Source organism: Erythranthe guttata, chromosome 4 (assembly GCF_056151865.1).
Source record: "Erythranthe guttata isolate IM_541 chromosome 4, IM_541, whole genome shotgun sequence".
Lineage (NCBI taxonomy): Eukaryota > Viridiplantae > Streptophyta > Magnoliopsida > Lamiales > Phrymaceae > Erythranthe > Erythranthe guttata.
Genome location: NC_142536.1, coordinates 15,914,842 through 15,973,137, shown reverse-complemented (window position 1 = coordinate 15,973,137; position 58,296 = coordinate 15,914,842). Strand labels below are relative to the sequence as shown.

Here is a 58,296-nt window from a genome sequence, read left to right as displayed (position 1 = left end):
GAATCACCAAAAAGGATCTTGAACTGGCAAAGGTGAAAGATGAACTAAAAAAGGCAACTCTAGCAATCAAGAGGATGAATACTGGCACAACTAAACTCGAAGAGATTGTGTCAATGGAAAAGCACTACAAACATGAAGGGCTAGGGTTCAAAAAACAAATGAAGCCAGTAAAGAAGAAAGAAATTGTCTTTGTAAAAGAAAAGGGTGCAAACAGAAAGAAATGCAGAAAGTCCACAGTCATCACTCCAGATTCCAGAATAAGAGGTTATGTTTGTCATTACTGTTTCTCACCAGGACACATTCGTCCATTTTGTGAAAAACTCAGTAGTGACAAAATGTTGTATAAAATAAGCCACATCATTCCAAGGAACACCTCAAAGAAAAAGGTAGAATCTATCATAAAGGAGTGTAAAGTATGGACTCCCAAAGACAAACTCTTGTGCAAGGCAGTATACACCTCTTTAAATGCTAACATTTCAGGTTCATGGTACTTTGATAGTGGATGCTCTAGGCACATGACTGGAACAAAGGAATTTCTATCAAACTACCACACACTTAATGGAGGACGTGTAACCTATGGAGGAGGAGCTAAAGGCAAAGTGGTTGGACGTGGAACACTCAGTATTGAGGGACTTCCAAAACTTTCAAATGTTCTACATGTTGAAGGACTGGGGTCAAACCTCATCAGTATCAGTCAATTGTGTGATGATGATCTACGTGTAGAATTTGATAAATACTGCTGTTCTGTGTTTGATAAACAAAATCATTGTGTACTTACAGGTTCCAGATCAATGGATAATTGCTATCAAACAGGTGACACCATCTCATGCAAGAGCTCAAGAGTAAGTGAAGTAGAGCTGTGGCACCAAAAACTAGGACACACAAACTTCAAAAATCTGAAGCTGCTCAACAAGTACAATGCCATAAGAGGAGTACCAGATCTCAAGATCAAGGATATTCCTATATGTGGAATGTGCCAGAAGGGAAAGCAAACCAGAGTACCACACAAAGTGTTGCAACACGTTGGTACCACTATTTGTTTTGAACTTGTACATATGGATCTTATGGGTCCTATAGAGGTAGAAAGTCTAGGTGGTAAAAAATATGTCTTTGTATGTGTTGATGATTTTTCAAGATATACTTGGGTATATTTTTTAAGAGAAAAATCAGACACTTTTGAAGTTTTCAAAAATTTGTACAGGTTTGTTAGAACTCAATTTCAAGTGTCAGTTCGTAGAATAAGATCTGATCATGGAAAAGAATTTGAGAATGCTTTATTTTTTGCTTTTTGTAATAAAAAGGGTATAAAACATGAATTTTCTGCTCCAAAAACTCCTCAGCAAAATGGCATTGCTGAAAGAAAAAACAGAACCATCCAAGAAATGGCTAGGGTAATGATGAGTGCAAAAAATCTGTCTAAAAGGTTTTGGGCTGAGGCTGTCAACACAGCCTGTCACATCTCAAATGATAGAGATCATCTAGCTAAATTTGTTCATATGAAATTCTTTATGGTAAGAAACCTAATCTAGAATACGTGCATGTGTTTGGATGTGTCTGCTATGTTCTAAATGATAGAGATCATCTAGCTAAATTTGATTCAAAAAGTGATTTGAGTTTGTTTATGGGATACTGTAATAACAGTCATGCTTATAGAGTATATAATCTAAGAACTCGAACCATTATTGAATCTGTAAATGTAGTATTTGATGACTTTGCTGATCTCCGCAGTAAAACAGCTGAAGATGAAGTTGATGACTTAATTTCTGAAAGAGAATCAACCGAAGAAGACATTTCTGCCACAGAGGGCCTAGATACAAACAATCCAGTTTCAAGAGAAGAAGGTGTTGAGCCAAGTGTTACCACATCTGACTCAGTACATCCTACAGAGAATTCAGAGACTGAATTGCAGCCAACCTTTGATGTCTGCAGAAAGGAACCATCAAGTAGAATCCAGAAAAATCACCCATCTACTCAAGTAGTGGGAGATATTTTTGATGGAATAAGAACCAGAAGAAAAGAGAGAGTGAATTACAGAGACATGGTAAGATTTGCAAATTTATCTTTTGAATGTGCACTAACTGGAACCACCTGTTTTGTGTCTTCAGTGGAACCAATGAATATTGCAGAAGCTCTGAAGGATGAATTATGGGTCAATGCAATGCATGAAGAGTTGAATCAGTTCATCAGAAATGATGTTTGGTACTTAGTTCCCAGACCAAGCCATGTAAATGTGATAGGAACTAAGTGGATCTTCAAAAACAAAACTGATGAAAAAGGTACAGTTGTTAGAAATAAGGCTAGGTTAGTAGCACAAGGATATACTCAAATTGAGGGTATAGACTTTGATGAGACTTTTGCTCCAGTAGCTAGAATTGAATCTATTAGGTTACTTCTTGCTATAGCCTTCTTTCTTAAAATCAAGCTGTATCAGATGGATATCAAAAGTGCATTTCTGAATGGGGTCTTAAATGAGGAAGCATATGTAGAACAACCCAAGGGTTTTGAAGATTCTGCCAAGCCTAATCATGTTTTCAAGCTTAAGAAAGCACTGTATGGTCTTAAACAAGCTCCTAGAGCTTGGTATCAAAGACTCACTAACTTCTTACTTGAAATACAGTTCAATAGAGGAGAGGCAGACATAACCCTATTTGTTAGAAGAACTAATAATCACATCATTATTGTTTAGATATATGTTGATGACATTGTTTTTGGCTCTACTTGTGCTAACCTTTTGCAGTCTTTTGTAGATTCTATGTCTCACACTTTTGAAATGAGCATTGGTAGGGGAGTTGAATTACTTCTTAGGACTCCAAATCAAACAGACAGGTGAAGGAATTTTTGTAAATCAAAAGAAGTATGCTCTCAATCTGGTCAAAATGTTTGAGTTGGAGTCAGCCAAACACATGAAAACTCCAATGGGTTCCAGCCAAAAACTGTCCAAGGATGATGTTGCAGAAGATGTTGACAGCACTCTATACAGAAGCATGATTGGAAGCCTTCTGTATCTAACAGCAAGCAGGCCTGACATTATGTTTAGTGTGTGTGTGTGTGCCAGGTATCAAGCTAATCCCAAAGTCACTCATCTTAAAGCTGTGAAGTGGATTATTAGGTATGTTGCAGGTACAGTAGATTTAGGGATTCAGTTCTTCAAAGACAATAATTCAAATTTGATACGTTTTAGTGATTCTGATTGGGCTGGGGATATTAGTGACAGAAAAAGCACCTCAGGTGCATGTTTCTTTTTGGGGAATAATCTAGTTTCTTGGTTTAGTATAAAGCAAAATTGTGTATCTCTTTCAACAGCTGAATCAGAATATGTAGCTGCTGGAGGATGTTGTGGTCAACTAATTTGGATGAAACAAATGTTGGGAGATTATGGATTAACCAGTAATACCCTGACCATATATTGTGATAATTCAAGTGCTATTGACATTTCAAAAAATCTTGTTCAACACTCACGAACTAAACACATAGATATTAAACATCATTTTATTCGTGATATAGTTGAGAAAAACATAGTGTGCTTAAAGTACATTCCTACAGAAGATCAGATGGCTGACATCTTTACAAAGGCATTAGATTATGAGAGGTTTTCTAAACTCAAAAAATCTCTCGGGATGTGTACTCAATAAACATGTCCTGAAATGTGTTGCAGCACCTCATCAAATATCTTAAGCTGCAACATAATTTACTGAAGCTTAGCTTCATTAAATAATGACTTCACTGTGATGGATTATTTTCTAAATCAGTAACTGGAAGTCTTTCACCTTGAAACGTGATCATGCTTCATGTAAACATTTAGGGAATAATTACACTCACATAAGTCAAACTCCTCTATTTTGATAGTCATATCTTAGTAACTGAGGAACCTTCAAACTGAACACTTGATCATGTTCCATGTGAATTGTTTAACTTGAAAATAAGAGTTTATATATTATAAAAAAAATAAAATAGATATATATATATATATATATATATATATATATATATATATATATATATATATATATATATATATATATATATATATATATATATATATATATATATATATATATATATATATATATATATATATATATATATATATATATATATATATATATATATATATATATATATATATAATAAAATCTATGCCTGTTAGCCAATTTATTTTTCTCACTATTAATCATTAATAAATATGTTTTTCTATTTTTGTGAATATTACATGAGTGCTACGGTTTTTTATTTTTTATTTTTTGAATTATCCCTATTTATATGGGTCATGGGTACATGGGTTAGTCTTTCATTTTCCACTAAGTCCACTCCTAATTGTGCCATGTGTCACGGTTTACTTTAAACTGCCAAAGGAACTTTTATTCTCCTTAATAACACTATCTCCAAGAAAAACGCACACCACTTTTTCACCTTCTCCACTTCAAGTTTTCTTTTCCTTCTTCAGCAAAATTAGGGCTTATAAATTTCGTGCTTCTTCCCTCAAAAATTCACATCAAAAAACAAAAGCACAAAGAAGCAAACTTTCTCTATCTACTGTATCATGGCATCTCCACCTAGAAATCCTCTTCCAGCCGCCGTTGATGATGTCCACAATGATGCTGCAGCACCTGAACCAGCAGACCCAAATCTGGCCATCATCGTTCATCCAATCAATTTTGAAGCTGTACCAATCAGCTACATTGAGCCCGGAGATGAGCTGAACCCGATCGACCCAGACAATTTCGAGTTTGTGGGTCCCTCTTCCACTGCCGGAAGGTTTCCAACCCGCCGGTCCAAACGCATGAACCCCTTCCCAGATCTGAATACTGCTAGGCCACAACGCCGGAGGGGAGAAAACTCTCCCAGAAGAGGAGGCAGATGTGGAAGAAGAGGAGGCAGAGGTGGTCGTACTCCAGTTAGGCAAAATCCACCAAGAGGACTTCATTTGGTGGATGAAGAAACTGATGATGAAGAAGGAGATCCTACCTTTGCAGCACCAGATGCTCAAGCTTTATCCTCCAGCTCCTCTGAGTCATCGTCAAAGGACTCACCTCCCCCAACATCAACTCATGGGGAGACATCTCAGCCTAGCATGGCAGCAGCAGCCTCTCAACATCCTGTTACTGAAGGTGTTGCTGCACATACTCCAGTAGATGCTGCTGCACCCACTGTCTCAGCAAATGTTCCTCAGAATGCTGCTGAGGATGCTTCTCCTTATCAGGATGAAGAAATGCCTGATTTTTCTGGGATGTCATCTGCAGAGCATGTTGACATTCCCACTGTTGATGCTCAGGATTTCACCACTACTGAAGAAACACCATCAGCACCTCATGCAGACCCTCTGGAAACCCTTGCAGAAGCAGCAGTTCAAGCAGATGCATCTCCTCCTCAGGCTGAAGAACCGGAGCAAAGTGATGACAGCTGGGAGGTTCCTCTAGCTACTTTCTGCAAAAATATGCCCTCCTCAGATTCAGACAGTGAATCCTCTGAAGACTCTTCTCAGTAGGAAGAAGATGTTGCCCCACCTGTTGCATCACCTGAACCAGCATACATCCCTGATGAGCTTGAAGATTCAGAAGATGAGGACTACTCAGAAGAAGAAGAACCAGACTTGGATGGGAAGAATTTGTCAACCCCTTTTGAGGTAAACAATGCCTTCAGTCCTACTTTCTATTTTGAATCTGATTCAATTTTGAGTCCTCAAGTCATGAATTGTCAATTCATTGAGGAAAAGAAAATTTCCAATGAAGAATTTGATAGGCATAGGATTACTGCTTTTCTTCATCAAAGAAAAATTCTTAGCCTAGTTGAGATTGCTTGCTCCTATGATCCCACTGTCGTGAAGGAATTTTATGCCAATTTGCAAACCTCATTTTCAAAGAAGGACTCTCCAAACTTTGGCAAAGTTTTTGTGCGAAATTCCATCTTCTCTTTTTCTCCCAAAATTATCAACTCTCATTTACAAACTCCTACTGTGATTGATGAGGATAATTATGGTGATTTTACTGAGATTTGCAAAGTTATTTCTGGAAACCGTTTAAGAAGTTGGCCTGCACACCCCAGAAAATTCAAAGTTTCTCAACTCACTGCTTTTTATTCTGTCCTGTTTAGACTCACATTGATGAATTGGATTCCATCCAAAAATGTCTCTGTGGTAACTAAACCTCATGCAGTACTCATGTATAAATTGGGGATGGGATTACCAGTTGATTTTGGCAAACTGTTCTTTGATACTATTGGCCATCTTGCCCAGAAAATTTCACCCTCTACTCATCTCCCTTATCCTTCTCTCATCTATTCCATTTTACTCTCTCAAAACTTGGGCCAAGATGACTCAGAATATCTTCACACTCCACAAGGCATGATCATTGTTTCTCAAAATTTTCTAAGAGCTCCTCATGTCCAAGATCTTCCCTGGAACGGAGATAATTTTCTCTCAACTGAATCAGGTCAAAATAATCTTGGTACTGAAGGTGTTGCTCCTCATGTTGACAACACTCCTAACATTCTTGTGTCTGTTCCTAGAGATCTTCTGTTACAACAGCTTACTCACTCTCTAGCTCAGATTACCTATCACTAGTCCATGGTGGACATGCTCCAAAAGGCTCTTTCTGATCAAAAAGGGGGAGAAAAAGGTCATGAAGCTGAAGCAGGAACTTCTCACCCTTTGGATGCCAGAGGCAGAGGGCAAGGAGTTAATGAAGAAGGAGCAAAGAATGAGGGTGAAGCTCAAGGAGCAGAGGAAAGCAGTGGATCCAGTGCTAGTGATGGAGGAGCAACAGCTGATACTGAGGAGACTTTGGATATTCTACTTTAATTGTTTTCATGAACAATATTTGGATTTTGTTCTGTTTTTATTTTCTCTCTGAACTTTTGTTTAGGACTGCATTTGGTTATTTCCTTTCTTTTAATTTGTGTTGAACTATCTTGCTGAATTTGTTTTTGAATTTTATATATTGTTTATTATCAAATTCAGGGGGAGTTCAAACAATAACTCAGGGGGAGTTTTAGCTAAAATTTAGTTTTAATCAGAAAGTTAAAAAGGGGGAGTTTGAAACACGTTGTTCTTTAAACAAAAGTGTTTTTAACTCTCTTACTTTCAAACTAAATTTTAGTTGTGACTTAGTGGGCTAAGTGTTATGACTTAGCGGGCTAAGTAGTGCTTAGTGGGTTTAATTGTGGATTTTATTTTAACCTCCTAACTAACCCACTAACCCATTTTCTTGAGTGCTCTTGTGGTTGGTTTTCTTGCAGATCATGGGCTGAGTAGTGGAAGCTTGGAAAGTCTATAAATACCAAACTCAAGACTCAAGAATAATACAGATTTCGAAGAAACAAAAAGAGAGCAGAAGTTTTCATTTCGAGAATTTTAGTGTGTTTCTAGGATCTGTTGTACGTACTCCTTATGAGTACATTCTTTGGAATCTAGAATTTTTAATATTTTTCTTTTAGTATCTAGATTTGATTGTGAGAATGATTCATTTGTGAGGAAGAAGTTTTAGCACTTCTTCTGTTTGTATTCTCGGAATACTGATTTTAATATATTTTTTCCGTCCTGTAAAGGGCAAGTTCACAAGTCTTTACTTGTGAACATTTTTAAATTCTGAGTATTGATTTAGAATTCCGCTGCATGTTTGTTCAAGTGTCATAACACTTAAGACAACACCTCTGTATTAAACGAATTCGGGACCATAAATTCTTTCAAAATGAAATCCTAGTAAGGAGAAAAACGTCTTTTCACTCTTACGTCACACGACGATTTGAGATCAAACAATAAGGTGTTACACTATGACCTCATGTCGGTGTTCTAGGTGAGCTGACACTTGTTTAATCTAAAACTCCATTAAGTGAGGCACACCTAAATACTAATATTAAGACTAATACTGATGGAAAGACGAACCAATTTAATGAATTGCATTTCCTCGTTTGTAGCGATTGAGTAGATCATCGACGAAGAGGTTCCAAGTGACAGAAAGAAAGAGCCACACAACAAAGCAAAGCGAAAGATCGACAAAAACATTCCCAAATTTCCAACCGTTGATCGCCTTGATCAAAACGAAGGTGTTGCTTGCTATTTGCATCAAAGGACAGCAAATCGTTACAAACTCACCCATTACCGTCCACTTGTCATAATTAGCTCTTTCCTCCACCGCCTTCTTCATGATGATGTCACGACGATACGCGTACTTCATGTACACCAAAAACGCCGAGATCATTGTTGTCGGCGGCGCCACCCACAAGAAACTTGTTCGATTAATTTTGTGAGCAAGATTCGTTTACTAAATCCAGAGTGTATTAGGGAACTCATTTTTGCTATCCGATTTAACTCCCATCGTATAAACGAACACGTAGTATGCTGCTAAAAGTATGGTATCGGACCCGAGCCTTTGATATATACCGCTATGCTAAATCTGAAGATAATAAACCGAAGAAAAATACACTAGAAATGCTCATGAACGAAAAGTATAAAGCAATTCTCCCCTCTTTAAATATAATTTATGTCGACTATAGTTAATTCAGCTTATTTTCTGCATTCAAATTCTACAAATGTCAAGTATTGGTAGACTCTGGTCTGAAAACAGTGGTCGGTGCAAGAAAATTCGTACCAGGTTCCAAAATCTGCATCCAACCAGACATCAACCCTAGAGCACACCGTTCCAAAAACTCCCGCCGCGAGCGAACAAGAATCCAGCCCCCGCTCCTCCCAGGCCTCCCCGATGACCTGGCGATCGCCTGCCTCATCCGGGTCCCACGCGTCGACCACAACAAGCTCCGCCCTCGGATTCGGCTGTGCTGTCCTCAGCGGCTGCCACCTGTACCTTTTCGGGGGCAAAGACCCCCTTAAAGGGTCAATGAGGCGAGTGATTTTCTACAGCGCCCGAACGAACAAATGGCACAGGGCGCCTGATATGCTTCGTAAAAGACACTTCTTTGGCTCGTGCGTGATAAACAACTGTCTCTATGTAGCAGGTGGAGAATGTGAAGGCATACAGAGAACACTTCGCTCGGCCGAAGTTTACGATCCGAATAGAAACCGGTGGAGTTTTATAGCTGATATGAGCACAGCTATGGTCCCGTTTATCGGAGTTGTTTATGACGGGAAGTGGTTCTTGAAAGGGCTCGGTGCACATAGGGAGGTTTTGAGCGAAGCTTATACACCGGAGAGTAATTTGTGGAGTCCGATTAACGATGGGATGGTTTCTGGATGGAGAAATCCGAGTATTTCTATGAACGGAAAGCTTTACGCGTTGGATTGTAGGGACGGGTGTAAATTGCGTGTTTATGACGAAAAAACGGATTCTTGGAGTAGGTTCATTGATAGTAAGATTCATCTCGGAAATTCGCGGGCTCTTGAGGCGGCTGTGCTTGTGCCGATTAACGGGAAGCTCTGTATTATCCGGAATAATATGAGTATTAGTATGGTGGATGTTTCGGGTACGGATAAACGGGCGGAGGGCAGTTCGGGGATTTGGGAGAATATTGCGATCAAGGGGCATTTTAGGAATTTGTTCACGAATTTGTGGTCGAGTATTGCGGGGAGAAGTGGGTTGAAGAGTCACATTGTGCATTGTCAGGTACTTCAAGTATGAAATAGAAGTCGAAAATAATAATAATAATAAGGTTGTTATGAATTTAGGAAATAGGACTTTTGAGGAAAGACCATATATTATTTACATTGATGAAAAAGAGATAGCAGATTATGACTTTTCGAACTTGCTGTACATTCTTTTGTTGTATTTTCGTCTTTAGGTTGTCTGTTTTCTCCGATCGTGTTTCTTTTTTGTGAATATCGGTACTCGTTCCGACATATTTTGCGCGTAGACGAAAAAGACTAATTTCTTGCTTTTAATTGACATGCCTGCATATGCATATATACATATATATACATATATGTACATATTCTAAATGCAATTTCATGATCACAATGTATAGATCTAGTTTGATTTCTATTGGTATATCGATCGGGTGACTTGTCGCTTTGCGCTCGATTTTAATTCAGCTGTTTTTTGAAATTCTTTGTTGTGCCATTGTCTTTCTGCAGCTACTGTTTAAATTCTGCTCCATTGTTTTTTTTTTTATATACATTATATATATTATTTCTATTAATTTCAGCAATTCTTCCGTACTTGTTATTATCTGTATAGTGTATTTTATACGTATCAATTTATAATGATATCTGTAGATCTAATCATATATATATAATATACATTATATATATTATTTCTATTAATTTCAGCAATTCTTCAGTACTTGTTATTATCTGTATAGAGTATTTTATACGTATCAATTTATAATGATATCTGTAGATCTAATCATATATATAATATTACCAAGAAAGTTTATTTAGCTAGACGTTTTGTCGACACGAAAAATAATTAATAGGGTAAATTACAAACACCCCCTGAGATATGGTCAAATTACAAAAACCCCCCTCTTGTTTGGATAATTACATCTAACCCCCTCAACTATGATTTTTTCTTAGACCTCCACCTTTATGGTGCCAAATTCAACATAGTCATCTAGATTTCGTGAAATGTGGTCCAGCTTGTACTCTTTTTGTGTAAAAAATACAGTTTCCGATGCACCACAAACTGATATATACAATCTAAAAATCACATATTATGATCATCTTGCTTCATAATGTAGAGTTTGAATGGGATAAAACGGGTACAAAAGTGATAATATTCCATATAATCTCGAAGATTCCACTAAATTTGATGAGTTGAGGGGGGTGGTTGTAATTATTCAAACAAGAAGGGTGTTTTTGTAATTTCACCATACCTCAGGGGGGTGTTTGTAATTTACCCATAATTAATATTGGTCTAATTTATTTAGGGTAGTTATTGGGCCAGATTTAGGAGGCCCAATAGAAGTATTCGATGGGCCAAAAAATAATTTAAACAAAAAAAAGGAAAAAATGAAAAACGGGGATGGGCGTAGTGGAAAGAACAATTTTGGAATTATAAAAGAAGGGAAAGGCGAGTATATATGCTTTTATATCAAATAGTGAAATATGTGTTGTACCTTTCCGTATAACAAAATAACTTTTGGGGGTTTTTTCCAAAAAAAATAATTGCCATGCCATGCATGCATGCGTAAAATTAAGAAACTAGGTACCAAATATAATTCACATAGAATAATTGTGGTTGTTGGAAATAGAATCTATGCCAAAAAGGAAACAAAAAATCAAAAGCAGAATCTACTACTTAAGTTGATGGTTATCATTCCAAAAATATTGGTCATGCTGCCTAAGATACAAAATAATACCTAAAAATAGATAATCAAAATTTGTATATATATATATATACATATATATATTGAATTACTATCATCAATCAAATTAAATACATACTCGAAAAAAGGTAGAAAATATCAAAAAAAAAAAGGAGAAAAGATCGAAGAGATGGCGGGAGAGGGAGATGAAGAAGCTGGTTGGGAGCGTCCACAGATGGTTGCCGAAGCACAAGTTGGAGGACGAGCCATCGGCTTACTTAGTGTGCTGCAGGTAATTACTTATATAAAAAAAAAATATTCCATCAATATATATATATATATATATATATATATATATATATATATATATATATATATATATATATATATATATATATATATATATATATATATATATATATATATATTTATATTCAATAATTTTGTACAAAAAAAATTATTTATTATTTATATGAATCAGGTGATTGTGGCATGTGTGACAATGGGTGTGGAGATCGCACTGATAATGGGAGTAGGTGGGCCGAAGCATCGAACAAGTTTGTTGTGGGTGGCGCCGTTCACATCGATTATCTCGGTGTGTTTGGTTTTGTGTCGATATTGTGTTGACAATAACCCGATGATGACGTGGTTTGTTTATGCTATGACGGTTGGTTTCTCTGTGCTGCACATAGGAAGCAGAACGTTCCACTTGCTGAAGGCGCTCAACGGTTGGAAATTGAAGAATTTTTTAATCAACTATCCGCTTATTTACGCCGTATGCATCTTGGTTTCTGTCATTATCCACATGTCTTATTTGGTAGAAGACATGAGCTAGGATTATTAACTCAACGATCGGCCATCTGTTGTTATGCGTGCTGCCGTTATTTTCGGTTTATGTTTTTCTCTTGATTGAATTTTAGTTTTATTTTTCTCTTGATTTAGAAACCCACCCATGCCAAAAAGGAAACGAATTAAATCATATATATATATATATATATATATATATATATATATATATATATATATATATATATATATATTCTCATTCCAATATTTGTCATGCGTAAGATTTAAAAAAAAGTAATTAGAAAACAAACTTGATCTGTATATATTGCATTAATAGTAAATCAAACGTCATCATATACTCGATCAGACAAAACGGAATAAAAGAAAAAGAGAGATGGCAGTAGAGGGAGATGAAGAAGCTGCAAGTGGGTGTTGTCGTCCACGGAGGGTAGTTGTAAATTAATTAATGGGGATTACTAATAAGTAATAACTATTATTATTTTTTTTGGTTTAATTTTTGATACATTTCTAATTAATTTCATAAATTCTTCACTACTGTTATTATTTGTATAAAATTTTTCATACATTTCAATTTATTCTGTTAGATCTAATGATATACATTTCATTTTCTTTTTATTTTGAATTCAGAATTATATATTTCAATAGCAAAAAAATTTTAATTTCCCAAAATATCCTTTTAATTAATTTCTATACCCCATAAATCAAAGTTGATCTACCACGTGTCACGCCTAAATTAAATGAAATGTAAGCCAAAAATCCCATTAAAAAAAAACATCATAAACCAAATCAAACAGTACATAATCCCAGATTCAACACAGTTCGAACAAGGAGAACTATATATATATTTAAAAAAAAAAAAAGATAGAATAATATAATATAATATAATATAATAATATGAAATTAGTTAGAAGAGTGGTTCAAATTAAAATTTAAGCATGGTCAAGTGCCCAGGTTGATTAAGAGTTGAACAGTGAGACATAACAAAAGCAAGGTAGCATATATAAGCAAGTGGAAATGGGGTGAAAGCATGCATCCCCAAATTTCCAACCCTTGTGCACCTTCACTGTGTGAAATGCCCGAAAACGTCCACGTCTCGTAGCGACTTCTTTCTCTCACCTTCTTCGTCGCGATAATCTCACGACGGCACACACATACTTAAGGTGCATCAGGTACACCGACACCACGGATGACAGTGGCGCCGCCACCGCCGCCATGAAGCTTGTTCAGAGCTCGACTAGTTTTGCTCTTACAATATATACACAAATTAAAATGAAGAAAATAGTTGTTGGTAATTAATTATGTATGCCCTTTTCCTGGAATTAATTATGCATGGTGTTAATATATATTATATCCATTAATTATTATGGGATTTTATTAAAAAAATGAAATTCTTCGCACTCAGATTTATAAAATTCTTAGTGCCATTCTCTTATCTTCCAAGTATTGTTTGAACTCTGCTCCAATATTTTTGTTTATTTTTTTATATCATTATTTCCAAGCAATTCTTGTACTAATTGTTATTATTAATTTGTATATAGTTTGTTGTATACGTATCCGATTTATTTTGTCACGTCTATATTATTTATTTTATACTACGTATTGATCGATTTATATTGTGTGTAGATGTAATTATAATGGTTGGAAAAAGTTTATTTAATTTCTCATAATAGAAACGCGTAAATAAATTAGATGGAATGTAAGACTAAAATTAAATATAATAAAGAGAAAAATAAGACTAAAATTCAATCAAGAGAAAAATAAAACTAAAATTCAACCAAGAGAAAAAACATAAACGAAATTGAAAAGTGAAAACAAACAATAACGGCAGCACGCATAACAAAAGATGGCCGATCGTCGAGTTAATCCTAGCCGCCTTCTACCAAACATGAAAGGTTGATAATAATAGAAACCAAGACGCATACGGCGTAAATAAGCGGATAGTTAATTAGAAAAAATTTCAATTTCCAACCGTTGAGCGCCTTCAGCAAGTGGAACGTGCTGCTTCCTATGTGCAGCATAGAGAAGCCAACCGTCATAGCATAACCAAACCATGTCATCATCGGGTTATTGTCAACTCGATAACGACACAAAACCAAACACACCGATATAATTGATGTAAACGGCGCCACCCACAACAAACTCGTTCGATGCTTCGGCCCACCTACTCCCATTACCAGAAAGATCTCCACACCAATTGTCACACATGCCGCAATCACCTGATTCATATAAATAATAAATAAACTTTTTTTACAAAATTATTGAATATAAATATATATTGATGGAATTTTTTTTATTTTTTTTTTATAAGTAATTACCTGCAGCAAATTAAGTAAGAAGATGGCTCGTCCTCCAACTTGTGCTTCGGCAACCATCTGTGGACGCTCCCAACCAGCTTCTTCATCTCCCTCTCCCGCCATCTCTTCGATCTTTTCTCCTCATTTTCTTTTCGATCTTTTCTACTTTTTTTCGAGTACGTATTTAATTTGATATTTGATGATAGTAATTCAGTATATATATAGACCAATTTTGATTATCTGTTTTTAGGTATTATTTTGTATATTAGGCAGCATGACCATATTTTTGGAATGAGAACCATTAACTTGAGTAGTAGATTTTGCTTTTGATTTTTTGTTTCCTTTTCGGCATAAATTCTATTTCCAACAACTACAATAATTCTACGTGAATTATATTTGGTACGTAGTTTCTTAATTTTATGCATTCATGCATGGCATGGCAATTAACTCTTTTGGAAAAAAACCCCAAATCTTCTTTAATTATTTTTTATTTTTCATATTTTATTAATATTTTCTTAAATTCTTTTAAACGAAAAATTGACTTTTTTTCACGACAAGTTTACTACGCCGAATATGACTATAGTTGAATATGACTATAGTCAACTAGTTTTGATCTTACAATATATACACAAATTAAAATGAAGAAAATAGGTGTTGGTAATTAATTAGGTATGCATGCCGTATTAATTAATTAGTACCGACTACGCCGTCTACTACACCTAGCTTCCCCATGCATGCCATATTTGTTCCATAGTTTGAATTTTTCATCCAAAAGTATTATTGTATATTTTTCTGGAAAATAAGTAGATAATACACCTGCACCAAAAAGTAGTATATATATATATATATATATATATATATAGAATCAGAATATGAACTGATGATGTTGAAGATTTTGCTTTGATCTCACTTCATGATTTTTGGCAGGCATCTTAATTATTTATTAATTCCCAACCACCACAATTCCAGGTGTATTCAATTATATTTGTGCAGGTAAATTGATTTTGCATCGATTTTTGTTAACATTTTCCACATGAGCATATATATGTATTTTTTTTAAATTAAATTTCCTAACCTTTTTTTATCTCAGCTCTAGTATTGTTTGAACTCTGCTCCATTATTTTTGTTTAATTTTTTATATCATCATTTCCACCCAATTCTTGTATTTATGTCATGTCTATATAGTTTATTAAATACGTATCTGTGTGTAGATGTAATTATAATGGTTGGGAAAAGTTTATTTAATTTCTCATAATACATAGAAAGGCGTAAATAAATCAGATGGAATGTAAGACTAAAATTCAATCGAGAGAAAAATAAGACCAAAATTCAATCAAGAGAAAAATAAATGACTAAAATTCAATAAGAGAAAAAATATGAAACTAAAATTCAATCGAGAGAAAAACATAAACGAAATTGGAAAGTACTGAAAACGAAAAAATAACGGTAGCACGCATAACAACATGCTGATGGCCAATCGTTGAGTTAATAATCCTAGCCGCGTTCTACCAAACAAGAAAGGTTGATAATGACAGAAACCAAGACGCATACGGCGTAAATAAGCGGATAGTTGATTAAAAAATTCTTCAATTTCCAACCGTTGAGCGCGTTCAGCAAGTGGAACGTGCTGCTTACTATGTGCAGCACATAGAAGCCAACCGTCATAGCATAACCAAATCACGTCATCATCGGGTTATTGTCAACTCGATAACGACACAAAACCAAACACACCGAGATAGTTGATGTGAACGGCGCCACCCACAACAAACTTGTTCGATGCTTTGCCCCACCTACTCCCATTACCAATAAGATCTCCACACCCATTGTCAAACATGCCACAATCACCTGATGATTCATATAAATAATAAATAATTTTTTTTTACAAAATTATTGAATATAAATATATATCGATGGAATTTTTTTTTTTTTGATAAGTAATTACCTCCGACAAACTAAGTAAGAACATGGCTCGTCCTCCGACTTGTGCTCCGGCAACCATCTGTGGACGCTCCCAACCAGCTTCTTCATCTCCCTCTCCTGCCGTCTCTTCAACCATCTGTGGACGCTCTTCTTCATCTCCCTCTCCCGCCATCTCTTCAACCATATGTGGACGCTCCCATCCCGCCATTTCAACCATATGTGGACGCTCCCAACCCGCCATTTCAACCATATATGGACGCTCCCAACCCGCTTCTTCGTTCTCTTCAACCATATGTGGACGCTCCCATCCCGCCCTTTCAACCATATGTGGACGCTCCCAACCCGCCATTTCAACCATATGTGGACGCTCGTCTCCCTCTCCCGCCATCTCTTCGATCTTTTCTCTTCATTTTTTCCCGATATTTTCTACTTTTTTTCGAGTACGTATTAATTTGATTGATGATAGTAATTCAGTATATAAATATATATAGACGAATTTTGATTATCTATTTTTAGGTATTATTTTGTATCTTAGGCAGCATGACCAATATTTTTGGAATGAGAACCATCAACTTGAGTAGTAGATTCTGATTTCGATTTTTCGTTTCCTTTTTTGGCATAGATTCTATTTCCAACAACCAAAAATAATTCTACGTGAATTATATTTGGTACGTAGTTTCTTAATTTTAAGCATGCATGCATGGCATGGCAATTAATTTTTTTTGGAAAGGTACAACACATATTTCACTATTTTATATGGTAAGAATTGATATTATTATCATGCATAAATTAGAATTGTTTTTTGGAAAATTAAATACGTACCAAAAGGAAAAATATGTGCCAATATATATATATATATATATATATATATATATATATATATATATATATATATATATATATATATATATATATATACTACGCTGTATGTGTTCATGATTGCCATTAATCTCTAGGAAAATCCAATAATTTTTCTTCTTGTCCAAATTAGATTAACAAAAATCTGCAATTCTTGATAACACACGCAGTACTGCACACACAATGGCGGGAAACCTAATAACAACAACAAGGCCAATCTCCTCCTCGCTTGTGATTGGTAAGTCGTTAATCGCTAATTAATTAAATTAAATTAAACAACGATTAATAATTAATTATTGAAAGGGATTTATGTTGATGGTGCAGATTCAAAAGCTAAAGGGGAGTTAATGAAAGAGAATTGGCATATGCTGTATAACATGCTTTGGGAATTTTTGATCTCAATGCTAGTTATTTCGACTTCGGTGTATGGACTAATATTATTCAACAAACTATATGCTTATGTGCTTGCCCTCGGAATCGTGTTGGCCGCGATTAGTGTTATTCAGGGAGTCGGAAAAGCTTATTTTACGTATTTGCTACATATTGGACGTTTTGATATCTTGAGCGCATGGAGTCGGAACACACTCGTCAGCTTATTATACGACACTGTCTATCGCGACGATATTCTCCAAACTAGACGACATCGCTCGTCTCACGGTAATTAATTCAATTTAACTATATCTACTAGTTATAACTCATCATGACTAGCTATATACCATTTACCATATTACTTAATATATTCTTCATTCGTACACATACCTCAACAGCAAATAGAGCAAACTCAGTGGTGATTAATATTGGTGAGTTAAACATGCATGCATGCATGCATGGATGCACCAATATATGTGCATATTTATTAATATATGTGTGCCAAAATTTAGTGATTGAAACGGAGGGAGTATCGTACTTCAGCTGGTAATGTACCAATTCATGTATAAATGCAATAGTGTACAAGGATGTAATACATTTGGCAGTGTAGAATGGCTCCACAATGATGCTAGACGAACTGCCGTGGGCTTAGATTTGGACAGCGAGGCACTAAATTGGTGCCTCGAGAACAAACTCAACAGGATCGGTACTGACGTGGACTCGAGAATATTCCTTTTCCACGGAAATTATGTCTTGCAGCCCCTCGAATCGAAATTGGTTGGTTCCAACCTCGACGAAATCACGACGAAATCAACCGGATTTAGCTTGGTTCACTTTTGGATTTGTAATATGCCAGACAGTGAAGATATCCGGTGCATGGATGGATTCTCTGTCGGACGAGATATTAAGTACGAAGAGGCTGTAAGCTTTCAACAGCAAGATTCTTGGAATGCATGCGTACGTCACTACTCTTGACACCACAATTCCAGGTGTATTCAATTTTGTGCAGCTAATTGATTTTGCATCGATTTAATTTTGTTAACATTTTCCACAAGTTTTAGAAAAAAAAAATTTTAATCTCAAAATAAGACCTAATAACCAACCTTTTGTTCCATTCAATTTGTTAGAAAGAGAAATGTGAGGCTGTAATTAATGTTCCGTTAATTTATTCAAGTGGGCTAATTAAACTTTCATTCCCAGCCTTTTTTTTTATACAAAGCTAGTCCTCACTTAACATCACCTAATATTAATTATTTTTATAATAATATTGCAATAATGAAAACTCTCGACAAGCAAAATAGGCACCCGGTGTATGTATATATAACGAAACGTGGCATCTAACTCCCCGCAAAATAAGTATATATATTAAATCAGGTGGGTGGACGACAACACCCATCTAAAGTTTATTTAATTTCTCATAATAGAAAGGCCTAAATTAATTAGATGGAATGTAAGACTAAAATTCAATCAAGAGAAAAATAAGACTAAAATTCAATCAAGAGAAAAAATAAGACTAAAATTCTAAAATTCAATGAGGAGAAAAACATAAACGACATTGAAAAGTATTGAAAACGAAAACTAGCGGTAGCACGCCTAATGAGTTAATCCTAGCCGGTTTCTACCAAATAAGAGAGGCTGATAATGATAGAAACCAAGATGCATACGGCGTAAATAAGCGGATAGTTGATTAAAAAAAATTTCAATTTCCAACCGTTGAGCGCCTTCGGCAAGTGGAACGAGCTGCTAGCCATGTGCAGCACAAAGAAGCCAACCGTCATAGCATAACCAATCCACGTCATCATCGGGTTATTGTCAACTCGATAACGACACAAAACCAAACACAACGAGATAATTGATGTGAACGGCGACACCCACAACAAACTTGTTCGATGCTTCGGCCCACCTACTCCCATTATCAGTGAGATCTCCACACCCATTGTCACACATGCCACAATCACCTGATGATTCATATAAATAATAAATAATTTTTTTTGTACAAAATTATTGAATATAAATATATATTGATGGAATATTTTTTTTTAATTTTTTTTATATAAGTAATTACCTGCAGCAAACTAAGTAAGAAGATGGCTCGTCCTCCAACTTGTGCGTCGGCAACCATATGTGGACGCTCCCAACCAGCTTCTTCATCTGTCTCTCCCGACATCTCTTCGATCTTTTCTTCGATATTCGATCGTTTCTACTTTTTTTCGAGTACGTATTTAATTTGATATTTGATGATAGTAATTCAATGTATATAGACCAATTTTGATTATTTATTTTTAGGTATTATTTTGTATCTTAGGCAGCATGGCCAATATTTTTGGAATGAGAACCATCATCTTGAGTAGTAGATTGTGCTTTTGATTTTTTGTTTCCTTTTTGGCATATATTCTATTTCCAACAACCACAATAATTTATATTTGGTATGTAATTTCTTAATTTTACGCATGCATGGCATGGCAATTAATTTTTTTGGAAAAACCCCCAAATCTTCTTTTGTTATACGGAAAAGTACAACACATATTTCACTATTTGATATAAACGCATACTCGCATTTCCCTTCTTTTATAATTCCAAAATTGTTCTTTCCACTACACCTATCCCCGTTTTTCCTTTTTTTTTTTGTATTAAATGGGAATTAACCATTAAACACTTGATTTACTATATATGTTGCTTACAAAAGAAGAGTAGGTTCTCTAAAAAAAAAAAAAGAACAGTAGGTTACAGTTTTTGGATTGTATAAGTTTTGCCTGAGATGAATATTTAAGATTTTCCAGTTACTTTGTGATTTATTTAACGACACGGACCGGTGCAAGACACACGACACATTACGACAAATGACATGCAATTAACTTGTCTCAAAATAACAAACAGCTAAACAATTGTAACAAAAAATAAATAAATAAAAATTTTAATTAAACGGCTAAATCCTTTTACCAGTAATATGTATTGTGAATTGTGATTCACATTAACATTAATATTGTAATATATATATATATATATATATATATATATATATATATATATATATATATATATATATATATATATATATATATATATATATATATATATATATATATATATATAGTAAATGTTAGAGATAATTCTCATTGCATTAATTGTAAAATATTATCTCATGATTGGATTTAATTTGTGTTTACTTATAATAGGGTAAACAACATAAAACCCCCCTATGTTAAGGAAAACCTGCGCCAAAATTCTCTGTATATTTTTTTTTGCGTGAAATCCCCTTGCGTTTCATTTTACTGTGCACGAAATCCCCTTTTCCGTTAAAAGTTAACGCCGTTAACTATAGAGGGGATTTTAAGCAAGTTTTTTATAACATAGGGGTATATTATATAGTTTTAGCCATTTTCCACTATATATTTTACCATTTTCAGTCAATTTTACGTTGAAAATTTTGGTATTTATATTTTTTTCTTCAAAAACATCTAATTGCTTACATTTTTTTTTCTAAATAAAACCTTTTATTTTTGTCATTTTGAGTTTCTTTATTTATTTTTTCTTAAATGTCTTCCGTTAGTTCAAACATCCTAAGATTACAAACATCTTTACAATCCTATTATTGTTGAGAATTTGAACTACCGTAAGGCATTTAAGAAAAAAATGAAGAAATTCAAAATGACAAAAATAAAAGGTTTTTATTCAGAAAATTAAACAAAAAATCTAAGTAATTAAATGTTTTGAAGGATAAAATAAAAAAATAAAAAATTTTCAAGTAAAACTGACCGAAAATGTTAAAAAATATAGTGAAAAATGGCTCAAACAAACCCTTATATTTATAGGTTTAGCAGGGGTATTTTCGTCAAAATTTGGAAAAAATGTAATAGCAGGGGGTTTTTGTATTTATGTGTAGTACAGAGGGGTAAATGATACAAACTCCATAGTACAGGGGTGTTTTTGTATTTAACCCTTATATTATTTCTATTAATTTCAGGAATTCTTCAGTACTTGTTATTATTTGTATAGTGTATTTATACGTATCAATTTATAATGCTATCTGTAGATCTAATCATATATATAATATTACCAAGAAAGTTTATTTAGACAATGTTTTGAAGCGTTTTGGAACTTATTTTGATTACATTTTTAGGAAATATGTTTTAGAGGAAGAATTGAGAATGAAAGTAATATTTGTTTATATTTTGGAAGGAGACAAAATACACTGTAGGAGTCAAATCATGTTTAAATGTGTTAAAGAAAAGTATTTTAAAAGAAAAAAAAATTAAAAATAAAGTGATGTTTATCTATTTTTTTAGTGAAGATATATATTTTACTATAGCAGTCACATCACGTCTGAAAGAGAGAGAAATTTTTGAAATTGTTTTGAGAAAAAGATTTGAGAAGTGTAATAAATGAAATTTTGTTTTGGTAAAACATTGAAAACAAAATAGAAATGGTTCCAAACATAGCCTATGTAGTCTTTTTGTCGACACGAAAAATAATTAATGTTGGTCTAATTTATTTATTGGGCCAGATTTAGGAGGCCCAATAGAAGTATTAGATGGGCCCAAAACATAATTTAAAAAAAAAAAGGAAAAAGAAAAAACGGGGATGGGTGTAACTTGTAGAGGAAAGAACAATTTCGGAATTATAAAAGAAAGGAAAGGCGAGTATGCGTTTATACTTTATATCAAATAGTGAAATATGTGTTGTACCTTTCCGTGTAACAAAAGAAGATTTGGGGGTTTTTTCCAAAAATATTAATTGGCATGCCATGCATGCATGCGTAAAATTAAGAAACTAGGTACCAAATATAATTCATGTAGAACTATTGTGGTTGTGGAAATAGAATCTATGCCAAAAAGGAAACAAAAAATCGAAAACAGAATCTACTACTCAAGTTGATGGTTCTCATTCCAAAAATATTGGTCATGCTGCCTAAGATACAAAATAATACCTAAAAATAGATAATCAAAATTGGTCTATATATATACACTGAGTTACTATCATCAATCAAATTAAATACGTACTCGAAAAAAAATAGAAAATATCAAAAAAAAGGAGGAGAAAAAATCGAAGAGATGGCAGGAGAGGGAGATGAAGAAACTGGTTGGGAGCGTCCACAGATGGTTGCGGAAGCACAAGTTGGAGGACGAGCCATCTGCTTACTTAGTTTGCTGCAAGTAATTACTTATATAAAAAAAGTTAAAAAAAATATTCCATCAATATATATATATATATATATATATATATATATATATATATATATATATATATATATATATATTTATATTCAATAAAAAAAAAAAAAATTATTTATTATTTATATGAATCAGGTGATTGTGCTATGTGACAATGGGTGTAGAGATCGCACTGATAATGGGAGTAGGTGGACCGAAGCATCGAACAAGTTTGTTGTGGGTGGCGCCATTCACATCGATTATATCGGTGTGTTTGGTTTTGTGTCGATATCGTGTTGACAATAACCCGATGATGACGTGGTTTGTTTATGCTATGACGGTTGGCTTCTCTGTCCTGCACATAGGAAGCAGCATGTTCCACTTGCTGAAGGCGCTCAACGGTTGGAAATTGAAATTTTTTTTAATCAACTATCCGCTTATTTACGCCGTATGCATCTTGGTATCTGTCATTATCAGCCTCTCTTATTTGGTAGAAACCGGCTAGGATTAACTCATTAGGCGTGCTACCGCTAGTTTTTGTTTTCAGTACTTTTCAATGTCGTTTATGTTTTTCTCCTGATTGAATTTTAGAATTTTAGTCTTATTTTTTCTCTTGATTGAATTTTAGTCTTATTTTTCTCTTGATTGAATTTTAGTCTTACATTCCATCTAATTAATTTAGGCTTTCTATTATGAGAAATTAAATAAACTTTAGATGGTTGTTGTCGTCCACCCACCTGATATAATATATATATTTATTTTGCCGGGAGTTAGATGCTACGTCTCGTTATATATATATACACCGGGTGCCTATTTTGCTTGTCGAGAGTTTTCATTATTGCAATATTATTATAAAAATAATTAAAATTAGGTGATGTTAAGTGAGGACTAGCTTTGTATAAAAAAAAAGACTGGGAATTAAAGTTTAATTAGCCCACTTGAATAAATTAACGAAACATTAATTACAGCCTCACGTTTCTCTTTCTAACAAATTGAATGGAACACAAGGTTGGTTATTAGGTCTTATTTTGAGATTTAATTTTTTTTTTTTTTTTTTTCTAAAAATTGTGGAAAATGTTAACAAAAATCGTTGCAAAATCAATTAGCTGCACAAATATAATTGAATACACCTGGAATTGTGGTGGTTGGGAATTAATAAATAATTAAGATGACTGCCAAAAATGAAGTGGTGAGATCAAAGCAAAATCTTCAACATCATCAGTTCATATTCTGATTCCAAATATTAATTGGTCATACTCATACGTATAAGTTTAAAATATAATTAAAAAGTAAAAACAAATAAACAAATTAAATATTGGTCTATATTTATTAATTGCATTACTAAAACATCAGACCATACAAAGAAAAACCCTAAGAGAGAGAGACACAGAGAGAGAGTGTGTAAAAATTAGTCTTTTTTTATAAATTAATTAAGGGTTTTGCTATTTGCAGCGGGACGTTTACTGAAATTGGTTTATTTGCAGCGGTACCTTTTTCATTTAATTTTTTTTTCAATTTCTCTCTCCTATTCCAAACACTCTCTAGAAATTCGAATTTCGTAAAAAAATTGAATCTCCCGTTTTCTGGAGCACGGAAACTCGAAGAAATTTCAAGTTTCCGTGCTCTGCAGAACGGGAGATTCAAACGGCTTGAATCCTCCGTTCTGCAGAGAACGGGAGATTCAAACGGCTTGTAATACCTGACTTTTATATTTGAATTTGTTCTCACCAAACAATTACAAATGCCCAGCACGCCTTACGAGGATAGTTATTGCAATCCATCATTTCTCTCTCTCATCTTTTTTTATTCTCTCTCCATAAATTAGGTAGATAAAATAGACTAGTAATTCATTTGTTGGAGCTAAAAATAATGTGATAAAAACATTTACTTAAGATTGAATTACTGAATTTAAAAAATACGTTAATTATTATTTTTATTTAATTTCACTTAATTTTATGGTCTATGATATCTGTAAGAATGAAATAATTTTTTGAATACATTTTCACAAAATGGATATTTTATGATAATTTATAAATAATTAAAAAATAAAATTATTATGCTATTATGATAAAAATAAATTATACTATTATTGTGTAAAATTTATTTATATGCTCTTTACATTTCTATTTTATTTCTATTCCTATTTATATTTCTATTTCTCATTACATTTCTATTTTATTAGTATAATATAAATAACTCTTCAAACTTAAATCAAATACATAAATTATAACATAAAATACTATAGTGTGTCACTACAAATCAATAACAGAAATAATTTATAACATTAATTTACACAAAAAAACTATATAATATAAACTCAATTTACTTTTTACTCAATAGTAATCCAATATGGTATGATGTATTTTATTGTATAGTACATAATTGGACATATATATATATAAATATGTAATCAAAATATATTTTTTTAAGTATAATCTATATAGACTCGAATAATTTTACATGTAGATTATGTAGATCGATATAAGGGTAACCCCAATACAATTTTAGTAACAAAAACAAATCTTTACTAATCTACTATTTTTTTTCTTTCGCATTATTTGTTATTTCATTTTCTTTGTTAATGGCATGTTTGAAATTATTATTTGTTTTTTTTTTCTCTACTAATTTTCTAAACATTTTTTCTTTCCTTATTTCAATGGAACGATAAATTTCACTAACAAATTTTATTATAATAATGTAATATATTTCTTATCATAACTGTTATTATGGTTTATTAAATTAATTATTTTTTCACTTTTCAAATCATATCTCGTGCATGGCAAGCTTCCCTATCTAATATTATTTTTTTTGTTTTAATTTTTGATACATTTCTAATTAATTTCATAAATTCTTCACTACTGTTATTATTTGTATAATTTGTTTCATACATTTCAATTTATTCTGTTAGATCTTATTATATACATTTCATATTTTAATTTTGAATTCAGAATTATATATTTCAATACAAAAAAATGTTTAATTTCTGAAAATGTCCGTTTAATTAATTTCTATGCCCCATAAATCATGATTGATCTACTACGCGTCACGCCGAAATGAAATGAAATGTGAGACATGCCAAATACACTAAAATAAAATCCCATAAAGATAAAATGAAACGAAAATTACACTAGTACCTCAAACAGGGAAACATAATCCCAGATTCAACACAGTTGGAACAAAGATAGAATAATATAATATAATATAATATAATATAATATAATAATATGAAATTAGTTAGAAGAGTGGTTCAAATTAAAATTTAAGCATGGTCAAGTGCCCAGGGCTAGGTTCAATAAAATATGCAAGGTAGCATCCCCAAATTTCCAACCCTTGTGCACCTTCACTGTGTGAAATGCCCGAAAACGTCTATGTTTCGTAGCGACTTCTTTCTCTCACCTCATTCGTCTCATGATCTCACGACGGCACACGTACTTAAGGTGCATCAGGTACACCGACACCACGGATGACAGTGATGCCGCCACCGCCGCCATGAAGCTTGTTCGGAGCTCGCCTAGTTTTGCTCTTACAATATATACACAAATTAAAATGAAGAAAATAGCTGTTGGTAATTAATTATGTATGCCCTTTTCCTGGAATTCATTATGCATGGTGTTAATATATATTATATCCATTTGATTAAAAATACGAAATTCTTCGCACTCAGATTTATAAAATTCTTAGTGCCATTCTCTTATCTTCCAAGTATTGTTTGAACTTTGCTCCAATATTTTTGTTTAATTTTTTATTTCATTATTTCCAAGCAATTCTTGTACTTGTTATTATTAATTTGTATATAGTTTATTTTATACGTATCGATTTATTCTTGTTGGGGATCGTGCATGTATACGCAGCGGAATTTAAAAAATTTATATCGAACTAGTTTCGATTACATGCAAAACTAATCACGTAGTCAACGTACCTTAACGCTTCCGCCATACATATGGTAATTATCGATTTTAATTGAAAATTACATAAAACCGAAAATCACGAAACATGCTTATTCATCATTCAACCAAATCGAAACATGTAATCACATATTACTCATAATCATAAATTTCAATTCACACAAATATGTTCGAATTAATTTACGATAGTTCCGATTTAATTACCTCTTGTAGCGTGAGATTTCGACGAATCGAAATCCAAACTCAAACACGTACAAGCTGCGTTATACCACTCCTAGGGCTGCGGAAACACCACCAAATGGCAGCTGGTCCGAAGGTGAGGCGACAGCGGCGCGTGGCAGTCAGCGGCGGCGGCGCGTGGGCGGTGCAGCGGCGCGTGCGGCGGTGCAACGGCGGCGCGGCAATTCCGTCGGGGCAGCAGCTCCTCTCCAATTAGGTTTCACCTCGAATAAACGGATCTCCCCCTACTGTAGCACTAGATACAAAGGGGTTAGATAACAAAGGGAATACGATAGAGAAAGGAGAGGAAGAACCGGCGGATTCCGGCGGTGATCGGCGCCGGAGCGGCGGGGCAGCAACGGCCGAAGAGGGTGGACGGCTAGGGCTGGACGGCTAGGGTTTTGGAGCTGAAAATCTGACCTCAAACTCTTGTTTGAGGTCTATTTATACTTAGGGTTTTCAACCCTAGCGGGCTTAAGTCATTGGGCTTGACCCACTGATGCATTAAGCCCATTCCCTCGTCGGCCTCGTTTCTAATAAACGATCGTCCACAAAATTATAACAATTATATATTTGTGACGAGCTCAAAGTCCTCGTCGATACGAGTGCCTCTTCGAAATTTCCAATTTCCAAAATTGGAAACTTCCACTTTTGTGAACTTGCTAAATCGGGAAACTTCCCAATTTAGAAAGTTTACTAAATTCCGCATTTCTCTTTCTCTACGTTTATTCCGACTCGTAATCCACAATCACGAATCTTGGACTCAATCATATTGACCTCCAACTTTGCAAAGATTAACATATTAACCTATGCTTATTGTTATCAAGGATCCATGTTACACGAGAAGTGTGACCCTCAATGGTTCAGGTGTATGCTAGCCGTGGGCTCACAACTCTTTGCGATTCGAACAACACATTGTTCTTATACGAACTCCTCCCAAGAGTCCCGATTAGAGTAAAACTCATTTTACCTAATCCCGATCAAATCGGTGCCCAACGAATCAAGATTGGCGTCTAGCAACTACGCATCATGATTCCCTAGATACAAATGAAGTGCCTGCAAGAACCTTATGATATAGTTAGCGTACAGTACGATCCCTTCGTAGCACATGTCCCGATTGAACTAGAGGCATTGGTTCATCGAGACCTCTTATAAAGTTCAATAACCGTGCGAACGTTCTAGGTATTATAAATCCGTTCGTGTGCGACTTAGGGAAACACATTTCCCTAATCACCCCACTATCAACTCTGGCCAGAGGTTCCATGGATTATAAACCGTCAGAACACACAGGACATCCATGACTACTCAAGCGCTCGAATCCCCTACTACAATGCACAGACTTCACACTAGATTTCGGACTGCACGAACGTTGGCCCTTGGTGTGGTCCGCGGTGGGACTCAGGGACAGGTCACGATACAATCGGTCCTCTAGTGAAGTCACGGTGATGTCTGGGTCTTAAGGACTAATGGTGTACAACTATATCTTAGAAACCTATTACTCGATGAATGAGAACCACTTATAGATTTCTAGGGCGAGGGAGTTCAGTGAACTCATCCAGTATGAGCACCCACTCAAGTATGCCGGTGTCACAACACCGAGGACTGATGAGACGCAGTACACATACACTAAGTGCTAGTCTCAAAAGGGAAAGACCGGTATCCTCATTATTGGCGTAACCCATCGACTAGGAACAAGGTTTAACAGTTACATTACATTGCTGAGTTATCTCACGATTCTACTAGATCAACTCACAGTAATAGAGTAACTCGTTAGGACTATATCTATGCTGCTTGCATGGGATAACAGATATAGAATGCCAAATTAGATATTTTATTATTACGAACGAAAAACGATTGTTTTATTACAAGATGAAAAGGAAAGACCACAACCACAAGTTGGCTTGTTGGTCACCTACTCTAACAATCTCCCACTTGACCTAAAGCCAACTACTCATAAATCTAAGTCCCATCGACTCTCGATGTTTCTCGTGGACTGATCCTGACAATGGCTTGGTAAAGGGATCTGCAATATTGTCCTCCGAGGTGACTCTGTCCAGCTTGACTTCACCTCTCTCTATGATCTCTCGGATCACATGGTATTTTCTCAACACGTGCTTCGACTTCTGATGAGCTCTTGGTTCCTTAGCTTGCGCTACGGCTCCGTTGTTATCGCAGTACAGCCGTACTGGATCGCTAGCGTTCGGAAATACACCCAACTCTTGGATGAATTTCCTAATCCATGACCCTTCCTTTGAAGCATCTGATGCTGCAATATATTCAGCCTCGGTGGTGGAATCAGCCGTTGTGCCTTGCTTGGAACTCTTCCAACACACGGCACCCCCGTTGACTTTGAATATATACCCCGAGTTTGACTTCGAGTCATCCACGTCCGATTGAAAACTAGAATCCGTGAAGCCTTCTATTTTCAACTCGGTATCCCCATAGACCAAAAACAAATCTCGAGTTCTTCGTAAGTACTTGAGAATGTCCTTCACAGCCTTCCAATGGGCTGGGCCGGGGTCGGACTGATATCTGCTTGTGACGCTCACAGCATACGCAATATCAGGTCGTGTACACAGCATGTCATACATTATGCTTCCTATAGCGGATGCATAAGGTGTCCTTTTCATCTCCTCGATTTCCATTTGCGTTTGGGGACGCATGGATTTCGAGAGACGAACCCCATGGGACATTGGCAAGAATCCCTTCTTGGATTCTTCCATGCTAAACCGTTTAAGAACGGTGTCTATGTACATGGATTGGGACAAGCCAAGCAATCTCCTCGATCTATCTCTATAGATCCGTATTCCTAATACGTAGGATGCTTCTCCCAAATCCTTCATCGAGAAACGTGTGGATAACCATACTTTAGTCGACCGCAACATCCCTACATCATTCCCAATGAGTAGTATGTCATCAACATAAAGTACAAGGAAAGTCACTGCACTCCCACTAACCTTCTTGTAGACACAAGGTTCCTCCGGGTTTTTCACAAATTCAAACTCTTTGATAGTTGTGTCGAACCTTTTGTTCCAACTACGGGATGCTTGTTTCAATCCATAAATGGATCGCTGGAGTTTGCAAACCTTTTGCTCATCTCCAGAAGATATGAAGCCTTCCGGCTGCGCCATGTAAATTTCTTCCTCAATGTCCCCATTAAGGAAAGCGGTCTTCACATCCATTTGCCATATCTCGTAGTCATACCACGCAGAGATGGCCAGCAAAATCCTAATGGACTTAAGCATAGCAACTGGAGAGAAAGTTTCCTCATAGTCAACTCCTTGCTTTTGAGTATAACCCTTCGCTACCAATCTAGCCTTGTAGGTCGATACCTTTCCATCTACTCCAATTTTCTTCTTATAGATCCACTTGCAGCCTATGGGAACAATTCCCTCGGGTGGATCTACCAAGGTCCATACCTTGTTGGAGTACATGGAGTCCATCTCGGATTTCATGGCATTAAGCCAATGTCCCTTGTCTGTATCCGATACAGCTTCGTTGAAAGTTCTAGGATCACATCCTTGGTCAACTTCATCAACGAGGAATAACCTATCGGGCGCTCTCTGAACTCTTTCGGATCTACGCAGCGACGGTTCAGGAGGTATGTTAGTGGTTTGTTGAATTGGTTCATTATCTGATTGTTGTGCTTGAAATTCAGATTGTGGTTCTCGAACTTCTTCGAGATCAACTACACCGCCCTTTCTATCCGATAGAAATTCCTTCTCAAGGAACACGGCATTTCTCGAGACGAACACCTTTGCCTCGGAAACATAGTAGAATTCGTATCCCATGGAATCCTCGGGATACCCCACAAAATAGCATAGGTCGGATTTTCCATCCAACTTATCTCCCACTAGCCGCTTCACATAAGCGGGACAACCCCATATCCTAATATGTTTAAACGTGGGTTTCTTGGAGTGCCAAAGTTCATAAGGTGTGGAGTCAACTGCTTTGGTATTAACCCTATTCAGCAAATACACGGCAGTTAGGAGTGCATGACCCCATAGGTATGCCGGTAGCTTGGTGAACCCCATCATAGATCGAACCATGTCTAACAGTGTTCGATTCCGACGTTCGGAAACTCCATTAAGTTGAGGAGTTCCAGGAGGAGTCCATTGAGACAGAATCCCATTCTCTTTAAGATAGTCTATAAACTCAGTACTTAAGTATTCGCCACCACGATCGGATCGTAGTTTCTTAATACGTCTACCGAGTTGGTTTTCTACTTGGTGTCTAAAATCTTTGAACTTTTCAAAAGTTTCAGACTTATACTTCATTAAGTATACGAAACCGTACCTAGAATAATCATCGGTAAAGGTAACGAAGTAGTTAAAACCACCCCTAGCACTAACGCTTAGTGGACCACACACGTCTGAGTGGATCAAATCCAAAAGACCCTCGGCTCGTTCCATCTTCCCTTTGAAGGGAGTCTTGGTCATCTTTCCTTTAAGGCAGGATACACAAGTTTGAAGTGATTTAACGTCCTCCAAGGAGAACATTCCTTCACTGACAAACTTGTTCATCCTTCTCAAGGAAATGTGACCTAGTCGAGCGTGCCAAAGTTGTGCGGGGTTAAGACTCATATCCTTTCGTTTTGCTGATATAACGTTAACAGGTATTTCACTTGGATTCAGTTCATATAAGTTGTTTATAAGTTGTCCCTTACAAATCATATTTTGTTCCTTTTGTATAATGCAAATCGAATTTCCAAAAACAAAAGTAAAACCTTCATTATCCAAAACAGGAATAGAAATAAGGTTTCGAATAAGTGACGGTACAAATAAACAATTGTTCAAAACAATGGAAAAACTGGAATCCAAAACAGAAAGATAAATTGTCCCAATGGCTTCAGCAGCAACCCTTGCTCCGTTGCCCATTCTTAGGTAGGTCTCACCCACATTAAGCTTCCTACTTCTTGTCATGAGCTGCAAATCATTACAAAGATGTGAGCCACAACCAGTATCCAATACCCAAGCAGAAGATTTAACAGACAAGTTAACTTCAACTAAATACGTACCCTTTTCAGAACGTTTCTGATCGAGGTAAGCCTTGCAGTTGCGTCGCCAATGGCCCTTCTTTCCACAGTGATGGCAAGCGTCATCAACTTGCTTGGTGACCTTGTCATTCTTCACTCCGCTCGACTCGCCCTTCTCAAGTTTCTTGCTCGGGCCGAAACTCCTTTCTTTCCTTTTCTTCTGGAAAGAACCTTTCTTTGCAGAAGGAGCAACTAGGAGAACAGATTTCTCCTTCTTGATTGTGGACTCATAGCTGACCAACATGTTCAACAACTCATCCAATGGTGGATCGAGCTTGTTCATGTTGAAGTTCACTATGAACGATTCATAAGAACTAGGAAGGGACAGTAGGATCAAATCCACCGAGAGCTCGGCCGGGAGGGTGACATCAAGGCTCACCAGCTTCTCAAGGAGAGTGATCATCTTGAGACCGTGCTCGTGGACCGAAGCCCCTTCACGCAGCCTCATGGTGATCAACTCCTTGGTAGCTGAGTACCTCGATGCCCTAGTATTCTCACTGTACATGCTTTCAAGATGATGTTTGATATCATAAGCATGCACGTGAGACTCATACTTCCTCGCGAGCTCTGGCACCATAGATGCTAGCATGTAGCACCTCGCATGGAGGTCGTCCTTCTTCCATGCCTCGAAAGTGGCAGTCTCGTCAGCAGTAGCAGTCGCAGGAAGAGCAGCGGGGGGACGTTCATTGAGCACATAGAGACGGTCCTCAACTTGGAGCACAAGTTTCAGATTTCGAAGCCAATCCAAATAGTTTGGACCGGTGAGTTTGTTTTGGTCGAGGATTGAGGAAAGGGGATGTTTGGACATTGTTGCTGAGAAAATTTGAAGAAGACAATAATTAGAGTTTAGTTCGTAATAATCGTTACAATTAAAATTTTGGACTTTTGTGTTTTAATTGTTCTCCCACTAATTTTATCGAATTCCACCACCCTCTAGCAGACAATCGAGAAAACTTACTTTTCTTTAATGGGCTTTAGGTCCAATAGCGCTAATGTAACCCGTAGTTAATCTATCCCGATTACATAAGCCTAAAGGTAGAGTACTATCAATCACATCACTATGTGACCCTAAAGATCGATTTACCTCACACTTGATAATGACCTAAGTTAATCTAGCGAATATCAAAATCTTCGTGTGTCAAGTCTAGCCTACCAATATGAGATGTCATAGATCCAACTATATCAAACTAATGCAATCCCTAGTTAATCTAGCCGACCACATTAATCCAACATAATTTTATCTATGACCGTATCTCCATCTAATGTCAATTAAATTACAGCTTATCCCACAATAGCACTCCCCGCTAACACGGCTTACTGCACTATTATGAGAGGCTACACATAATCTAATTGTTGGTAGAAGGAAAGAAAAATTCAACAATTTGGTTTTTCTTTATAGCTTGATAATTATTCTTGATTAAGAATGAGGGATTTTGTTTTTAAATCTTATTAGCTCATCGGAAGTTTTAGGTTATGATCGTTTGTGATTCCTACAACTATGTTCTCTAGGTATGTGGAAACGCATATTGATCCTAAGAGAGACATACGATCATCATCGTACTTAATTACAATTATTCATCTCATGAATTAATAAATTAATACGATTAACTGCAAATACAATTAATGGACTCCCTTCATTCATAAATCATTCAAATAAGAATGAAGTCCATTAATTATTTGCTATCTAATTTGTGTTCCATTAATTAAACTAATTTAACGATTAAATTAAATAATTAATCCAACACTATTCTTTGAATTCAAATTAAATTAATGGATCAATTATCTAATTGGGTTTAATTGATAAATAATTTCAAAAATTAAAAATCAATTAATTTTAATATTAATTCTCAGAAAATCGAATAAATTTTTTTTTTTTTTTTTTTTTGCGCTGACCGGACCGGTCGGACCGGACCGGTTCGGCCAGCTGGGAAAAACAGCAGTAAAATTCCGAATTTTTCAAAAATTAAAAATTTTATATTTTCTGAAATATTCAAAATATTTAATTAATACTAAACCACCCAATTTGATAACACCAAAAATTCAACAATTCAACAAATCGAAGCATGCTTTCGAAAACGATAAACACGTTGACAAATAAACGATTAACCCGTGGCTCTGATACCACTGTTGGGGATCGTGCATGTATACGCAGCGGAATTTAAAAATTTTATATCGAACTAGTTTCGATTACATGCAAAACTAATCACGTAGTCAACGTACCTTAACGCTTCCGCCATACATATGGTAATTATCGATTTTAATTGAAAATTACATAAAACCGAAAATCACGAAACATGCTTATTCATCATTCAACCAAATCGAAACATGTAATCACATATTACTCATAATCATAAATTTCAATTCACACAAATATGTTCGAATTAATTTACGATAGTTCCGATTTAATTACCTCTTGTAGCGTGAGATTTCGACGAATCGAAATCCAAACTCAAACACGTACAAGCTGCGTTATACCACTCCTAGGGCTGCGGAAACACCACCAAACGGCAGCTGGTCCGAAGGTGAGGCGACAGCGGCGCGTGGCAGTCAGCGGCGGCGGCGCGTGGGCGGTGCAGCGGCGCGTGCGGCGGTGCAACGGCGGCGCGGCAATTCCGTCGGGGCAGCAGCTCCTCTCCAATTAGGTTTCACCTCGAATAAACGGATCTCCCCCTACTGTAGCACTAGATACAAAGGGGTTAGATAACACAGGGAATACGATAGAGAAAGGAGAGAAAGAACCGGCGGATTCCGGCGGTGATCGGAGCCGGAGCGGCGGGGCAGCAACGGCCGAAGAGGGTGGACGGCTAGGGCTGGACGGCTAGGGTTTTGGAGCTGAAAATCTGACCTCAAACTCTTGTTTGAGGTCTATTTATACTTAGGGTTTTCAACCCTAGCGGGCTTAAGTCATTGGGCTTGACCCACTGATGCATTAAGCCCATTCCCTCGTCGGCCTCGTTTCTAATAAACGATCGTCCACAAAATTATAACAATTATATATTTGTGACGAGCTCAAAGTCCTCGTCGATACGAGTGCCTCTTCGAAATTTCCAATTTCCAAAATTGGAAGCTTCCACTTTTGTGAACTTGCTAAATCGGGAAACTTCCCAATTTAGAAAGTTTACTAAATTCCGCATTTCTCTTTCTCTACGTTTATTCCGACTCGTAATCCACAATCACGAATCTTGGACTCAATCATATTGACCTCCAACTTTGCAAAGATTAACATATTAACCTATGCTTATTGTTATCAAGGATCCATGTTACACGAAAAGTGTGACCCTCAATGGTTCAGGTGTATGCTAGCCGTGGGCTCACAACTCTTTGCGATTCGAACAACACATTGTTCTTATACGAACTCCTCCCAAGAGTCCCGATTAGAGTAAAACTCATTTTACCTAATCCCGATCAAATCGGTGCCCAACGAATCAAGATTGGCGTCTAGCAACTACGCATCATGATTCCCTAGATACAAATGAAGTGCCTGCAAGAACCTTATGATATAGTTAGCGTACAGTACGATCCCTTCGTAGCACATGTCCCGATTGAACTAGAGGCATTGGTTCATCGAGACCTCTTATAAAGTTCAATAACCGTGCGAACGTTCTAGGTATTATAAATCCGTTCGTGTGCGACTTAGGGAAACACATTTCCCTAATCACCCCACTATCAACTCTGGCCAGAGGTTCCATGGATTATAAACCGTCAGAACACACAGGACATCCATGACTACTCAAGCGCTCGAATCCCTTACTACAATGCACAGACTTCACACTAGATTTCGGACTGCACGAACGTTGGCCCTTGGTGTGGTCCGCGGTGGGACTCAGGGACAGGTCACGATACAATCGGTCCTCTAGTGAAGTCACGGTGATGTCTGGGTCTTAAGGACTAATGGTGTACAACTATATCTTAGAAACCTATTACTCGATGAATGAGAACCACTTATAGATTTCTAGGGCGAGGGAGTTCAGTGAACTCATCCAGTATGAGCACCCACTCAAGTATGCCGGTGTCACAACACCGAGGACTGATGAGACGCAGTACACATACACTAAGTGCTAGTCTCAAAAGGGAAAGGCCGGTATCCTCATTATTGGCGTAACCCATCGACTAGGAACAAGGTTTAACAGTTACATTACATTGCTGAGTTATCTCACGATTCTACTAGATCAACTCACAGTAATAGAGTAACTCGTTAGGACTATATCTATGCTGCTTGCATGGGATAACAGATATAGAATGCCAAATTAGATATTTTATTATTACGAACGAAAAACGATTGTTTTATTACAAGATGAAAAGGAAAGACCACAACCACAAGTTGGCTTGTTGGTCACCTACTCTAACAATTCTGTCATATCTATATAGTTTATTATATACGTATCGATGGATTTATATTGTGTGTAGATGTAATTATAATGGTTGGAAAAAGTTTATTTAATTTCTAATAATAGACAGGCGTAAATAAATTATATGGAATGTAAGACTAAAATTCAATCAAGAGAAAAATAAGACTAAAATTCAATATAATGAAGAGAAAAATAAGAGAAAAATTCAATCAAGAGAAAAATAAAACTAAAATTCAACCAAGAGAAAAAACATAAACGAATTGAAAAGTGAAAACGAAAAATAACGGCAGCACGCATAACAAAAGATGGCCGATCGTTGAGTTAATCCTAGCCGCCTTCTACCAAACAAGAAATGTTGATAATGACAGAAACCAAGACACATACGGCGTAAATAAGCGGATAGTTGATTAAAAAAAATTTCAATTTCCAACCGTTGAGCGCCTTCAACAAGTGGAACGTGCTGCTTCCTATGTGCAGCACAGAGAAGCCAACCGTCATAGCATAACCAAACCACGTCATCATCGGGTTATTGTCAACTCGATAACGACACAAAACCAAACACACCGATATAATTGATGTAAACGGCGCCACCCACAACAAACTCGTTCGATGCTTCGGCCCACCTACTCCCATTACCAGTAAGATCTCCACACCCATTGTCACACATGCCGCAATCACCTGATTCATATAAATAATAAATAAATTTTTTTTACAAAATTATTGAATATAAATATATATTGATGGATTTTTTTTTTATTTTTTTTTTGATAAGTAATTACCTGCAGGCTGCAGCAAACTAAGTAAGAAGATGGCTCGTCCTCCAACTTGTGCTTCGGCAACCATCTGTGGACGCTCCCAACCAGCTTCTTCATCTCCCTCTCCCGCCATCTCTTCGATCTTTTTCTTTTCTTTTTTTTTTCCTGTTCTCATCCTCCTCCGCAATCTCTCTCTCTCTCTCTCTCTCTCTCTCTCTCTCTCTCTCTCTCTCTCTCTCTCTCTCTCTCTCTCTCTCTCTCTCTCTCTCCCTTTGCCTCTCCGCCGAATCCGCTATATCTCTTGCACTACTGGCTCGCCGTCCGCTGACCAGTAGAGTCGACGAAGAAGTGCCCTCCGCTTCGGGCGGCCGGCCACCGCCAGAAAAAAGCTGTGGCGCGCCTCCGTTAGAGGAGTTTCCTATCCCAGACGCCATTGTTCAGTTGCGTACTTTTAAATATCCAGTGTTATTAATCATTATTAAAGGTCGCCATTTTGATTTCATTTGTGAAATTAGATATGGGCTCGACAACATTTTTTTATATTCAAGAGAATTGATCACATGACAGTTGTAAATGCTTTGTGAATGACTGGGTTTGTACAAGGGCCGAATTGTTCTTTTCCATAATTCTGAACTCGGCTTCTATTCAATGTTTATATTTACACTTGTTTGATTTTGGGTAATTGTAGAGCTGCTAACTTGGTGATGCCTATAAGATATGTACATATTATATGTATCTTATTTACACTTCTTTGATTTTGGGTAAAATTTCTATCCCATAAAACTGGTATAGCTGAAAATCGTAATCTGGTTCACTCAACGATAAGAACCCAATAATAGCAAGCTGAAAATTGTGCCCCTTTGAATTACCACTTGCCGCCTCGAGCTTTCGTTTGTAACTTCACACTCGTGAATGGTCTCCACTCTCCCAAGTTCCCAAGGGGTAGTCGTTGTTATCTCATTTTGTTTGATGTTAATTAAAGAAAAGGGTAATTGGCACTTTGCCCCCCAAACTATAGTGGCTTTTGCACTTTACCCCTGGACTAATTATTTTTACAAAATTTCCCCTCAACTCATGAAATACTTGCACGGTGCCTTAAATTGGCAAATTCTGGTCTATTTTCTCCGGAATCACCCGCGTGTGTGCTGCACGTGAGATTTAGGAGGACAAAATTGTCAATTCTATCACAAATAAACCTAGCCCACTTTTCACCGTTGTATTTTCCCCTCTTTTTTACAGAACACAATTTTCCCCTTTCACATTTTATAGGTTTTTGTCTGCGCAATTTCTTCTTCTATAATCTGCATGATTTTTATCATTTTGAGAATTGTGAGATGGTGTGGAAATTAAGGGAGGGTGATGAAGGTATTTCTGTTGGACGAACTGCTCCTGATTATGGTAAGATTTCTATTATTTTAGTACATGTTAGGGGTTTTTTTTTTTTTTTTTTGTGTTCTCAATGTTCAAATGTCGTATTCTTTAAATGTGTTCTTTAAGTGGAAAACAACAGCGTTTACTGATTTATGTTTAAAATATGGAGCACATATTTCTTGGTTGTTAAAACTATAGACCATAATACTGGTCAGATTTCTTCAATGTCAATTTTATCAAATATGCATCTTTACTTATATGTTTATTTTCTGTTTTTTTTTTTTTCTGAATGAAATGCAGGCTCTAATTGTGCATTTTTCACCATCAAAATGCACCATTCCGGAAACATTAATTATTTTGATTATTGCAATGAAGACGAGATATCTATGATTGAGATAATTGAAATGGCCAAAGAGGTGGGATTGAATGGTACGGTTAACTTCTTCCATAATAGGGGTGGTGGGATAAATGACTGTAATAATGTAGCAATAATGAAACATGACATCGATGCAATGGCTTTAGTCAACTTTATTGATGGTGAAAGGGTAGCTGAAATATATGTACAACATGAAGTATTAAGTGAAGATAAATCCGAGAATGGGAAAAATGAAACAACGGGTGGCTCTTTTCCGCAGGTGGATGAACCAGTGGGGTATATTGGTGATGATGAACAACTTGATGATGATGATGATGATGATGATGAAGAAGAAGAAGAAGTGTATGCATCCTCCCAACCTAATGTCACACCTCCTGAACCTCTGAGTGAACCATTTTATAATGATGGTTTATTAGATTTGAACAACAGTGGAGGTAGTGATGTACAATCTGTTGGCCAAGATTCAGAACACTCTGATTACATAGTCGATAGTGAGTTTTTTGAGTCTGATGATGATTTCAACTATGATCAATATGTTGATTTTGATGCTGAATGGGGAGGGTTAATGGAAAACACTTCTAAAGCTCCTAAACTTAGAAAATCATTGAGATTCAGTTCAATTGTTGACGAGGATGCGGGTACAAGCAAACAAATGAAGAGCCAATTCACTCACAATAATTTCCCTGTTTTCAATCCAAATGTAGATATGGCAGATCCACAGTTTGAGCTTGGCCTGTGCTTTCCTGATGCAACCACATTTAGAAGTGCTGTAAGACAACACTCAATTGTGCAGGGCAGAGATATAAAATTTGAAAAGAACGAGAAGAACAAGGTCCAAGCTATCTGTAAACACAAAACATGTCTTTGGAAAATTTATGCATCCCAGATGAGAAATGAGGCTACCTTTCAGATTAAGACTCTGAATGCTATTCATGAGTGCACTAGGAAAGAAAGGGTCACATGTGCAACTTCCAAGTGGTTGGCAAATAAATATTCAGCTCATATCAGAACAAATCCCAATTGGCCTGTGGATTCCATGATGGCAGTTGTACAGAACGACTGTAAACTTTTATTCAGTAGGTGGCAAATGTATAGGGCTAAAACCAAGGCTAAGCAAATAAATACAGGTTCTAGTGTGGAACAGTATGGCCTTATTTGGAGATATGCCTCTGAAATTGTTAGAACTAACCCTGGCACTACTGTGAAAATCAAAACTAAAGTTGTAGGTGAGGACCTTAAGTTTAAAAGAATTTATTTGTGTTGGGGGGCTCTAAAGAAGGGATTTCTTGATGGTTGTAGGCCTGTGATCTTCCTTGATGGGTGTCACTTGAAGTCTGATTATGGTGGAATATTGCTATGTGTTGTTGGTATTGATGCTAATAATGGCATGTACCCCTTTGCCTATGCAGTGGTTGAAAAGGAGAAAAGAGAATCATGGTTGTGGTTTATTGACCTGTTGAAAACTGATCTAGAGATAGGCAATTGTGGTATGTGGACAGTAATGAGTGATAAACAAAAAGGGTTGATTGATGCAGTGGAGACTTTGATCCCAAACTTTGAACATAGGTTATGTGTGATGCATTTATACTCCAACTTTAAATTGTCACACCGGGGATTAGCTCTCAAAAACATATTGTGGAAGGCTGCAAGAGCATCTAGAGTTGTTGACTTTGAAATAATTATGAGGGACTTGAGTTGAATGGACAAAAGTGCATATCAATGGCTTGCTAAAAGGCCCGCAACCCATTGGAGCAGAGCTTGGTTCAGTACAACATCCAAATGTGATAGCTTGCTGAATAATATGTGTGAGAGCTTTAATGCCATGATCTTAAAAGCCAGATGTTGTCCTATAATTGACATGTTAGAAGAAATTAGGATAATTCTGATGAAGAGGATTTATGTAAAAAGGGATAAGATGGCAAAATATAATGGTGAAATATGCCCTAACATCCAAAGACAGTTGGAAGAGTTGAAAAAAAAATCAATGGAGTACATTGCACATTGGAATGGAAGCAACCAGTTTGAATTGGAAAGTTGCTACGGGGACAGGTTTAAGGTGAATTTGGAACATAGGGTCTGTAGTTGTAGGAGATGGGAGCTCTCTGGTATCCCTTGTGCTCATGCAATTTCTGTAATGTTTTTCATGGGATACACTCCTGAAGATTATGTGGAGGATTGTTACAAGAAAGAGACTTATATGAGAGTATATAGCCACTTGATGGACACCATGGAATGCAATGATGCTTGGCCACATTCTGAAAAACAGAAGTTGCTACCTCCTGAGATTGAAAAAATGCCTGGAAGGCCAAAACTTCATGGTAGAAAAAAACAGCCTGGTGAAGGATCAACCAAAGAAATACCAGCACAAGTTGGTAGGACAATCACAAAGATTGGCAAATTGGGAAGGCAGGGAGTGGTCATGTCATGCAGTGTTTGTCACCAAAAAAATCACAATGCCCTTAGTTGTCCATTGAAGAATCCTACTGGAATTGAGAAACCAAAAAGAAAGGTAAGCTTTTTACTTTATATATTATTTAAGTTATATGTCATTTTCTTTATTCTAATTGTATTTTCATTTAAATTCTTAGAGAAAAACATCAAAAATGGCTGAGAAGGATCCATTAAGGCTGAGAAGGAGCCATTGGGGGCTGAGTATGAATCATTACTGGATTTTGTAAGTTTGCCATGTTGTTATTTTGGCAGTTTATAAGCGCAAATGCTAATGCATTATTTTAACAGGTTGATGAGGAGATAATTGAGACAACTATGAATGTGGAAGTGGAGAAAAGCTCCAAAAGAAAATCCAAGTTGCAAGTAATTAGGAAAGAAAAGAGATAAGTGAAAATGGAAAATGTTGCAAGAAGAATGACACTGACTGTTAATATGCAGTGGGAAATCTTCATTTTTTTATAATATGCACACTTTTTGGATGACTTCGTTTTGTATTAAAATTTGGATGATTATGTTTTGTAAGCCTTTTATGGTTCTGCATAAGTGAAGTACTTTTTTGTTGGTCAGAATTTGTGCAAGTTGCATTATTTTTTGGTATTATGATAACCTTAGTATAGATTGTGCAAGTTGGATGTAATATGTTTTACTTTGTTACAGATTATGCAAGTTGCATTATGTTTTGACAATATATTATACTACCTTACTGTGTACATTTTTTTTCTTTATATTTTTTAAGAATTGTTAGTCTAAGTTGGAAAAAGTATGCATTCATAGAATAGTAATTTTTTTTCTTCTTTGTTAAAGTTGTTCTGTGAGTAGTATAATTTTGTATTTTGAAGGTAAGTTTATAAGAACAAAAACTTACATCCAAAATTAAAACACACACTACTGTAATAATAAATCAACAAATTATATCTAAAATTTAAACACATACTACTGTAACATAATTTGTTGTTTAACATTACATCAAATTATATTACAACAGAACCAATAAAAACATAAATTTCATTACTTAGATTACAACAGAGAAATTAAAGCATTAGAATAGAAAATTCATTAAACCACAATTTTCCACTTCCTACTACAATTACACATAGTTAGATACATCATTCTGCCACCAACATTCTGCAAAATAATCTTCTTCCTTCACATAATAAAATACAGCACACACCATGAAGCTACAAACACCATCCACATCCATTTTTCTCTCAAACTTTTCTTCTTCAGCTCCTCCTCATGTTTGTTAATCTTGCGAAGTAAACCGGGTATAATCATGCGCGATCTTTCACACATTGGAGGGTCAATCCATACAAAGTAATTGCATCCTCCAACTTCCTACAAATTTTGAACATAAAATAGAGAACTCTTTTAAGGTGTTGAGAATCTACATAAACCAAGGTATATACACGAAAATTACCCTGTACTTCGGACAAGTGGAGTATCTTCTTCCTGGATTCATATCTGTCCATGAAGTTCTTGAAATTGGCTTCCTTGAACAATAGCAACTCACGTCCATTTCGAGCAAGAAAATAGCAAGTTAGAGATAAAGCTGAATGAAAAAAAAAGGGGTAAAAGAACAAGGAAATAAGGAGCTTAGGTTACATTGGTGCAAAGTATTTTATAGCAGGGGAATGTAAATAAAAGGAGGGAAAATCTCAGTAAAAAGGGAGGGAAAATTGTTGTGAAAAGGAGGGCTAGGTTTATTTGTGATAGAATTGACAATTTTGTCCTCCTAAATCTCACGTGCAGCTCACGTGCGGGTGATTCCGGCGAAAATAGACCAGAATCTGCCAATTTAAGGCACCGTGCAAGCGTTTCATGAGTTGAGGGGAAATTTTGTAAAAATAATTAGTCCAGGGGGTAAAGTGCAAAAGCCACTATAGTTTGGGGGGCAAAGTGCCAATTACCCTAAAGAAAATAACAACTTATTTGAAGCTTTGGAATAGGTCAGCTTTGTGCAACTTGTACATGGTTTTGATTGAAACAAGATTTTTCAATTTTGAAGGTAGTAGTAATTAACATTTGAGATTTGAGATTCATTTCCGCGAGGATGATGAACTTAGAACTCTGCGACCTACTTTTCGGAAAAAATAAAAATAATTTTTTTGTTGTTTTCTTCTATGTGCTGAAAATGAATTTTGAGATCTCCTCAAGAGAATGTGTAGTGTTTTATATTAGCATTGAATTTTTCTTTCTTCAGGCTTCAATGGAGCAAACTTTTTCTAATGAAAGATTCATTCTAATTTGTTTTGGGGAATATTTCCTTGATTTTATACGGAAATAACTTCCATGATTACAAGTGCTACTGTCAATTTCAATTCTTGGACTTATTTTTTTCCTATCTAGCAACTTAAATTCTTTGCCTGAATTTTTTTCAGACTTGATGACTCGTCCATTGGCTTTGGTGCCCCTGTTCAAGCAAATATGAGAATAGGTGGAGGTGTTACAAGTGCTACCGTAACATTGTCTTTGCTAGAAACTGTAAGCTTTAAAAAATTCCTGTAAACATTATATTTAGAAACGAGATTACATGTATAAAATACTTTGTGTAATCCATTCGCCAAACTATATATTATGCCGAAAAGAGTTCGCATATATATATATATTTGCATTTTGTAAGATTTGAATAAGAGCAGTACAAAGGAACATGTTTGAATATATATATATATAAAAAAAAAAAAAAAAAAAAAAAAAAAACCTCTATTTGGGCGACCGAAAAACGTTTGAGATCATATATGTGACTCTGCATATTGTTTGTAATTTTCACTTCAAAGTCTATACCAACAATGAAATAATTAAGATAAACATAACCCTTACAACCTTCTTTGCTGAAAATGAATAACTCATGATTTGGATCAATCATAACCCAACCATGGACATCAGTTTAAAAACTTGCAAGCCCCAACTTACATTGCCCTCAAAGTTATCCGTACATAATGGGCAAACTGCCACCCCCCTAGTATATATATATATATATATATATATATATATATATATATATATATATATATATATATATATATATATATATATATATATATATAGATATATACTTGCAGGTTGCCTCTTTTCAGCAAATGCATCCCAGCTTACATTGCCCTCAAAATTATGCGTACACACTGGGCAAACTGCACCGCGCTTTGCGTGGTGCCATCCCCCTAGTATATATATATATGGTTAATACTTACTGTTTTATGTTTTAAACTTATACGTATGAGTATGACCAATATTTGGAATCAGAATATGAACTGAAGTTGAAGATTTTGCTTTGATCTCACTTCATTTTTGGCAAGGATCTTAATTATTTATTCAATTCCAGGTGTATTCAATTTTGTGCAGGTAAATTGATTTTGCATCGATTTTTGTTAACATTTTCTACATGAGCATATATATGTATTTTTTTAAAATTAAATCTCCTAACCTTTTTTTATCTCAGCTCTAGTATTGTTTGAACTCTGCTCCATTATTTTTGTTTAATTTTTTATATCATTATTTCCACGCAATTCTTGTATTTCTGTCATGTCTATATAGTTTATTAAATACGTATCTGTGTGTAGATGTAATTATAATGGTTGGGAAAAGTTTATTTAATTTCTCATAATACATAGAAAGGCGTAAATAAATTAGATGGAATGTAAGACTAAAATTCAATCGAGAGAAAAATAAGACCAAAATTCAATCAAGAGAAAAATAAAAGACTAAAATTCAATCAAGAGAAAAAATATGAAACTAAAATTCAATCAAGAGAAAAACATAAACGAAATTGGAAAGTACTGAAAACGAAAAAATAACGGTAGCACGCATAACAACATGCAAATGGCCGATCGTTGAGTTATTAATCCTAGCCGCGTTCTACCAAACAAGAAAGGTTGATAATGACAGAAATCAAGACGCATACGGCGTAAATAAGCGGATAGTTGATTAAAAAATTCTTCAATTTCCAACCGTTGAGCGCGTTCAGCAAGTGGAACGTGCTGCTTACTATGTGCAGCACAGAGAAGCCAACCGTCATAGCATAACCAAACCACGTCATCATCGGGTTATTGTCAACTCGATAACGACACAAAACCAAACACACTTAGATAGTTGATGTGAACGGCGCCACCCACAACAAACTTGTTCGATGCTTTGCCCCACCTACTCCCATTACCAATAAGATCTCCACACCCATTGTCACACATGCCACAATCACCTGATGATTCATATAAATAATAAATAATTTTTTTTTACAAAATTATTGAATATAAATATATATCGATGGAATTTTTTTTTTTGATAAGTAATTACCTGCAACAAACTAAGTAAGAACATGGCTCGTCCTCCGACTTGTGCTCCGGCAATCATCTGTGGACGCTCCCAAACAAACTAAGTAAGAACATGGCTCGTCCTCCGACTTGTGCTCCGGCAATCATCTGTGGACGCTCCCAACCAGCTTCTTCATCTCCCTCTCCCGCCGTCTCTTCAACCATCTGTGGACGCTCTTCTTCATCTCCCTCTCCCGCCATCTCTTCAACCATATGTGGACGCTCCCATCCCGCCATTTCAACCATATGTGGACGCTCCCAACCCGCCATTTCAACCATATGTGGACGCTCGTCTCCCTCTCCCGCCATCTCTTCGATCTTTACTCCTTTTTTCTTCGATATTTTCTACTTTATTTCGAGTACGTATTTAATTTGATTGATGATAGTAATTCAGTGTATATATAGACCAATTTTAATTATCTATTTTTAGGTATTATTTTGTATCTTAAGCAGCATGACCAATATTTTTGGAATGAGAACCATCAATTTGAGTAGTAGATTCTGATTTCGATTTTTTGTTTCCTTTTTGGCATAGATTCTATTTCCAACAACCACAAATAATTCTACGTGAATTATATTTGGTACGTAGTTTCTTAATTTTAAGCATGCATGCATGGCATGGCAATTAATTTTTTTTGGAAAGGTACAACACATATTTCACTATTTTATTTGGTAAGAATTGATATTATTATCATGCATAAATTAGAATTGTTTTTTGGAAAATTAAATATGAGAAATTAAATACGTACCAAACCTATAAAGATGTAGTGCGCTGATGAATAGTAACTTATTAAACATTTTGATTTATTTTTCGAACAAAAGTGCACAAAACGACGCCGTTTCAGGTGAAAATCTGCAACACAAAGCGTAAATACATTTTAATTTCGCTTTATATTTATTGCTATAATTATGGTCGGACCAAAATTAGTGGGCCCCCTTTTATTTTCCATTCTCTTGCCAATTGCCATCCTTCATCACCCACCCATACACTCACGCGCTATACGTCATATTGGATTTTTCTTTTTTCTCTTTTATTTATTTTTAATACAGTCAATCATCAACGTTTCACTTTCGGCCACCGCCCTAATTTCTCTTCCGACGGACTTGCAGTCCTGCTTTTCTATCGTGTCCTCTCAATGTTGACGTCTGTGCCAGAAGTAGCTTATAGGTTAATTACTTTTTTTATCCCCTCTCTCTCTCTCTCTCTCTCTCTCTTGTTTATCCCTTTCTTTGTTCTTCAGCAGCGTTTCATTTTCTCTCTACAAAAGTGAAGAGATGAAATTAGTTGTTGATATTTTTTTCTCATTGGTCAATCAAGTTAGGTACCTGTTTTGTGTTTGAGCTACGCCTCTGTGTTTGCTTTCTTTTGGCTTCGTTGTTCTGTGAATTTAGTATTATTGCATTTGTTTCTTGACAGGTTCATGCCCTTTTCTTTATCATTTATGGGATGATATTTTTGGAAGTGCTAATGAAAGGTTCTTCCTCGATTTTGATGGGTTCTCTGATTCTATTTATGTACGTTTGTTTGTTTGTATTTTTGTATTTTGTTTATGTAGGTTAAGGCTTTGTTCTTTTGCTTGATCTTTGTTTTCTTCTCAGTCCAGATTTTTTGCCTTCGTTTTCGAGTTTCTTTAATTATTTGCATTTGTTTTTGGCCACAGGGTATCGCTTACGGATTTTGCCCGGGTGGGTGATGGAACGACATCGAATACCAGACGGCTCTTCGTTCCTCCTGGAAATAATTTTTATTTCTCATCATCTCACTTCGATCTTGTTGCCTCTCTCTTGTTCATCTTTTTCTTTCTTCAGCTTTTCATCCCTTCATTTTTCTCTCTAGAAAGTGTAAAGTTGCATTCTTTTGTTGTTATTTTTCTCACTTTTCGTAAATTTAAATACATGTTTTGTGCTAGACCTACATTTGTTTTTGTTTTATTTTAAAGTCTAAATTATATGCCTTGAGTTTCGATTTTTTTTACTCCAGTTTTACTGCCTTCACTATTTTACAGGTTATTTGCCTTCTTTTATCAATTCTTTGGTGATGATCTTCATAAATGCCAATGGAAGGTTCCCTCTATGTTACCGGAAAGTTATCTTTCTCTCTCTATGATTGTATATATATGTATGTTTATTTTTGTTTTACTTTTTGTGGATAAAGGTGATTTTTTTTTATTTTGTGCTTGATCTCTGTTTTTACTTTTCTTTTCTTCTGAATCCAGTTTAGTGCTTTTATTTTCGATTTACTCTTCATTCATTTGTTTTGGTGCCTTTGTTTTTTAAAGAGATTATAGGATCGATGTAAGCATTTCTTATTATTGTATTGGCATAATGAAGCCTCAATATTTATACACAAAGCCACAGAATTACATCCCATAAATGATGCTATTGAGTAAGGGAATATACAGCTTAATAAGAAAGTAAATAATTAATTGTCTATCAATAATATTCTCTTAATCAAGGTAGAATATCTTCCTCAATCATCGTGCTTTATGATCAATCAGAGATTTCTTCCTTAAAACTCCCCCTCAAGTTGGAGTGTATGTCAATGACACCCAACTTGCTGAGTAAAGTTTCAAACTGCAGTGAACTTAACGGCTTGGTAAATATGTCGGCTGGTTGATCAGCTGTCCGTATGTACCCTGTGCGTATCACTCCCTTTTGAACATTTTGCCTTATCAGATGACAATCGATTTCTATGTGTTTTGTACGTTCGTGGAATACGGGATTTGACGCAATGTGCAATGCTGCCTTGTTGTCACAGAATAATGTGACGGGTTGCGGGTGACTTATCTTTAAATCTTTCAAGATGTTCTTCAGCCATGTAATTTCGCAACATGTGGCAGCCATGGAACGGTACTCAGCTTCTGCACTAGAACGAGATACCGTTGTTTGCTTCTTTGTTCTCCAAGAAACTGGTGCTTGACCAAGAAACACACAATAACCTGTTATCGACCTTCTCGTATCCTTGCATCTTGCCCAATCGGCTTCACAAAATGCTTTTAGTTGTAATGAGCCACTAGAAGGAAAAAATATTCCCTGACCAGGTGCACGCTTGATGTATTTGAGGACCTTGTGTGCTGCCTCAAGATGTGGTTGTCTGGGTTTCTCCATGAACTGACTTAACATGTGGACTGCATAGGCTAGATCGGGTCTTGTTATGGTTAGGTAGATCAGTCTACCTACAAGTCGTCTGTACGAGGAAGCGTTGTTTAATAATTTTCCTTCTGTTTGTGAGAGAGAGACATTTTGTTCAACAGGAAAGCGTGAAGGTTTAGCCCCTAGAAAACCGGCATCTTCCAATATATCTAGAGCGTATTTTCTTTGACACAGAGCAATTCCGTGTTTTGAACGTGCCACTTCTATCCCCAAAAAATATTTAAGTTTGCCCAAGTCCTTCAGTTTAAAATGTTCCGAAAGGAATTGTTTTGCCTCTTCAATTTCCCGTAAATTATTCCCTGCTAATATCACATCATCAACATAAACTAATAATGCGATAAAACGACCTTGGCGGCAGCGGACGAATAATGAATAATCAGACCATGATTGGTGAAATCCAGCGGTCTTGAGGGCATTAGAAAGTTTGATAAACCATTGCCTTGAGGCTTGTTTGAGACCGTATAATGATTTATGCAATTTACATACCCGTGTCTCCCCCTTTCGTCCGAATCCAGGAGGCAAGTCCATGTAAACTTCTTCTTCTAGATCACCATGTAAAAATGCGTTATTAACATCAAGTTGGTGTAGGTGCCACCCTTGCATTGCTGCCACGCTAAGAAGAACACGAACGGTGGTAAGTTTAGCGACCGGGGCAAATGTTTCTCTATAATCAATCCCTTCGATTTGACTATAACCTTTCGCGACAAGTCGAGCCTTATACCGTTCAATTGTCCCATCTGGTTTCAACTTGACTTTGTAGACCCATTTACAACCAATCGGCCGTTTGTGAGGAGGCAATGAAACGAGAGACCAAGTTTTATTATTGTGGAGAGCCGTAAGTTCATGCTGCATAGCAGCACGCCAGTTGGGATCTTGAACAGCCTGTAAGTAACTTTTGGGTTCTCGACTGACGGTAAGGTTAGCAATATATGAGTTATGGTGGCTAGAAAGACGATTATATGACAAGAAGTTAGAAAGAGGATGGGCTGTACCTGACTTGCGGACCACATTCGTTGAGGATGGTGGAGCAGGCCTTGACGGGAGAGATGTCTCGACATGAAAGTCCTGCAACAGAGATGATGTTTTGATAGGGCGTGAGCCACGACGGAGTGGCGGCGGCGTGGATATAACTAGTGGGGTAGAGTGTGATGGTGGTGATGGTGGAGTAGCTGTGATTTCTGGATCTGGTGATGGGGTAATGGTTGTGCATGACGTATTATTAGGTAAGGTAACGGCTATGTTTTCGATCGATGGGTCAGAATTTATAATGGCTGGAGAAGAGTCCTCGCTTAAGTAAGTGGGTGGGGTGTTCACTGGAGACACATAATTAAGAGTAGCGGAAGAATCATTTGTGTGGTAGGGAAAAATATTTTCGAAGAAGAGGACATCTCTATAGGGCTGTGCATGGATCGGTTTTAACCACCAACCAACCCATTTTCGACCCATAATTTGTGATGGATAATCAACCATCAACCGACCCATTTAAGTTGGGTCGATAATATCAACCAACCCATGTATAGTTGGGTCGATAATGGTTTCTAATATGTTAAAAAGTTGGTTAGTCGGTTAATATCGGCCAACCAACTTTATTTATTAATTTATTATTTATTAATTTTAATTAAAATGTTTAATATTTTTAATTTCAAATTTCTATTTTATATCACATTTATTAAATTGTCTAATATTGACAAAATCCTAAAAGCAATAAATCTAACATAATTATCTAATTTGAACTATTTTAATTTTACAACATAGCCTAAATATTTGGACGATTATTATTTGTTGAAATATTTATGTTTAATTGCAATATATATGCCCGTAATGTTTTGAATATTTTATTTTGAATATTGTTGAACTAGTCACATTTAATTTATAAAAGATATAGCGTTGAAACAACTAATAAAATATTAAAAAAAATAAAAAAAAAATTAGATGGATGACCCATCAACCAAACCACCAACCGACCCACCAAATTGGTTCTCAACCATCACCCAACCCATGTAAAATGGGTCGATAACGGTTTCCAATATTTACTAAAGTTGGTTGGATGGGTTGGGTTGGTTTTCTGCCTGGTTTTTACCCAAACCAACCAACGCACAGCCCTACATCTCTAGACACAAAAATCCTTTTAAGAGTAATATCAAATAATCTATACCCTTTTTGACCATAAGGATAGCCAAGAAAAATGCAACGACGTGACCGAGGCTCAAATTTAGAGGGTTTTTGTGCGTGGGTGGATGCAAAACATAAGCACCCAAAAACACGCAAGTGGGAGTACTTGGGTTCTTTATGAAATAATTTGTCATACGGGGTTTTGCCGTCGAGAGTGGGTGTGGGTGTACGATTAATGAGGTAGGCCGAAACTAAGATTGCATCCCCCCAAAAATGTTTAGGAAGATTGGCTTGGATCAATAAGGCTCGAGCAACATTAAGCAGGTGTCGATGTTTGCGTTCGACGACACCATTTTGTTGTGGTGTGTTAACGCAACTAGTTTGATGAATGATACCCTTGGGATTGTAAAATTGATCAAGTTTAAACTCGGGACCATTGTCACTACGAACCATTTTGACCTTGATATTAAATTGAGTTTCTACCATGTGAATGAATTGGGTGAGAAATCCCTGCGTTTCAGACTTGTGTTTCATCAAATAGACCCATGTGCACCTAGTATGGTCATCAACGATAGTTAAGAAATATTGTGCACCGGAAATTGACGCCACTTTATAACCACCCCAAATATCAACGTGTATTAATTCAAAACAAGACTTTGTGGTAATAGAACTTAATGGAAATGGTAATCTAGTTTGTTTGGCTAGTGGACAAACTAAGCATGCATCTGAATTGCATGGTTTATTATGAAGAAAAGGAAATAGCATGGAAGCTTTAGGTGATGGGTGTCCGAGGCGTCGGTGCCAAAGGTTATGAGGTGGGGTTGAAATGGCATTGCATGTTCCTTTCTTTGGTGGGTCGAGATAGTAGAGTCCCTCCCGTTCAATTCCCATCCCAATCATCCTCCCCGAGCGTAGGTCCTGTATAACACAAGATTGACTTAGAAAAATGGTGGCATATAATGAATCACAGGCAAGTTTGCTGATGGATATTAAGTTTAACATAAAAAATGGTACACACAAAACATTCTCGAGGATAAGATTGGGAGAAAAAATAACTTGTCCCGTATGGGTAACTTTAGCGAATGAACCATTTGGTAATTGAACGGTATGATTCTCAACTGGTCTCGAAGAAGCTAGTAATTCAGGGTTACAAACGATATGATCAGTGGCTCCGCTGTCCAAAATCCAAACATTTTGCTTCCCATTTCGTATGAATGAAAAAGCTTTACCTGAAAGTTCATGATTTGCAGAGTTGCCCACTTGGTTGATAGAGGATGATTTGTTCTTACTCAACATTTGAAGGATTTGCTTGCAGTCTTCCTGAGAAAAGGGAAAATTCTGCTGCATCTCATTTTTGCCATGCATGGTGGTTTTGTTTCCTCTGGAGAAGAAAAGTTGATCTTGTTGATTCTCACTGATCGCTTTTCGCTTGCGACAAAAATCGATGGAGTGGCCCTTGAATCCACAGAAAGTGCACTTGATATGAGCACGACAATTCTTTGTACTGTGATTCGTTCTGTTACATTTCTTACACCGCAGTCCATTATCATCAAACCCAATTTCTTTGCCTGTATTTACGGCAAATGCTGCGGCTTCTGATTGGATCGTGCTCTTTCCTGTAGAAACTTCAATTTGCCGCTCTTGACGAAGGACCAATGAATAGGCCTTGTTCACCGTGGGCAATGGTTCAAGTAGTAGAGTGTTGCTGCGAACTGTAGCATATGAGTCATTTAAACCCATTAGAAACTTCATGGTTTTCTGAGTTTCCATGTATGAAGCAACCCCGTTCTTTGTCTCGCATTGACAATGAGAGATAGAACATAACATGTCTCGTTCATCCCAAAGGCCCTTTAGCTTGGTAAAATATGTACTTACTGTCAGTGGCGAATCCAGGATTTTTGCCAAGGGTGTTCGAAATTAAAAATATTTAAAAAAATATATAATGGTTGAGTAAAGTTTACGGGGGTTCGGGGGCAGTGCCCCCGATTTTTTTTTAATACTATATACATGAAACAATAAAAATATGTAATAACTTCAAATTGAAAAAGATTATTTGCAAATTTTGGGATAATTTAGGAAATATTTAAACAGAAAATTGATGAAAATATTAAAGGAGCAGGAAATAAATTAAAGTTGTAAAGCAAAACAAGTATTTTATTAACGGATTTTGATTTTTTGAAATAAAAAAATACCCACATAGTTGGAAATTTAGAAAATAGTTAAGATGAAGAATTTTGGAATAATTAAGAAAATGTTTAGAGAGAAAAATTTGCGAAAATGATGAAGGAGGGATAAGAAAAATTAAAGTTGCAAAGAGCAAAATATATATTTCATTAGAAAATTTTGAAAATGTAAAAAACAACTGAAATATTTATATGTAATAGGATAAAAGTCAATTTCGAAAGTCAAACTCTAGTTAAATCTGATTAATACAATTAAAAAGGCATAGGGAGGCAGCGCAGGGTGTCGAACTCGGCACCTCTACAAAATGGGGGAAGCACTCCACCAGTTCAACTACAGCATCACATTTATCATTTTTACATTTACAGTTATATAATATCTAAATATATAGGAATTTTTTTTTTTTTAAATCAAGGGTGTGCAGCTGCACACCCTTGCACCATACTAGATACGCCACTGCTTACTGTCATGGGACCTTGTATACAGTTATGTATCTCGTTTTCAATATGGAACAACTGTACGATGTTCACATGGGAAAACCTTTCTTGTAGATCGAGCCATATTTGACGAGCTTCTCTGCAATTAATGACGCTCGCTGAAATTTCCTTGGACATCGAGCCCAATAGCCAGGTCTTCATCAGATTGTTGCATCGATTCCACTGCTGCAATTCTTCGATTTTGTCATCGCTCGGCTTTTCGAACGTGCCATCGACAAGTGACAATTTGTTCTTGACTGCTAAGGCCATTGACATGGACTGAACCCATGTGTTGTAATTGTCCTCCCCTAGTGCTTGTGGTACAAGCACAGCACCAGGTTGATCCGAATGATGGAGCTAGAGTGGGTGATTTGGGTTCTCCCACTTTTGATGTGAATTCAGGCTTGTGGTGATTGCCTTATCACTTTCTTTCTCACCCATGGTTGCACAGGCTTTGAACTGTATACCTTTTTTTTTTTTTTTTTTTTTTTTAATGTTTATGGCTCTGGTACCAGAAAGAGATTATAGGATCGATGTAAGCATTTCTTATTATTGTATTGGCATAATGAAGCCTCAATATTTATACACAAAGCCACAGAATTACATCCCATAAATGATGCTATTGAGTAAGGGAATATACAGCTTAATAAGAAGGGCAAATTACCAAAACCCCCCTGAGGTAAGCCTAAATAACGAAAATCCCCCCCATGTTCTCGTAATTACGAAAACCCCCTGAGGTATGCAGACGTCTTACAAATCGCTCTAACGGTGTTAAACTCGATAGAATCTTTTTGATTCTCCCGAATATTCCTCCGATAATACCAATTTTGCCCTTGTACACGAAATTACCCTTAGGGGGGTAATTGTAAGCATTTTATCCGGTGCAATGTTGATCGGATTAGGGCTCGAATCTCGAACATCTTTGCGCTGATTCTCGAGTTTGTGATTGAAAAGGTCGAAATTGGCCTTCTGCAGCAGCTCGATCTGCCTCTCCTTCAATTGCTTCAGCCTCCTCTTCGAAACCTCCATCTCCGTCAAACCCTCCAATGCTGCGTGCAAAGACGAGGTGGCGGAGACTAATTTCTCCATTTTCCGCAGCTTCTTGTCGGCGGTTCTCGAGCCGTATTCGAGTTTGCCGAAATCAATGACAGCATACCTAGAAATCAACACGCACATAATGAAATGGGCTGATACTCCAAACTTTATTTCGAATCAGATTCGCACCATCTCTTCACCTTTTAAACCCACTAATTATTATACTAAACAAACATATAATTAATTAATTAATTAATTAACTTATATATATATATATATATATATATATATATATATATATATATATATATATATATATATATATATATATATATATCCATATTGATATTATTAATTAACCTCACTTTTTCTTTTTTTCTTTTTTTTTTTTCTTTTTTCCGACTGATTAATAAAATTGCAGTAGCAGCAAAAACAGTGGCGGCAGAATCATTCATTCCCCCCCTACTGTTAAGTGTTAATGGCCTCCAAGACCGCCGTTATTGATGGTCTCCTCCGTCAACACTCATCTCACTCACTCACACCGCTAATCATACTCTGATTTTATTTTTTTTGAAGTCTGTGGTTTCACTGGTTTTCAGGGGTTCAGGGGAAGATGGGCAACTAGGGATTGGGAACAATGAAGAGAGAGAATGGGTCTGCACAATCACCGCCCTCCGCTCTGAAAACGTCCGTTCCGTCGTCGCCGGCAGCCGCAATTTCCTCTCCGAGAAAATCACATTTTCAGCTTTTTTATTTTATTTTCACATATTTAACAGAAGGATATAATAGACATTTCACGTTTTCGGTTAAAAAAATTCGGTCAACCGTTAGTCAAGGGGGATTTTCGTAATTACGAGAACGTGGGGGGGATTTTCGTTATTTAAGCTTACCTCAGGGGGTTTTGGTAATTTGCCCTAATAAGAAAGTAAATAATTAATTGTCTATCAATAATATTCTCTTAATCAAGGTAGAATATCTTCCTCAATCATCGTGCTTTATGATCAATCAGAGATTTCTTCCTTAACATTTTTTGTCAGGTTCTTGCGATTTCTTTTATAAGTTTTCCGAAATGCTTGAGGAAGGTAACTACAATCTTCCATTCGCAAGATAAGTTCTGGGTATATTTCTCTATTTTTTCTTGTGTATTTGTTCGTGTGTGTGTGTGTGTGTATATATATATATATATATATATATATTATGCAGCAAATCTGGTTATGTATTTTCTGGTTACGTGAATTTAATTTTCTTATGTATTTAGTTGATATGCTGATATGTATTTTAATCCTTTGTAATTGTCTGATGCTTTGTATTATGAAGATTTTTTTTTAAAGATCCCATAAACAATTCGTCCGTAGCAATTTTAATTTTTGGTGACTTCATTAACTTCTCTGTGAAAGTTGAGGAGTTAAATTTTGATACTGCATATTGCTTGTGTGTTTCAATTTTGTTTTTTACTTTTTGTTTTTTTGTATACATGAACGAAACCTGATTTTGTTTGGAGCATACATGAGAAAAACCTGATTTCTTAGGTGTTTCTCATTGCAAGTCTTCCAGTTTAGTTTCACCAATATTCGTCTCAAGGTTGGTAATTTGTTTTTTTTATTTTTCTGCTATGTTTATGCTAATTATTTGGTTCTTTGCTTGTGTGGGTGAAAATTTTGGTGAAATTCCGAAGCTTGTAATAAAAATGGCCAAATACACTATTATGTTTAAGCTTGTAACGAAGCCTTTCAACATTTCACTTGGTGGCTCCCAATGTGCGAATTGAGGTACAATTTGCTGTAATTCTTTGTTTATTCTTTTGGTTCATGGCTGTATACACTATTTCTTTCATAAAGAAATTGTTTTCTTTTGCATAGGTGTTAGTTTCTTCACCGAATTATGGCATTGTTGTTTGTAGATTATGGTTTATTTTTACTCTATTATTGTTAGCTGTTGTGCATGGAAATATATTCGTATGCAAGAATGCTGATTCAAGTAGATGAGGTAAATGTACGATTATGTTGTTCTTTTTTTTTTTTTTTTGGTTTCTGGTAATTTACTGTATATACATAATTAACATTTGTAATGGATTATGTTGGTGATTATTTCGATTTTATAGTTAGATAGGTTATATGGGAGAACCTCAAGCCAATGAAAGAGATAAAACGCCATATTGTCAACCACTCCAAAGTCTTGCAATATTTGTGATCAAATTGTGTACTAATGAATTTGTCAAAGGGGATTTGCTTTTTTCATGAATGTTAAGTTATATATATATTTTCAACTTCAAACTTCAAAATTCAATCCAACTAGAACGAAAACAAAATTGCAACTGTTATTATTTATAAATTAGTTATTACTATATATGATCTAAGTTAGGTTGGCTACTACTTTATTATTCTACTTGACTATTTAAGTTTCTATGGATTCATAAATTGAGCTATATATTATGTCATGCAAATAATTAAACTAGAAATTTTAAATCTGGGAAAATCTTGTATAGTAATGAACCAAATATGTCACAAAAGCAGGGCATTATGTACCGTGCGTGGCGCGGTGAGCACCCCCTAGTATATATATATATATATATATATATATATATATATATATATATATATATATATATATATATATATATATACTACGCTGTATGTGTTCATGATTGCCATTAATCTCTAGGAAAATCCAACGTAAGTATTTAATTTAGGGTAAATTACAAACACCCCCCTGAGGTATGGTCAAATTACAAAAAAACCCCTCTTGTTTGGATAATTACATCTACCCCCCTCAACTATGATTTTTTCTTACCTTTATGGTGCCAAATTCAACATAGTCATCTAGATTCCGTGAAATGTGCTCTAGTTTGTACTCTTTGTGTAAAAAATACAGTTTCCGATGCACCACAAACTGATGTATACAAGCTAAAAATCACATATTATGGTCATCTTGCTTCATAATGTAGAGTTTGAATGGGATAAAACGGGTACAAAAGTGATAATATTCCATATAATCTCGAAGATTCGACTAAATTTGATGAGTTGAGGGGGTGGTTGTAATTATCCAAACAAGAGGGGTGTTTTTGTAATTTGGTCATACCTCAGGGGGGTGTTTGTAATTTACCATATTACTTAATATATTCTTCATTCGTACACAGAAACCTCAACAGCAAATAGAGCAAACTCAGTGGTGATTAATATTGGTGAGTTAAACATGCATGCATGCATGCATGCACCAAGTACAGTACGTACACTACAATAATATGTATATATAAATTTGATGTTTTATGTGTACGTACTGCAGATTCAGATACAAAAAAAGAGTTGATGAACGAGTATTACATTTATATGGACATCCGGATTGTGGTTTTCATCGGGTCGATATTTCTCACTCGCTCTATGACTTTTCTCGTAAAAAAATTTAAAAAACCGGAGGTTCTTCCTATGGCTGTCGCTGCAATTGTTATGACCACGGTTTGTTTTATTCTCATCGTCGAAAAAGTTATTGTGATGGTTTTACTCCATAGTGGGTGCCAAAGCTGCGTGCGCGCGTGGAGTCGGAACATGTTAGTCAGGCTATTATTCGACCATATCGAAGCCAACGCCATTTTCGAACGTATTCAAGATAACGAAGCATCACTTGCAGTAATTACACCTCATCGTGATAATCATCTTGAATTGGTGGTGTCCCAATAGTATTTACATTCACTCTAATTCAATTTAGTATTCTCATGGTCGTTGTGGCTTATATATATAATTAGGTGTTTTTTTTTTTTTTTTTCTTTTTTTTTTTTTTTTTTTTTTTTTTTGCATTCGATCCGTTATCCCTACATGTTAGATTTTCTAATTGTCAAGAAAATATTCATCTTATATATATTATATATTAGCAAAAATTGTCATGTTATTCATTGAGACTACATATTTTTTATATATTAACTATAGATTTTTTGAATGTAGTTTTCGAATAAACCGGTGGAATCAGTCGAAATATAAAATTTGATCATA

General features: G+C 35.9%; 1 protein-coding gene, 1 long non-coding RNA gene and 2 pseudogenes across 2 annotated transcripts; 3 read left to right on the top strand and 1 right to left on the bottom strand.

The window, feature by feature from the left end:
* Nucleotides 1-8,332: 8,332 nt before the first annotated feature.
* On the top strand, nucleotides 8,333-9,959 carry LOC148771269 (F-box/kelch-repeat protein At1g55270 pseudogene; annotated as a pseudogene).
* A 7,217-nt stretch (nucleotides 9,960-17,176) lies between these two features.
* LOC148771266 (uncharacterized) lies at nucleotides 17,177-57,987 on the top strand. The gene is made up of 4 exons (XM_088817565.1): nucleotides 17,177-17,310; nucleotides 17,397-17,729; nucleotides 57,450-57,494; nucleotides 57,596-57,987. Exons 1-4 carry the CDS (start codon nucleotides 17,256-17,258, stop codon nucleotides 57,985-57,987), a joined length of 825 nt encoding a protein of 274 aa, XP_088673691.1. The 5' UTR covers nucleotides 17,177-17,255.
* On the top strand, nucleotides 46,283-56,539 carry LOC148771267 (uncharacterized). Its single transcript, XR_016030919.1, has 7 exons — nucleotides 46,283-46,524; nucleotides 46,774-46,871; nucleotides 47,018-47,198; nucleotides 47,363-47,420; nucleotides 55,351-55,431; nucleotides 55,843-56,299; nucleotides 56,415-56,539. It is a non-coding gene; the product is annotated as an uncharacterized LOC148771267 (long non-coding RNA).
* On the bottom strand, nucleotides 51,502-53,749 carry LOC148771268 (uncharacterized; annotated as a pseudogene).
* Nucleotides 57,988-58,296: the final 309 nt, after the last annotated feature.

Bases quoted from the DNA above. Each gene is read 5' to 3' on its own strand.
- LOC148771266 (XM_088817565.1), top strand. From the start codon at position 17,256: ATGGCGGGAAACCTAATAACAACAACAAGGCCAATCTCCTCCTCGCTT. The intron at 17,730-57,449 runs GTAATTAATTCA...ATTCGTACACAG, and splicing joins ACGACATCGCTCGTCTCACG to AAACCTCAACAGCAAATAGA. The intron at 57,495-57,595 runs GTGAGTTAAACA...TACGTACTGCAG, and splicing joins CTCAGTGGTGATTAATATTG to ATTCAGATACAAAAAAAGAG.